The 63,529-nt window shown below is 38.9% G+C and overlaps 1 pseudogene; it reads right to left on the bottom strand.

The window, feature by feature from the left end:
* Positions 1–6,814: 6,814 nt before the first annotated feature.
* Positions 6,815–7,694, bottom strand: LOC112631073 (annotated as a pseudogene).
* Between the last annotated feature and the right edge of the window lie 55,835 nt (positions 7,695–63,529).

Below are 63,529 nucleotides of genomic sequence, written 5' to 3'. Positions count from 1 at the left end.
CAGGCACCCCAATCAGACGTAGATTTGGTCTTTTTACATAATCCCATACTTCTTGCAGGCTTTGTTCATTTCTTTTTCTTCTTTTTTCTTTTGGTTTCTCTTCTCGCTTCATTTCATTCATTTGATCCTCAATCACTGATACTCTTTCTTCCAGTTGATCGAGTCGGTTACTGAAGCTTGTGCATTTGTCACGTATTTCTCGTGTCATGGTTTTCATCTCTTTCATTTCGTTTATGACCTTCTCTGCATTAATTACTCTAGCCGTCAATTCTTCCACTTTTTTTTCAAGATTTTTAGTTTCTTTGCGCTGGGTACGTAATTCCTCCTTTAGCTCTGAGAAATTTGATGGACTGAAGCCTTCTTCTCTCATCTCGTCAAAGTCATTCTCCGTCCAGCTTTGATCCGTTGCTGGTGATGAGCTGCGCTTCTTTGCTAGGGGAGATGCGCTTTTATTTTTTGAATTTCCAGCTTTTCTGCCCTGCTTTTTCCCCATCTTTGTGGTTTTATCTGCCTCTGGTCTTTGATGATGGTGATGTACTGATGGGGTTTTGGTGTAGGTGTCCTTCCTGTTTGATAGTTTTCCTTCTAACAGTCAGGACCCTCAGCTGTAGGTCTGTTGGAGATTGCTTGAGGTCCACTCCAGACCCTGTTTGCCTGGGTATCAGCAGCAGAGGCTGCAGAAGATAGAATATTTCTGAACAGCGAGTGTACCTGTCTGATTCTTGCTTTGGAAGCTTCCTCTCAGGGGTGTACTCCACCCTGTGAGGTGTGGGGTGTCAGACTGCCCCTAGTGGGGGATGTCTCCCAGTTAGGCTACTCAGGGGTCAGGGACCCACTTGAGCAGGGAGTCTGTCCCTTCTCAGATCTCAACCTCCGTGTTGGGAGATCCACTGCTCTCTTCAAAGCTGTCAGACAGAGTCGTTTGCGTCTGCAGAGGTTTCTGCTGCGTTTGTTATTGTTTACTGTGCCCTGTCCCCAGAGGTGGAGTCTACAGAGTCAGGCAGGTTTCCTTGAGCTGCTGTGAGCTCCACCCAGTTCGAGCTTCCCAGCAGCTTTGTTTACCTACTTAAGCCTCAGCAATGGCGGGCGCCCCTCCCCCAGCCTCACTGCTGCCTTGCTGGTAGATCACAGACTGCTGTGCTAGCAATGAGGGAGGCTCCATGGGCATGGGACCCTCCCGGCCAGGTGTGGGATATGATCTCCTGGTGTGCCTGTTTGCTTAAAGCGCAGTATTGGGGTGGGAGTTACCCGATTTTCCAGGTGTTGTGTGTCTTAGTTCCCTGGCTAGGAAAAGGGATTCCCTTCCCCCTCGCGCTTCCCAGGTGAGGCGATGCCTCGCCCTGCTTCAGCTCTCGCTGGTCGGGCTGCAGCAGCTGACCAGCACCGATCGTCCGGCACTCCCCAGTGAGATGAACCCAGTACCTCAGTTGAAAATGCAGACATCACCGGTCTTCTGTGTTGCTCGCGCTGGGAGTTGGAGACTGGAGCTGTTCCTATTCGGCCATCTTGCTCCGCCCCATTCGTATCTGATAATCTCTTTCATCCTATTGGAATGAAAAGAGACTGAGAGGAGCTCTAGGGCCGGCACTCAGGAGTTTCGAGCCGAACAGCTGGGATTAGGTGCACATATGCAAGAATAAAAGATGGCAGCTAGAGGCCTCCTTGCTTTTCCTTCTGCAGTATGTAACCCCCGAGCTTGGCCATTGAATTCTAGTGACTCTGCTGGGCTTATTTCCATAGCTGTCAGCTCATATTTCTCCCCTGTTGCTGAGCTCTTTTTATACACTCAAGTGATCTGAAGATGGCAGGCTGAGCCCATGAGCCTACTTTCCTTCTCATCCTAAATTCCATGAAATAAAAACTGAAGGAAAATATTTTTCAAAAAATTTCAACAATGATGCTGTCTAAGAAAAGAACTTCCAGTAGTGGATTGAAAATGAAAGAATTTCTGAAGATTAGAAATCAGATGAAGTCAGATCTAGCTGCTCCCCACCCCTCCACTTTACATATTTAGCCTTACACATAGACACACACACACACACACACACACACACACACACACGAAGGACAAATGTGCAGAAGAGAACTGTTCTGGAAGAGATCAGACAACAATTAGGAATCACCGAACATCTAGGAAAGCTACAATCAGAAATGAGAAGCACCAATATTAAACAAAAGAATAATTATCTACGGAAACAAACTCAATAGACTCCATGGAAGAAGTAATAAATAATTATAGTTTTTAAAAATATTTAAGAGGTTATTAATTGCATCATCTGAAGCCAAGTCTACAAGTCTTGGTGTCTGCAGTTTTGATGGTCAAAAATAATAAGTGAGGAAATTGATGGAGGGGATATGTAAGATTGGAAATAAATGAACTAAAGCCTGTGGTAAGATTGACATTAGCTTAAAATATACATGAAAAATACTACACAGATACTTGGATTGACTGCATATTGGACTTATGGCTGCCTGGCAGTCAAAGTGAAGAGGGAAATTAAGCCAAAGTGAAGAGAGAAATAAAAGTTCTAGTTACAAAAATAAAATAAAAAATATGTTCAGAGGAAACCGAAGCATGGATCACAGTAAAACTGGAGAGAAGTTTTTTTTTTGTTTTATTTTGTTTTTTTGAGATTGAGTTTTGCTCTTGTTGCTCAGGCTGGAGTGCAATTGCATGATCTTGGCTCACTGCAACCTCTGCCTCCTGGATTCAAGCAGTGCTCCTGCCTCAGCCTCCCAAGTAGCTGGGATTACAGGCATGTGCTGCTATGCCTGGCTAATTTCGTATTTTTAGTACAGACCTGGTTTCTTCATATTGATCAGGCTGGTCTAGAACTCCCAACCTCAGGTGATCTGCCTGCCTCAGTCTCCCCAAGGGATTTTCATAAAGCAAATATGTTTATGAATATTCTTACTGTAAATAAACCAACTATTATCACAAGATTCATTGTTGTATGTTCCTTAATATCAAACATTACTGTGTTTTTTCCCTTTTCTATTTAGACATAAATGTATATAAAGTTCAAAAAGTGCCCTGATCATCAGAATGAACAGGCAACCTACAGAACGGGAGAAAAATTTTGCAATTTATCTATCTGACAAAGTGCTAATATCTAGAATCTACAAGGAACTAAAATTTACAAGAAAGAAACAAACAACTCCATCAAAAGGTGGGTGAAGGATATGAACAGACACTTCTCAAAAAAAAAAAAAAAGACATTTATGCGACCAACAAACATATGAGAAAAAGCTTATCATCACCGGTCATTAGAGAAATGCAAATCAAAACCATAATACCATCTCACACCAGTTAGAATGGTGATCATTAAAAAGTCAGGAAACAACAGATGCTGGAGAGGATGTGGAAAAATAGGAACACTTTTACACTTGGTGGGAGTGTAAATTAGGTCAACCATTGTGGAAGACAGTATGGTGATTCCTCAAGGATTTAGAACTAGAAATACCATTTGACCCAGCAATCCCATTATTGGGTGTATACTCAAAGGATTAGAAATTATTCTGCTATAAAGACACATGAACACGTATGTTTACTGCAGCACTATTCACAATAGCAAAGACTTGGAATCAACCCAAATGTCCATTAATGATAGACTGGATAAAGAAAATGTGGCATGTATACACCATGGAATACTATGCAGCCATAAAAAATGATGAATTCATGTCCATTGCAGGGACATGGATGAAGCTGGAAACCATCATTCTCAGCAAACTAACACAAGAACAGAAAACCAAACACTGCATGTTCTCACTCATAAGTGGGAGTTGAACAATGAGAACATATGGGCACGGGGAGGGGAACATCACCCACTGGGGTCTGTCAAGGGGTGGGGGACAAGGGGAGGGACAGCATTAGGAGAAATACCTAATGTTGATGATGGGTTGATGGGTGCAGCAAACCACCATGGCAGGTGTATACCTATGTAACAAAGCTGCATGTTCTACATGTGTATTCCAGAACTTAAAGTATAAAAAAGTAATAATAATAAAAAAATAAAGTTGAATATTGGCCTCCACTGTCTTCTGGCTTGCAGGGTTTCTGCAGAGAGATCCACTGTTAGTTTGATGGGCTTCCCTTTGTAGGTAACCTGATGTTTCTCTCTGACTGCCCCTAACATTTTTTTTCTTCATTTTGAGCTTGGAGATTCTGACAATTGTGTGTCTTGGGATCGCTCTTCTCGAGGAGTGTCTTAGTGGTGTTCTCTATATTTCCTGAATTTGAATGTTGGCCTGTCTTGCTAGGCTGGGGAAGTTCTCCTGGATATATCCTAAAGCGTGTTTTCCAACTTGGTTCCATTCTCCCCGTCACTTTCAGGGACCTCAATCAATCGTAGGTTTGGTATTTTCGCAAGAAAAGTCCTCTATTTCTTGGAGGCTTTGTTTGTTCCTTTTCCATCTTTTTTCTCTAATCTTATCTTCCTGCTTCATTTCAGTAAGTTGATCTTTAATCTCTGGTATCCTTCCTTCCACTTGGTTGATTCAGCTATTGATACTTGTGTTTGCTTCACAAAGTTATCGTGCTGTGTTTTTCAGCTCCATCAGGTCATTTATGTTCTTCTCTAAACGGGTTATTCCAGTTAGCAGTTCCTGTAATCTTTTGTCAAGGTTCTTAGCTTCCTTGCATTGGGTTAGAACATGCTCCTTTAGCTCAGAGGAGTTTGTTATACCCACCTCCACTTCTGTCAATTCATCAAACTCATTCTCTTTCCATTTCTGTGCCCTTGCCGGAGTGGAGTTGGTGATCATTTGGAGAAGAGGCCTCTGCTTTTTGGAATTTTCAGTCTTTTTGTACTGGTTTTTCCCTTGTATTAGTGGATTTATCTACCTCTGATCTTTGAGGTTGATGACCTTTGGATGGGGTTTCTGCGTGTGGGTCCTTTTGATTGATGTTATTGCTTTCCACGTTAGTTTTTCTTCTAACAGTCAGGCACCTCTTCTGCAGGTCTGCTGTAGTTTGCTGGAGGTCCACTCCAGACCCTATTTGTCTGGGTACTAGTGGAGGCTGCAGAACAGCAAAGATTGCTGCCTGCTTTTTCCTCTGGAAGCTTCGTCCCAGAGGGGCACCAGCCTGATGCCAGCCAGAGCTCTCCTGTATGAGGTTTCTGTCAACCCCTTTCAGGAGGTCTCTCCCAGCCAGGAGGCACAGGGGTCAGGGACCCACTTGAGGAGGCAGTCTGTCCTTCAGCAGAGCTGGAGTGCTGTCCTAGTAGTACCCTCCTTGTCAGGATCCACTGCTGTCTTCAGAGCTGGCAGGCAGGAGCGTTTAAGACTCCGAAGCTGCACTCACAGCTGCCCCCTTCCCCAGGTGCTCTGTCGCCGTGAGGTGGGAGTTTTATCTATAAGCCCCTGGCTGGGGCTGCTGCTTTTCTTTCAGAGATGTCCTGCCCAGTGAAGAGGAATCTAGAGAGGCAGTCTGGCCACAGCTGCTTTGCTGCACTGTGTTGAGTTCTGCCCATTCTGAACTTCGAGGCCTTTTTAGTACTGTCAGGAGAAAACCGCCTACTCAAGCCCCAGTAATTGTGGACACCCCTCCCCCGACCAAGCTCAAGCATCCTAGGTCGACTTCAGACTGCTGGGCTGGCAGCGAGAATTTCGAGCCAGTGGTTGCTAGCTTGCTGAGCTCTGTGAGAGCGGGACCTGCTGAGTGAGACCACTTGGCTTTCTGGCTTCAACCCCCTTTCCAGGAGAGTAAACGGTTCCGTCTCACTGGGGTTCCAGGTGCCACTGAGGTACAGAAAATCCTCCTGCCTCCTGCACCTAGCTTGGTGTCTGCCCGAACAGCCACCCAGTTTTGTGCTTGAAACCCAGAGCCCTGGTGATGTAGACACACGAGGGAATCTCCTGGTATGCGAATTGCAAAAACCATAGGAAAAGCATATTATCTGGGTTGGATAGCACAGTCCCTCATGACTTCCCTTGGCTGGGAAAGGGAGGGCCCCCCAGCCTGCTCCCTGTACTTCCCCACTGAGGCAATGCCCCACCCTGCTTCTGCTCACCCTCTGTGGGCTGCACCCACTGCCTAACCAGTCCCAATGAGATGAACAGGCTACCTTAGTTGGAAATGCAGAAATCACCTGCCTTCTGTGTTAGTCTTGCTGGGAGCTGCAGACTGGAGCTATTCCTATTCAGCCATTTTGCCAGCAGATCTCGATTAGGGAAGTTTTCTTAAATTAATTTCTCAAATACATTTTCTAGGTTGTTTACTTTTACTCTTTCTTTCTCAGGAATGCCAATTATTCATAGGTTTGGTCACTTTACATAGTACCATATTTCTCAAAGACTTTGCTCATTTTTAATATCAGTTTTTCTTTATTTATGTTAGATTGGGTTAAAAAGACCAGTCTTTGAGCTCTGAAATTCTTTCTTCTGCTTGGTCCAGTCCATTGATAAAGCTTTCAGTTGTATTTTGACATTCCTTAAGTGAGTTTTTCCAATTCCAGATTGATTCTCTTTTAAGATGTTTATCTATTTCCTGGATTGCTTTAGAAGTTTGTTTGTGTTGTTTTTATTTAAGTAATAAACATTTATTGAGAATTTTTAGGTGAGTGGTTATCTCCTCCCATTCTTGAGGGAGGAACCAACACTGTAGGAAATCATTGAGAAATCACACACTGTCACAACACCCCTGGCCAACAAAGGGAGGAGAAAAGTAATTCCATAGAAAAAGGGCTGGTGTTTAGCCTTTCTTTATTCAGGAGGAGTTGGGAGGATAGCTGCAGGTATAAGAAACTTTCACATGATACTGGGGCAGGGTGGGGCTGTGCTGTGTTCCTAACTGGCTTCTCAAAAAGCAGATTCACTTTCTCTTTGGGGGTAAAATTCTTGGTTGCCAGGCTAATTTCTTACCCTTAATGAGAATGCCATTACTTCCCCAGGTGAAAGTCTCATCCTGTAGGTTCGGCACAAGATTGTCATCAGTGAAACAGATATGATTCTGTGATATGATTGTCTTAGAGATGTTCTGGGCTGCCTAATCTTGTTAATTTTGATGTAGCCAGGGTTCTTGCTCAGTGCTTCTCCAAGCATCTTAGCAGCCTCGGCTTCATACTTGGCCTGGGCAATCTTTTGCTGGTGTTCTAGTTTTGCTTTTTCTGCCAAGAACTGGGCCTGCTGGGCCTCCTCCTGGACCACTTGTTTGGCCTCTACAGTAGCTGTGTACTCTCAGCTAAAGCTCATCTCTGTGATGGCTACATCATCCAAGACAAGACTGAATTCCTTGGCCCTCTCTGGCAGCTCCCAGGGATGAATCAACAGGGATACCTGGGTCCACTGGGTAATCAGCTATGAGGCATTGAACTTACCACACTCTTGAGCACTTTTTTGACAATGGATGGCAACACTCATTCTTTATTGTCTAGCCCTAGGTGATTGTGCATGCTAGGAAACTCCTGAATGTTGGGTTGAGACACCACTCACAGGGATATGTTCACCACCTGCAGGTCTTTTGAGCCTGTTAGGGAGGAAATTTTTCAAGGTCTGGCCAGAATGTCATCCTTAATGGGTTACTAAGACCAGGGGATCCTGAAATGAAGGCTTTGGCCAAGATAGTGTCCTGCTGCATGCCACCGATATGATTGAAGAAGATGGTTGTGTTTGCCTTCCATGGTGAACATGGATTTCTGCACACCACAGGCTACAGTGCTAGCCCCTAGCAACAGCGTCAGTGCCATAACCATGTCCTAGGAGTCAGTATGCAGCCATTCCTCTAAGTCCTTCAAGTTCTGGACCATGTCTGATTCTGAGGCTGTTGCACCAAAGGTCAGAAGGGAGTGCCAGCCCATCACTGCCCAACTCCAGTTTAGGGATTGTACCCTTCGCGTGAGGGTTCAGGTCAGTAATTCTGGCAGGAGAATGGTGTATTGATTTTCAGCCTTGCCTTGGATCTCAATGAGCTTCCTTGCAATCCATGCTTTACATTCTTTATCTGTCATTTCCGTGTTTCCATTTTGGCTATGGACCATTGCTGGAGAGCTATTGTAATCATTTGATAGTATCACTACTTTCAGATTTTTCATGGTGCTGAAATTCTTGCTCTGGTTTCTTCTCATCTGGAGATGCGAGCACTTCTAATTTTTGTAATTATTTTCATGCAGGTAGGATTTTTTTCTTTTTTTTTTCTGTCCTTTTATCAGCTGGACACTACCATGAGGGCTGTTTGTCAGTGTTTTCTTCTCTGGGATCTGGGTTATTCTTTAAGATTCTGGTAGATTACCATTTGCTTCTTGAATTAAAGCTCACAGACTTGATCTTTATGTACTATCTTGCTATTTGCAAGTGGCTGAGGCATGCTGAATGCCTCTAATCTACCAATATTGGGAAAAAACAAACAACTACTTCTTGTGTTCTATGGTTTGTTAGAGAAGGATCTCAGTGACCTGTGAGTCAGTATCAATGACTTCCAAGTTAGAAAATTAAACTATTCTTTCCTCCAGTCATCCTTTAAAAAGCATTTTGCCCCTTTAAACTGGCGTCCCGATTTTAGACAACACCCCACAGAAAATTTTTAAAAATTCAGCTCTCATTCATCTTGTAAAGGTAAGAAAGGTGGTGGATGGGGAGGGAAAGAGAAGACAGGGAGAGGGAGAGAGAGGGAGAGGAAGAGAGAGAGAGGGAGAGAAAGGGAGAGAGAGAGAGAGAGAGAGAGAGAGAGACTGACTGACTTGTAAATGATCTTGCTAAACTACATGCCCAGTGTTGCAGAAAAAAACTAGAGCACTTCTTTCCCCAAGAGTCAATGGACAACAGAGGGATTGCTTTAAAAGACTTTGTAATGTGTCTTTTTTTTTTTGAGACAGAGTCTCACTCTGTTGCCCAGGCTGGAGTGCAGTGGCGTAATCTTGGCTCACTGCAAGCTCCTCCTCCTGGGTTGATGCCATTCTCCTGTCTCAGCCTCCTGAGTAGCTAGGATTACAGGCACCTGCCACCATGCCCAGCTAATTTTTTTGTATTTTTAGTAGAGACGAGTTTTCACTATGTTAGCCAGGATGGTCTTGATCTCCTGACCTCACGATCTGCCCGCCTCGGCCTCCCAAACTGCTGGGATTACAGGCGTGATTTGAGTTTGTTTTGATGACTAATTTGTCTTCTAATTCTATTCAACTTCTATGAAAACAGGAGGAAAATAAAAAGAAAATATTTAAACCTGGGTATGTTTTAGTTGGAGTACTTGCAGCTTTCAAAATTCCAGAGTAAAATTGTGACATTTCAGATTTTCACTGCTTAGGGCACAGACAAAATGGAGGAAAGCAAACCAACAAAAAAACCCAGGGGTTGACTTTTATTCTGAGAAGCTGTTAACCCCACATGTTGAATTTTACAGTTGCCAATCTCCCCAGTCTTCCAACCATCAAAAGACCTATTTACAACCATCAAAAGACCTATTTACAACCAAAAGGAATATTTAACATCTTTTATTAATTCGCTTTCTATCTAGGGCTCAGCACACTGCATGCTGGAGGCTCATGTGCTGATTCATGGCGGAACGGAAGAGGCTTTATTTCATACAAAGAAATTGACCAGGCTGAAGGCTGTGTCCTTTACACAGCTAGTATTCTACTCTACTGTGTCCAACTCAATGAACTGCTGGCATTCTAATTATTTGGGCCTGAAGATTTGGCCACTTAGGTTAAATTTCAGACAGGATTTCTTTTAAATGGAGTAGATGGTCAGACATTTGAATATGGCAGCAGAAGACTAGGAAGCAGAGCACCCTAATTTCGGTGGGCAGAGGGGCATGGCTCCATGTAATTGGTCCACTTATAACAAGATGCCAGTGATTAGTTGGTAAGTACTAGAACAATATTCAGAGGAGAATTCTGAAGGCATATCCAAGAAGGTCACTTCAGGATCTGGCTGTAGTATCAATAGGTAACCTTGGTTCAGGGCAAGCAAGCAAAAAGGCTAATGTCCAGTGATAAAGACTAAGTAATCTAGCAGAAAGCTGGAGTTGAGAAGGACACTTGGGTGTCTAGAGTTCTAGATTCTAGATTTCAATGTGGGCACACCTGATGCCAAATCTATGGTTGTGAGATCCATTCCATACTCTATGACCTGCTGGGCTAAAACTGTTGAAACAAAGTACTGTGTAGTTCAGGACTGAGTGAGGAATAAGCTGGACAGATCCTGGTGGGTAGAAAGCCCAAGTAATTCCAGATAGAGTGATTGGGCAGCTACAGGCTGAAGCAGTGTTCTCCCTGACTAAATACTTTAAGATGGTAAAGGAATGTCAACTAAGCTACCCCTAACCCCATGCCATAATTATAAGGTGCTTATGCTGTGTCAGACACATGGATTTTCTGACTTGATCCACCCCTACTCCACAAAACATCCTCAGCCATATGTGCTATTGTTATTAAGATGAGGAAACTGAGACTTAGAGAAGGGAGATGATGGGTCTAGGATGCCACAGCTAGGAAATGACAGAAAATGCTTCAATGTTCAAAGTCGAGCAGTTTGACTCCAGAAAGTATACACCTAACTGCTATGCATACTCCCTCCTATTTACTGGGACAACCTTAGTGAGCACAGAGCAAAAAGTTGCCCATCCCTCTGGTGCTGATGAAGATCCACCCCTCTCACCACCTATTATTTCAAACTAGGCGTTTTCTTTTAAAAGAAAACAGCTTTATTGAAAGATCATTCATATAACATTCAATTCATCCATTTAAAGTGTATGATTCAATAGTTTCTAGGATAGATATGCACAGATATGTGAAAGCATCACCACAGTCAATTTTAGAGCATTTTGATTACTTCAAAAAGAAACTCTCATCTTTTAGCTATATCTCCCAATCCCCATCTAATTCCTCACCCTTAGCCTTAAGCAACAATGAATTCACATTTTATATCTATAAATTGGCTTGTTCTAGACCCTCATATGAATTGAATCATACAATATGTACACATTTGTGACTTTTTTTTAACTTAGTATGTTTTGAGGTCTCATTTAAGTGGTAGCATGTATCAGTACTTTATTGTTTTTGATAACTGAATACTATTTTATTGTAGAAATATATCACATTTTGTTTCTGTTTGGGTTGTTTCCACGTTTTGGCTATCATAAGTAATGCTACGATACATATTTTTGTACAAGTTTTTGTGTGAACATGAACAAAACATTTTGTTTCTCTTAGAAGAGAAATGAAAACACCTAAGAGTAGAAAATGCTTTGTCAGATGGTAACTCTAGGTTTAATTGTCTGATGAATGGCCAGACTGTTTCACAGTGGCTGCACCATTTTACATTCCCACCAGCAATGCATGAGGTTCCAATTTTTCCACATCCTCACCAACACTTATCTGTCGTCTTGATCCTAGCCATCCTAGTGGGTGTGAAGTGATACCTCATGGTGTTGATGTGCATTTCCCTGATGACTAATGGTGTTGAACATATTTTCATTCATGTGCTTAGTAGCCATCTGGAGAAATGGATATTCAGATCATTTAAAAAATTGATCTGAATAAACATTTCTGTCATTTTATTAAGCTTAATATAGTATTGATACAAGTCCCTTAGATATATAATTTGTAAATGTTTTCTTCCATTTGGTGGGTTGCCTTTTTATTTTACTGATGGTGTCCTTTGCAGCACAAAAGTTTTTAATTTTGATGAAATCTCACTTATTTTTTCTTTTGTTGCTTATGACTTCTATTTCGTATCTAAGAATACTTTGCCAAATCCAAGTCATGATTTGTTCCTATGTTTTCTTCTAATTTTGTAGTTTTAGCTCCTACATTTAGGTCATTGATCCATATTGTTTAAATCTCTATATACAGGGCATGTTACTTTTCCTGAGTTCTAAGAGAGTCCCTAAGTTTTTATAAATAGCAAATACTACCCACAGGCAGCAGTTCATGCCTGTAATTCCAGCACTTCGGAAGGCCAAGGCAGGAGGATTTCTTGAGCCTATGCATTTGAGACCAGCCTGGGCAACATAGTGTGACTTTGTCTCTACAAAGCATAAGCAAAATTAGCCAGTGTGGTGTCATGTGCCTGTGGTCCCAGCTACTTGTGGGGCTGAAGTGGGAGGATCGCCTGGGCCCAGGAAATTGAGGCTGCAGTGAGTCATGATCATGCCACCAAACTCCAAATATAGCAGACACTATATTTTCCTTTGAACACTAGACCAATTTATAAGATGATGATTTCTCATATACTGGAGTTTGGTTAGGATCTCAAGAAAAAGACAAGTAATAAAGCCAAGGTGGGCATGTCACCTGAGGTCAGGAGTTCGAGACCAGCCTGGCCAACATAGTGAAACTCCATCTCTATTAAATACAAAAATTAGCTGGGCATGGTGGCAGGCACCTGTAATCCCAACTACTCGGGATGCTCAGGCAGGAGAATTGCTTGAACCCAGGAGGCAGAGGTTGCAGTGAGCCGAGATCACGCCACTGCACTCCCGATTGGGTGACAGTGAGACTCCATCTCAAAAAACAAAAAAAAAAAAAAAAGAAAAGAAAGAAGAGCAGGGCTTTAGCTCTCTATCTTTCACACTATTATTTGTGTTTATTTTGAAATACACTTGCAACCACTTGACTACTGAATTCAGCATAATGGAGGTATATAACATGGTGAAGAGCTGTAATTGTGTTTTCTGTAATGTACAGTTTGAGATACAAGAACATTTTAAAATTTTATTATGAGATTTTATTTATTATTTTTCAAACAAATTAGAGTTTGATAAAATATTTAGAAAGAGCTGGATAACTAACCCAGCACACCAGGCACCTAAAGTGAATTCGACTCAAATAAATACAGTATTTTTTTTTCGACAAATGACCTCTGCCTGCAAGATTTATCAAATTAATGTGGAACAGCTCTACAGGAGCAAGGTAGTAGTCCTGTTTCACAATTTTTTGGACTTTTCACTGTAGGCTGAGGGAAGTATGGAGAGGAATATATTTCATTTCCAAGGGGAGGTTAAGGAAAAAAATGAGTTTGTTTTAGGTTGACAGTGTATGACTCAAAAACTGAAGCTAAAAAATGTAAAAGGCAATAAAAACAAAAATTTTAGTTGAAACTACGATTGTGGAAATTAACTCTGGCTAGTGAAGAACTAAAAGAATCCTTTAGAGTTAACTGAGTTTGTTCAACCATAAACCATAAAATGACTTCTCATATCATAAACTAATTACAAAAGGGCCAGAGTCATCTTGGAGTTTTAAGGGGATCTCCACAGATTAACTGATTTAGGTAGGATTTGGAAATATGAAATATTATTACTAAAATCTATACTGAGTAATGTACCTGAAAATCACAAACAAGTGATATTTAAGTGGTAAAATGTATATTCAGTGCTGGAGTAGATACAGGTGGAAAGGGAGAAATAATGGTCAATGGTGATATCTGGGTTTCTAGATTGCAGTGCCGTTCCTCAAGATATGGGAGAGGACCTGTGCCATGGGCTGAATGTTTTTGTCCCTCCAAAATTCATGTGTTGAAAACATAATCACCAATGTGATCATACTAGGACATAGGGCCTTTGGGAGGTGATTAGATTATGGTAGAGGAGACCTCATGAATGGAATTAGTGCCCTTTTAAATGAGACCCAAGAGTGCTGCCTTTTCCCCTTCACCATGTGAGGAAAAAGCAAGAAAGCATCTTCTGTGAACCAGCAAGGGGGCCCTCACCAGACACCAAACCTGCCAGCACCTTGGTGTTAGACTTCCCAGCATCCAGAACTATAAGAAATAAAATTCTGTTATTTATAAGGTATCCAGTTTGTTTATTTGTTATAGCAGCCTGGACAGACTGAGAAAACCCATTTGGGGAGAAATGACCATGAGTTTACTGGAATTTATTGGATTTGATATGAATTTTAAACATTGAAGAAGAAATATGTGGAGAACCTGTATATCTGGAACTCAGAAGAGGATTTTTTAGCTGGGAATATGTCTTGGAGTCCCATCACGAACATAAAATTACCTATGGAAAAATATAAACAAAAAACAGGGTCTGCATTTAAGCCTTCATATTTTTAAAATATTTAAAGCCAGATAGAAAAGTAAGAGCTAAAAAAGAAGATTTAGAAGGAGTGGCCAGCAGGGTAGAAGAAAAACCATGAGAGAGTGGGAAAAGAGAAGTCAAGGTTAAATGTTACTGAGAGGCCAAGTAAAATGAGGTCTTAGAAGTGCCCACAAAATGCAAGGGAAGGTCACTGTTGATCTTAGTGAGAGCCATGTTGATGAAACAGAGCATGTTGAAGACATGCTGGAGCAATTAAGAAGTGGAGATGGTAAAGTCTGCAATTTGCTCCAACTGAATGGCAATACCATTACCTAAGATGGTAAAGAGGTCCAGATTGGGTCCTCATTTGAGATGATTGGTTTGAAGAAAAGAAGACAGAGCAATAGCTGGAGGAGAATATTTGATTCAACTAAGTTATTTTGATTTTTTAATTTGAAATATGGAAGCAATTTTAGCATGTTTGAAAGCTCATGGGAAATGTGAGGTAGAGAAAGAAATTAAAGACATAGGCAAGGGGATTATTAATAGGTTAAGAGACAAGCAGTTATGGGATTCAGAGTACAGGTAGGAGAATATGTATTTCATAGTGGGAACAGCTCCTCCATGTAATGGGTGGGATGGGGGATAGAATGAAATAGGGGATGAAACGAGAGGAGAGATAGGATGAAATGTGTAGGTTTACAAATATGGTGGTGGGTGGGAGTTCTTAATAGAAAACTAGGTTTAAGCAGCTGGGCCTTTTGATGGCATGTTGAAGGCTCACTGATCATACATTTACAATACTTCTGAGCTGCCTGGTTGGATCATTTTCCTCAGCAGTGCTCAACAATTTGAGTGCAGACAGAGGGAAGACAGAGAAAGAAGTTCAACTAGGAGGGAGTATGGCATGACATTCAAGAGAATCCAAAAATTAATATTTTTGCCTCCAATACCACAAACTGTATCTTAATCTAGCATTATGTTAAGGGTGCTATAGGAATAAACTTTTCAGGGTTTATAATTTGTTGTCATTTTAAACCAGGTTTTGTCAAATCTGGTATTTCTAAGAGGCCCTGATAGTCCCTGTAGACTAGCATAGACATGTTGACTAATTCTGTTATATAGAAAGAGTATTGTGATATCATCATAATTATTAATAATCATAGGCACTATCTTCAATTGATAGCTTATTCTGTGCCAGACTTTGTTGGATCATTATAGATTTTTCCTTAACTCTCCCAATGACAACATTATGATTATCTCTAACTGAATTCAAGACATTTTAAAATAATTCAAATGATTTTTCATGATAATGTATCAAAATGGTAGCAATGGAATGCATCCAGGTGCATGTGACACCATGTTCAAAATGCAAAGAGGGCATTAGATCACCAAAACTCTACACGAAGGAAATAAACTGAGAAAGCTATTCAGCTGAAATGAAAGGAAAAATAACTCAAAGGATGAAATCAGGAGCACAGAGGGTAGAGCCAAAGTCATGGAGACAGCAACAGATGCAAGTGGAGCGATGGATAGGGCTATCTTCTGGCTTGATGGAGAAGTGTGTTGTTTCCACCAATAATATAAATGGAACTCCTGGCTGACAGATTAATTTCTCTCTACTTGCTAAAAGAAATAAAAGTACTTCTTACACTGTGTAACCATGTCTGGATGATACATAAGTCCAACAAAAAATGGGTCTTTCCCACCTGGTTATCCCCCAACCTGAAATACTCTTTCTTCTTCTTATAGAATCAATGCAAACACGACCTCCTCTCACACCCCTTTTCTGATTCTTTCAGGTAGAATCAGTTTCTCCCTCCTCTGTGCTTTCTTGAAACTTTGTACAGAGTTTTATTGTTGTACTAACCACATTATTGTAAAATTATACATACACTTGTTTCTCCCTTCTTCTCCTTAAGAAAGAATGCATTCTTCCTAAGGTTTCATTTTACTCACTCAAAACTGAGTCTCTTTTGTTCACTTCATGCCTGGCATCAAGCATGGTGCCTGGACATGGTCATAGTTTGATGTTTATGAAATGAATGTTCACAGTTAACTGCATTGACTCTGAAGACAGACAGGCCCCTAAGAAGAGAATATATTGAGGCCTTTCTCCACCAAGACACCAAATATTTTTCTAGGCATTGTTCAAGTTGTTTCAGAGTTCAAGTCATGTACAAAAAGAATACCCAATCACTTAGCAAGAATGATAAAGAACCCAAAGAAAAATTCTGAAGCTTTGTCTTTTCACCTTATGATAAATGTAACTGAAAAGACAGTTTAAAAATAGTCCAGAATTCAAAATACCATCTTTTCAGGCAAGCAAATGCTGAGGGAATTTTTTAACACCAGACCTGCCTTAAAAGAGCTCCTGAAAAAAGCACTAAATAAGGAAAGACTCTTAGCAGTCATTGTGATAACACACTCAAGGACACAGACCAATGACACTATAAAGCAACCACACAAATCTGCATAATAACCAGCTAACAATGTGATGACAGGACCAAATTCACACATATCAATACTAACCTTGAATGTAAACAGGCCAAATGCCCCCCATTTAAAAGGCACAGAGTGGCAAGCTGGATAAAAAAGCAAGATCCAATGGTATGCTGTCTTCAAAAGACCCATCTCACATGCAATAACATCCATGGGCTTAACATAAAAGGATGAAGAAAAATCTATGAAGCAAATGGAAAACAGAAAAAAAAAGCAGGGGTTGCAATCCTAATTTCAGACAAAACAGACTTTAAACCAACAAATACAAAAAAAAAAAAAAAAAGATGAAGGGCATTACATATTGGTAAAGAGTTCAATTCAATAAGAAGACCTAACTATACTAAATAAATATGCACCCAACACAGGAGTACCCAGATTCATAAATCAAGTTCTTAGAGATCTCTAAAGAAACTTAGATTCCCACAAAATAACAGCAGGAGACTTCAACACACAACTGTATTATATCATCAAGGCAGAAAATTAATGAAGATATTCAGGACCCGAACTCAACACTGGACCAAATGGACATAATAGACATCTGCAGAATTCTCCAGGCCAAAACAACAGAATATACATTCTTCTCATTGCCACATAGCACATATTCTAAAATCAATCACACAATTGGACACAAAACAATCCTCAGAAAATTAAAAAAAGAAAAGAAAAAAGAAAATTCTACCAACCACATGCTCAGACTACAATGAAATAAAAATAGAATTCAATATGAAGTAAATCACTCAGAATGATACAATTTCATGGAAATTAAATGACCTGCACTTGATTGACTTTGGGGTAAATAATAACATTAAGGCAGAAGTTGAGTTCTTTGAAACAAATGAGAATAAATATATAACATACCAGAATCTCTGAGAAACAGCTAAGACAGTGTTAAGAAGGAAATTTACAGCTGTAAACCCCCACGTCTAAAAGTTAGAAAGATCTCAAATTAACACTCTAACATCACAACTAGAAGAACTGGAGAAGCAAGAGCAAACCAACCCCAGAGCTCCCAGAAGATAAGAAATAATCAAAATCAGAGCTGAATTGAAGGAGACTGAGACATTAAAAACCATGGAAAAGATTAATGAATCCAGGAATTTGCTATTTGAAAAAATTAATAATATAGATAGACTGCTAGCTAGACTAATAAAGAAGAAAAGAGAGATCATCCAAATAAACACAATTAAAAATGACAAAGGGGACATCACTACAGACCCTACAGAAATACCTATAACCATCAAAGACTACTACAAACACCAGTAAGCACATAAATTAGAAAATGTAGAAGAAACAGATAAACCCCTGGACATATACATCCTCCCAAGACTGAATCAAGAAGAAACTGAATCCCTGAATAGACCAATAATGAGTTCCAAAATTGAATTGGTAATAAATAGCCTGCTAATAAAAAAACCCACAAAAAACAACATCCCAGGACCAGATGGATTCACAGCTGAATTCTAACAGATATACAAAGAATAGCTGGTTCCATTCCTGCTGAAACTATTCCAAAAAATTGAGGAGGAGGGACCCCTCAACTCATTCTATGAAGCCAGCATCATTCTGATACCAAAACCTAGCACAGTCAAAACTAAACAAACACAAAACTAAGCATCAAAATCCTTGATGAACATAGATGCAAAAATCCTCAACAAAGTACTAGCAAACTGAATAGAACAGCACATTAAGAATCAAATAAATAATGATCAAGTAGGCTTTATCCTTGGAATGCAAGTTTGGTTCAACATATACAAACTAATAAATGTGATTTGTCACATAAACGGAACTCAGGAGAAAAACCACATGATTGTCTCAATAGATGCAGAAAAGGCTTTTGATGAAATTCAACATTCCATCATAAAACCCTCAGAAACCTAGGCATCGAAGGAATATAGTTCAAAATAAGAAGAAACAGCTATGACAAACCCAGAGCTAACATCATACCAAATGGGCAAAAGCTGGAAGCCCTACCCTTGAAAACAAGCATAAGACAAGGTTGCCTTGTCTCATCACTCCTATTCAACAAAGTATTGGAAGTAGGGGCCAAATCAATCAGGCAATAGAAAGAAATAAAAGGCATCCAAATAGAAAAAGAGGAAGTGAAACTACCCCTGCTTACAGATGACATAATTCTATATTTAGAAAGCTCCATAGCCTCTGTCCAAAAGCTACTTGAGCTGATAAACAACTTCAGCAAGGTTTTAGGATACAAAGTACATGTAAAAAATCAGTTGCATTCCTGTACACCAACGACATCCAAGCTTAGAGCCAAATCAAGAGTACAATCCCATTTACAATTGCCACAGAAAGAAAATACCTAGGAATATATCTAACCAGGGATGTGAAAGATCTCTACAATGAGAATTACAAAACACTGCTCAAAGAAATCAGAGCTGACACAAACAAAAAAAATTACACGCTTATGAATAGGAAGAATCCAATATCATTAAAATGTCCATACTACCCAAAGTAATTTACAGATTCAATGTTATTCCTATCAAACTACCAATGACATTCTTCACAGAACTAAAAAAAACTATTTTAAAATTCATATGGAACCAAAAAAGAGCTCAAATAGCCAAGGCAATTCTAAGTAAAAAGAACAAACCTGGAGGCCCCACATTACCTGACTTCACACCATACTGCAAGGCTACAATAACCAAATCAGCATTGTACTGGTACAAAGACAGACACATAGATCAATGGAATAGCATAGAGATCCCAGAAGGAAAGCTGCATACCTACAACCATCTGTTTCTTTGACAGAGCTGACAAAACAAGCAATAGGGAAGAGACTATTCAGTAAACGGTGCTGGGATAACTGGCTAGTTATTTACAGACAATTGAAACTGGACCTCCTCCTTATAGCATATGCAAAAATCAACTCAAAATGGAGGAAAGACTTAAATGTAAAACCTAAAACTAAAAATTCTGGAAGATAATCTAGGAAATACCATTCTAGACATAGGAACTGGCAAAGATTTCATGGCAAAGATGTCAAAAGCAATTGCAACAAAAGCAATTGCAACGAAAGCAAAAATTGATAAACGGGATCTAATTAAACTAAAGAGCTTTTGCACAACAAAAGTAACCATCAATAGAGTAAACAGAGAGCCTACAGAATGAGAGAAAATATTAGCAAACCATACTTCTGAAGAAGGTCTAATATCCAGAATCTATAAGAATCTTAAACAGATTTACAAGAACAAAAACCAAACAACCCCATTACAAGGCAGGCAAAGGACATGAACAAATACTTTTCAAAAGAAGACATACATGCACCCAAAAAGAATATGAAAAAATGTTCAACATCACTAATCATTAGAAAAATTCAAATCAAAACCACAGTGAGATACCATCTCACACCAGTCAGAATGGCTATTACTAAAAAGTAAAAATACCACAGATGCTGGTGAGGTTGTGGAGAAAAGGAAACACTTATACACTGCTGGTGGGAGTGTAAATTACTTCAGCCATTGTGGAAAGCAGTGTGGTGATTCCACAAAGAAGTAAAAACAGAATTACCATTTTTATTAGTCTGTTTTCACACGGCTGATAAAGACATACCAAGACTGGGCAATCTACAATAGAAAGAGATTTAATGGACTGACAGTTCCACGTGGCTGGGGAGGCCTCACAATCATGGCAGAAGGTGAAGGGGACTTCTCATCTGGTGGCAGACAAGAGAAGAGGGGTTAAATTACATACCTAAGATCATACAACTGTAAATAGCATCTGGATTTAATCTTAGACATAAGATCTGCCTCTCACAGTTTCCATATGTTTCTAATGTTTATCAGAACCCTAAGAATTGACAAAACTGGAACCAGAATGTAATGGAAAGACTTCATGGTAGAGGTAATACTCAGACAAAATTTGACAGAAGAGTGAAAGTTTACCAAGCACAGCACAGTAGGTACCCATAATATTTTCCAATTAATAATCAGTTGAATTATTAATTAAGCTATCTTCAGCAAGCATGGGGTTTTTAAAGACTCTGAGTTAGTTATGACTGTTGGTTATAAGACTCATAAATGCAAGTCAAACTGAATTGAAGAACAAAAAGAGGTAGGAGTTATTTATTAGCTCACAGTCATGGTAAGATTAACAGACTATAACAATGTGAAGAACAAAAGCTCCCTGTCTCTGCTTTGTTTCCTTCTGTGATGGCTTCATTCCTAGTCAGACTCCTTCCACATTTGTGGAAAACTGACCACCAGGTACCCCAGGGTCTCACACTGTAAGAGTAGCCATCCAGGAAATAGAACTCTGTGGCTGGAGCAATGCTAGGCAATCCCTGTATTATTTCCTCTTTCAGGATGAGGAGTTGGGTTGTGGCCAAATGGTTGAGTTCTGGCCAAGAAAAGATGAGTAAGAGGGATTAAAGCCACTTCAAAACCACTTTCATAAACCACTCTTGATGCCTTCTAGCTCTCTCTCTTCCCTTTATCATGATGTCTTCACGGCCCCATGATTCAGATGGAGAAGCTACAACATAGTAAAGTGGAGGCCAACCAGAATTGGACATTTTGTGAACCCAAAAAATAAAGTTTATTGTTGGGAACCGGCCCCCAAATCTGGCCATAAACAGGCCCCAAACTGGCCACAAACAAAATCTCTGCAGCACTGTGACATGTTCCTGATGGCTATGACACCCACACTGAAGGTTGTTTGTTTACTAGAATGAGGGCAAGGAACCCCTGGCCTACCCAGGGTGGAAAATCTAAGGTGTTCCTGAACCACAAACAATATCATGAGCGATCTGTGTCTTAAGGACATTTTCCTGCTGCAGATAACTAGCCAGAGCCCATTCCTTTGTTTCCCATTTTAGTTAATCTATGATCTATAGAAACAATGCTTATCACTGGCTTGCTGTCAATAAATATGTGGGTAAAACTCTGTTTGTGGCTCTCAGCTCTGAAGGCTGTCAGCCCCCTGATTCCCACTCCATACTCAATATTTCTCTGTGTGTGTCTTTAATTCCTCTCGCGCTGCTGGGTTAGGGTCTCCATGACCGAGCTGGTCTCGGCAGTTTATTATCTTAAACCACTGAGATGTGAGGTTTTCTTTGTTTCTTCAGCATGGTCTAGCCTATCTAGATTAATATAAACACAATTTTCCCAATTTTCCAAGGACTAAATCTCTACTAATTTGGACTTTTGCCCAACTTTGCAATAGCTCCAGCAAAGCTAATCAAATATTAGGAGAGATCATTCCCCATATGGTCTGAAATGGGAAAAATAAAATTGCCCTACATTCTTCCATGGCCATTACTGATCTTTTGAGAGATGAATTACTATATATCGTGCCCAATTTCCTGGATCATTGATAGAACACATGCTCACAAGTCTACCAAGAGCTACAAGAATTGTCATTCTGAAAAAAGAAGTTTGGTCACTTTTGCCAACACAAATTTATTGGACATTTGTTAGTCCAGTTATCAAGTATTTTATTAACCTAAAAAATTTTCTTTTATTCACAACATTTTCATGTCTGGGAATTTATGCTACTCAATTTAGTGTGTTTGTTCAAATATAGACGGGCTTTATGTAAATTCCTTATTTTTCAGTAGCACTGCAATCTGGCTTTGTTTCTTTATTAAATATTAATACATTTATCTTGGGGAAAAATTAATTTTTTTCTTTGCAAATCCTACAGAATTGAAAAGTTAAACTCCAGAGATTATGATTCGTATTGTACTTGGGCAATCTCATCTATAATAATCCAACGCTGGGACCAATTTTTATTACAGAAAATCTTTCTTACACTGAAGAAATAGGGCTGGGAATGTTAGCATACTGAGATCATAGGAAAATCCATTCTATTTTTCATACTACAGTATGAAAAATAGTTTTTTCAGTACAAAGAGAGCAGACATAGGTTTTCTTTCTTTAGTGACATAGGTTTTCTCTATTTATGAATTTCAGATATCTCTGGAATGTTCTATTTCCGCAATTGACAAAATTTAAAGGCAACTTCTTTCAAGATTATTGATTTTTTGGGGGGGCAATTGCATAGTTTTGCACTTCCGGTGTTATGGTGTAGACATTTTACTAGGGCTGGACAGAATTTTACAAAATACATGAGACTCAAAAAAGCAGATTTTTGTGCAGAAATAAATGCCCAGATTAGTAATATAGGTGATAAATTAGTATTGAAAATTTCAAACCCACAGGAATTTGAAAAAAAGAAGGATGCTTGTACCCCCTTCATGTAGTTTTATTACTTTTAGCATCTTGCCACAATGGCTCTGTCTGTGTATGTGTATGTATGTGTGTGTATACAAGTACATACACAAATACACACATGTGGATATATATAAGCTTATGATACTTCCTTTTTTCTAAATCTTCTGACAACAGCATGAGGACATCAAATCATCTATCCACTAAATACTTCACTATGCATAACCCAAGAACAAGAATATTTTTCTCCCTAAACAGACTTAATACCATTACCACACTTAGGAAAATAAACATTAATGCAGGAATATCATCAAACATGTAGTCCAGACACAATTTTTAATATTGTCCCACAAAAGTCCCTTATAGTTTTACTCACTTAAAAAATAAGAATCATTTTAAGATATAGACATAACATTTACTGTTGTATGTTTTTAGTCTCCTATAATCTAGAACTTTCATTTCCCTTTTTTCTTCATGATACTGGATTTTTTGACAATTCTTGGCTAGATGTCCTACAAAACATTCCAACCTTGGATTTTTCTTACTGCTAGATCTTGGTTAAATTCAGATCACACATTTCTGGCAAGAATGCCAAAAAGATGATGTGTGTCTCATACTGCCCATATTAGAAGACACAGGATATCAGGCATTCTACTATTGGCCATGGAACCTTCACCATTTGGTGAAAATGGTAACTGTTGGATTGCTCCATTGTACAATTTTCCCTCTGTAATTTGTTGGTAATCTGTTGGGTGACATTTTGAGATAATGTGAATTCATTGTCCAATGCTTTTTCATCCAGTAGTTTTAATATTTATTGATGATTCTTGCTTGGATCAATCATTATTATAATGGATGTTACAAAATGTGATTTTCTAATTCCATTATTCCTTCTACATTTGCTATTAGACATTCCTTTTTAAAAAAGTTTTCATTTGTTTTATCTTTTCTTTCTATGCATTATATATATTTATATAGTGTTCATGTTTAATATCACCGTGGACTCATGGATTATTTAAGTCTAGTTGTTCTTATACATTATGATTTTATTTGTGTTGCTTAAATTATTTCAAATTTGGCCAGGGGCACAACTTCAAGCAAACTCTGCATTTACTTGACAGAAAAACAATATTTTAGCACTCACTTGATTTCTGGTCTAACAAAATGCTTAAATTACCCTCCCTGCTCCAGCCACAGAATGAGTCATATACCAAAGAACAAAACAAAACAATAGTTTTATTGAGATGTATCTTTCATATCATATGATTTGCTCATTTAATACATAATTAATTTATTTTGATGTATTTAACATAACAAGTTAATTTTTTAGTTTTGTCTTCCCAAAAAGAGGCTTCTAGCCATCAGCAACACCTGCTATTCTCCTTCAGTCTCCAAGTGGCCGTCCCCTCCAAGACAGCTCTAGGCGACTACTAATCTACTTTCTGGTTCTATAGATTTAGTCAGTTTTGGGCATTTCCTATTAATGGATTGATACAATATGTGATCTTTTGTGATTAGCTTCTTTCACTTAGTATAGTTTTCAAAATTTCATCATATTATAGCATTTATTGGTACATCATCACTCCTTTTAACCTAAGTGAGGTTTATATTGACTTAATTCCCAAAAAATATGAGACTATGTTCCTACATAGCTCCATTCTATCTTCTCTTTTTGTAGTATTATTGTTTGCATATTATGTCTATATATGTTATAATAAAAACCTGAGAACAGATTATTATGATTACTTTATATTATCTTATATTTTTAATGAAAATGAGAGAAGAAAGTAGAACAAGCAAATATTTATAGACATTATAACATCAACTTTCTTTACTCTTTCTGCTTGTCATTTCTTTCTGTGAATTTGTGTCACCATCTAATGAACATTTCCCTCTTCTACACTTGTTTCTATCCACAGTTTTGTGCTTTTATTGTCAAAGATATTACATATCTAAATGTTATTGGGCTCAGCAATGTAATTATATACATACCGTTTTATAGGTGGAATGCATTTTTCCAATCTGTCCTTGCTTTGGTCAGTTGGAAGTTAGCAGGAGTATCTCAAGCAGTAGCTTCAGTCATGCTTGCACAACTGCTGTTCCTCTTATATACTTCTTTCATCACCATGAAAAAAGCTTCCCTGATAGCTGTTGTCTCCAACCTAGCCCCACAAGTAAACATTGTGTCCAAGACTAGCCTTTTCCTTGTTCTGGAAAAGGTTTTTTGTTGGGACCATACTCTGAGGAGGCAGAAATAAGGGAGATAAGAAATTCTCAATGAATTATTGGGTTAAGAAACCCTTTATCCCTCCTCCTAGTAGAACATCAACAATACCACTTTTTGGATATTGCTAACTAGTATATTGGATCTTCTCCCTTGTTTACTGTTTCAACCTCTGCAATGGAGACAGTAACATCCAGTACCAGTACTCTTCCCATCTAGCCCCTTGACAGATGTGCTCCCTTGTAGAAAGCTTTCCCTGAGGGTCATTAGAAACCTTGGATGAGTGCCTGAGAAGTGCCAGTTTTTTCTCTGATTGCTTTTCACTGAGCTTCTTCCACCCACCCACACCCACACTATGTGTAGTGCTCAGAATTTAGCCCAACCAGCACGTGCCTTTCTCTACCACCTGGTCTTTTCCTCTATTCATCACATAAACATTCCAGCAAATATCCCCGTTACACAATTATCTCCATACCACCAAGCCTCAAGTCTGGTTTTTCTTTTGTTAGAGGGGGAGAAAATACTATATTCTGACAAAACACAAGTCTTTTTGCTCTTTAGCTAAATATCAAGTCCTCTTTTTTATTCCTGAAGTCTTTAGCTGTTTGACTTTTTAAAAAATCAGGCTCACAATGAATAAATCCATATTAAAAACAGTGTTTAGGGCCAGGCGCAGTGGCTCACGTCTGTAATCCCAACACTTTGGGAGGCCGAGGTGGGTGAATCATGAGGTCAGGAGTTGGAGACCAGCCTGGCCAACATGGTGAAATCCCTCTGCTAAAAATACAAAAAATTAACTGGGTGTGGTGGCGGGTGCCTATAACCCCAGCTACTTGGGAGACTGAGGCAGGAGAATTGCTTGAACCTGGGAGGCAGAGGTTGTAGTGAGTTGAGATCACACCACTGCACTCCAGCCTAGGCAAGGGTACGGACTCCGTCTCAAAAAAAAAAAAAAAAAAAAAAAAAGAAAGAGAAAAAGAAAAAAGAAAACAGTGTTTAGCTCTAATTAAAACATTTTCATTATCAGCTTTCTCTTTTAACTTCTCTTGCTGTTTACAACAAAAGAAACCACTGCCTTTCATCTGAGGCAGGTTTCTATAAAGGAACAATTTATTTCACTTCTTAACCCAACTCCATGAATTCCACATTTATACAACATGGTTCATCTCAACATATCAGATCATGATATTTTCATGGTTCATCTCAACATATCAAATGATGATATTTTAAGATTCCACTTATCTTAGAGATGACTAAGCCTTGCTAGAATGCACTGAGGATGGCACCAGGAAAACTTCATCTTTCATTTTGACAGTGTGATATAAATTTCTAAGAAAAAGTACAGCACAAATTTATAAATATCTTTAAGAACTAGAACTTAGGGTAAAGCTAATGGGTAATGGAGCTGGAAAGAACAATGAACTTATTACCTATAGGTTGTTTCATCACTAACTCTCCCTAGTTGTTTGTTTAAACTGAAGTCTTTATTTTGTCGTAATTCGAGAGAATAGCGAATTATAATGTGCCTGGGTTGTCATGTTATTTGAAACATTTCAATAGGTTACTAGCCTAGCATGGTAATTACAGTTACATTTCTAAGGATAACTATGAAGAGAAATTCTGAGTTACAAATGTACATATGGTGTTTACTGACTATTGGTGGTAGCCTCTGTCTAATGCCTTAAAATGTTGTATAGGTTTTTCATTATGGTCACTAGCTATGTGACTTTCGGCAAGTCACTTACACTTGTTAAACAAGAGTTTCCTCATCTGTAGGAATAGACTAATAAGACAATTCAATTGTTATAAGGATGAATTAAGCCTGGCATATATCAGAAATCAATAGCTGTTAGCTAAAATTATTATTATTATCAACATATAAATACTTATTGGGTATCCATTTCATCTCTAACACTAGGCTAGGTTCATTGGTGATTGTCAGAGAAGCAAGAGACGTGATTCCGACTTTCAAGGAATTAAACCCTCTGTGAAGAGAACAAGATGAGACCAGGTATATTAGAGCCCAGTGCTCTCTGCAGGGTTTCTAGGAGTTGAGAGCAGGAATAGATCAGTGAGTTGGAGTAGATAAAGTGGAGGATGGAGACCTCTATGGGCCTATCATGAAGCATAAGTTTCTCAAAATCTTAATCCTCCTCGTGAATTTATGAAAGCAAGTTATACTATATACAGCAGAGATGATAGATTTGGGGCTTACTACCAAGACAAGAGAGAAGAGAATATTTAACAGGAGATGGTGATACTTCCAGAGATGCCGTACTGACAGTACTGCATAGGGTCTTTGCAACACAAGTTCAGTCCTTTCCAACTTTGCTACGAGATTTACAGGTAACACTAAATTTTAGAATAACATTACTGGAAACTTTATGGTACATGCATTAAGAGAAGCTGCTATTGTAGTTTTTCCCATGATATGTATGGAAAAGGAAATCTATTGTCATTCTATTAGAGCTATTTTAATACTCTAAGCATATCATTTGTACATTTGATTGTAAGCCATCAATAGGAGCTTTCAAGAATGATTTTTTCTCAGCAGAAAGAAGATGCAGAAGTGTTATAGTAATTATGGAAACCTACACCCTATATTTTTCACATGTAAAAGATGCATGCTTTCATAGTGTGTGATAATGGAAATGTAGGCATAACCATCTATTTCTTATTATGAATCACCATTTTTATAAGGAAGATAAATGGAGAATCTTATATAGAGGTATATCTTTAAATAGCTGATTAAAAGCAGTTATGAAATTGCTTTGAAATCTGGATGCAATTGAAGCTAATTTGGATTTTCTTATCATCCTAAGATTTCAGAAGTGAATGAAAAAGAATAATAGGCCCTGTTACAAACAAATGACTTGATTCACACCTAAAAGCAATGTAGAATTGTTCCCCAGAATAATGTGTATAGGATTTTGTCTAGTGTTGTGGGAAGTGAGGGACCCTAAACAGAGGGATTGGCTGAAGCCATGGCAGAAGAACATAAATTGTGAAGATTTCATGGACATTTATTAGTTCCCCAAATTAATACTTTTATAATTTCTTATGCCTGTCTTTACTGTAATCTCTGAACATAAATTGTGAAGATTTCGTGGACACTGATCACTTCTCCAGTCAATACCCTTGTGTTTTCCTATGCCTGTCTTTAATCTCTTAATCCCATCATCTTCTTCCTAAGCTGAGGAGGATGAGGAGGTTGCCTCAGGACTCTGTAATTGTAGTATCAACTGCACAAGTTGTTTGTAGAGCATGTGTGTTTGAACAATATGAAATCTGAGCATCTTAAAAAAAAAAAAAAAAAAAGAAGAGAACAGGATAACGGCGATGTTCAGGGAACAAGAGAGGTAACTTTGAACTGACTGACGGTGAGCTGGACGGAACAGAACTATATTTCTCCTCTTTCATAAGCAAATAGGAGAAATACTGGTGAATTCTTTTTCTCAGCAAGGAACATCCCTGGGAAAGAGAATGCACCCTGAAGGTAGGCTTATAGACGGCCCCTTTTAAGGCGACCCGTCTTTTATGGTTGAAGCTGAAGGGATGAAATAAGCCCCGGTCTCCTGTAGCTCTCCCAGGCTTATTAGGAGGAGGAAAATTCCCACCTAATAAATTTTGGTCAGACAGGTTATCTGCTCTCAAACTGTGTTTCCTGATAAGATGTTATCAACGACAATGCGTGCCCGAAACTTCATTAGCAATTTTAATTTCGCCTCAACAGGTGGTCCTGTGATCTCGACCTGCCTCCATTTGCTTTGTGATATTTTATTACCTTGTGAAGAATGTGATCTCTGTGACCCACACCCTATTTGTGCACTCCCTCTCCTTTGGAAAATTGCTAATAAAAACCTGCTGGTTTTACGGCTCGGGGAACATCACGGATCCTGCTGACATGTGATGTCTACCCCGGACACCCAGCTTTAAATTTCTCTCTCTTGCGCTCTTTCCCTTTATTTCTCAACCCAGCCAAGACACTTAGGAAGTAGAAAAGAACCCACGTTAAACATCGGGAGTGGGTTCTCCCAATAGTCTAGACCAGTCAGAAATGAATGTTCAGGAAAATGCACAGATCTACCTGTTTTAGTGTTAGCTTGGAAACAAATTTCGTAACAGTAGTAAAGACTAGCCTTCCAGACGATTAATCTCCCCTAAAGACGGAAAAGAATATAGTATCTTGAGACTATCATAGATGGAGGATGGTTGGTTTTGAAGTATCTAGATATATGTATCTAAGAATCAAAAGTGGGCTCTTATCTCACTCAATACACAAAATTTAATTTGAGATGAATCATTGACTTAAACAGTAGTGCTAAAAATCATAAGACTTCTAAATACTAGCTGAATATTTTCTATGACTTTAGGATAGAAAAAGATTTATTAGAACACAAAAGGCATTCACAAAGGAAAAAACAATAAATTAGATTTCATCAAGATAAAAAAACTTTTGGTCATAAAAAGATGATGAGAGGGCGAACCACATTCTGGTTGAGAATATTCGCAAAATATTATATCAGACAAAGAACTTGTTTCATGAAACTATATGGAAAGGCTTTTAATTGTGGAGTGACTCAGTCATGTTTTTGTTTTAATATATCACTCTGGTAGCTGTGTTGGATGGGTTTTTAAAAAACAGGATTGGACACAGGTGGAGAGCAGGACATTGTGATTGTCATCCAGGTAAGAGATGACAAGGGCCTGGGATATTAGATACAGTTTCATGTAGAAAATTCTCTGAAGTTTTCAATGTAGTGAGGACCAAGAGAAAATCTAATATGTGTTTTTAATTCCTTCTTATAGACTGGTGTTTGGGAAGCTCGGTATGATTTCCGTTACGTGAGGGTTGCAGAAAGGTCTTAACTCTTTACAATTGTAAATTTTAGTTTTTGCCCATTATTTCGCCGATTTTTTTCCCGTAACAGTGTTTTTCTTCTTCCTTTGTGGGACACAAATGACAAGACCATTAGGTCCTTTTAATATTGTTCCACAGTTTACCAAGGCTCTGTTTTTTTAATCTCTTTTTCTTCTTTGTTTTTCAGATTGGGTAATTTCTATTGTTCCATCTTAACAGTTTAATAACCAATTTCTCTGTCATCTACATTATTCAATTGAGCCCACTCAGTGAATTTTTATGTCAGATATTATAGTTTTCAGGTTTGAAATTCATATTTGATTCTTTTTTATAGTTTCTAGTTCTCTGCAGAGAATGTATATATGCTTCCATCAATTTTAAGCATTTACCTTTATTCCTAGAGCTGATTATAATAGCTGCTTTAAAACCTTTGATAATTTCAACATCTGTAATATCTTGTGTTGGCATCTGTTAATTGTCTTCTCTCTTGAGACTTGGATACTTTTTGATGTTCTTTTCATTTTAGGTAACTTTGAATTATATCCTGGGTGTTTTGAATATTTCATTGTAAGACTCTTGGTCCTGTTAAAGTCCTCTGGAGAATGTTGCTTTAAAAATAATAAGGAAATCAAACCCAGCAATGTTCAATTCATGAGTTCTGTTTAGCTCTTCTTCATGTGAGGATTCCAACATCAGTTCAGTTTTCAAAGCCTTTGCCATCCTGCTTGTGGTCTGTCCCATCATGTGCAACTTGGTGATGAGCCTGGGACTTGTGTTGGTTCCTAACAGAATGAAGGGAGAGACACTTTCCCAGGTCTCTCCTCTGGAATCCCCCTCAGCCTCTCTTACTCTGTGTTCCATTTCCTACTCATCTGACAAGAAAGACTGGATTCCTTTTGGAGCTTTGTCCACACTTATTTCTGCACAGTTCCACATGGCTGGCACCACTTTGGGCACAAAGTAGTGAAAGAAAAAGAATGGAATTTCTCTACACTCTTTGGACCACAGGGGTCCCTCTCCCGAATTCCTCTGGACTCGAGAGACAGGTTTTATCTTGGTTTTAGATGACTGTTCTGTTGCCACCTCTACCACTATGGTTAGGGCTGCCTTTGAACTAGGGTTGGGAGTAAGAAAGAAAAAAACAAAACAAAATGAAAATAATTCCGTCTATACTCTCAGACCCACAAGGACTCCTTTTTCTTGTCTTCTGACCAGAAAGACAGGGTTTTACTCAGGTATTTTTTTGTGCCTGCTCCCTACACAGTTACACGCTGGGATTGCCTTTGAGTCAACTCAGGGGAGAGAAAAAAAGAAAAAAGTAAGAAACTCATCCCATGCAGATCATTCTCCAAGTTTTGTCTCCTTTCTGCATTCTGCTTGCTGTTTACTTTTCGGAGTTCTTAGGTAGTTGCTTTTTGTATTTTCCGACTCTTTAGTTGCAATTAATATAAGAGCCAGGCTATAGCAGGCTTGTTCCATCTTTGTTGGCACTGGAATTCTCCATTTGTGCATTCATGACCGGCACTTTTAAAAGTTTTAATTGACGTTCCCCTTCCTGTGTCCAAGTGTTCTCATTGTTCAATTCCCACCTATGGGGTGGGGGAAGGGGGAAGGGATAGCATTAGGAGATATACCTGATGTAAATGACGAGTTAATGGGTGCAGCACACCAACATGGCACATGTATACATATGTAACAAACCTGCACGTTGTGCACATGTACCCTAGAACTTAAAGTGTAATAAAAAATTTTAAAAAGTTTTAATTGACATGAAGTATAGGGTATAGGGTACAAGAGTGATGTTTTGATGCATATACACAATATGTAATGATCAAATAAGGATAATTAGCATATTCATCATCAAAGATATTTATCATTTCTTTGTGTTGGAAACATTAAAAAATCTTTTCGAGACGTTTGAAGATATACAACAAATTATTAATAACTATAGTCAACCTAGAGTGCTTAAGAGCACCAGAACTTATTCCTCCTATCTCGCTGTAAATTTTTGGATTTGTTAATCAGCCTTTCCCTGTCTTCCCCTCCCCATTACCCTTCCTACCTTCTATTAATAATGATTCTACTCTCTACTTCTGTGGGCTTAGCATATTTTAGCTTCCACATATACATGAGAATGTGTGGTATTTGTCTTTCTGTGCCTGGTTTATTATAGTTAACATAATATTCTCCAGTTCCATCCATGTTGTTGCAAATGATAAGATTTCATTATTTTTATAGCTGCATTATATTTAATTATGTATATGTACCACATTTTCTTTATCCATTCATTTATTGCTAGACATTAGGTTGATTCCATCTATTGGCTACTGTGAATACTGCTGCAATAAACCTGGGGTGCAGATATCTCTCTGATACATGGATTTTCTTTCTTTTGGATGTATACCTAGCAGAGGAATTGCTGGATCATATAGTAGTTCTGTTTATAGTTCTTTGAGGCATCTCCATACTGTTTCACAGTGGCTGTACTAATTTACACCCTCACTAACACTATATGAGGGTTCTGCTTTCTCCACATCCTCACCAGCATTTGTCTTTTGAATATAAGCCATTTTAACTGGGGTGAGATGATATCTCATTATAGTTTTAATTTGTATTTCTCTCATGATTAGTGATGCTTGTTCTTTTTTCCTAATTCAAATTTCCAACCTACATTGATGCTTTTATTGAGAATACACACAGAATTGATGTTAAGTATGAAGCAGATTTGTTTATTTAAGGTTGGGTCTAGTATGACATACAGTGGAGGATTCCATTTTTAGGAAAGGGATGGACTTAGGATTTAACCCAAGTTCTGCTGTTTTCTTCTGCTTTTTGCTATTCATCATCTAAGTTCTCTGAATCTTCACTTCCTTCATCTGTGCAATGGAGATAATAACCTGTGCTATGATATTAGGAAGGTTAAATAAGGAATTGCATGGAAAATGCTGGTATAATTTCTGGGAACAGAGTAGCCCATCAAAAATATTTATCCTATTAGCTAAACATACTAAGCAATTATCATATTTCAAAAAGATTTCTTCATAATCAATATCTCCTCTCCTCCTCAAATGAGCCCAGAACTGTAATGATCTCAGTTTTATAGCTGAAGACCCAGACTCACTGGGGTTAAGAAAAGACCACACAGAAAAAAAGGCAACAGAATCTGTGTTTGAATAAGTCTCTCAGACTCCAATGGTGGGGTCTATGACTGCAATTCTATGGTGTCTCAGCATGACTCTATTATTTAACTTCCTCCATCATCCTCTCCTGTGGATTGTAGACAGATCTCGCTGGCCAGAATTCTGCTCCAAAGCAGATGGGATTCTTGAAGAATCTATTATCTATCCACTGACCATCCATATTATCTATTCACTGACCATCCACTATCCACTGACCATGTATAATTTTTCACATGGTCTACTCATGTCTTGCAGAGTAATTCTTCTCTTCCCCTGATTTAGTCCCTTATTTTTATTTTCGTCAATCCTCAATCTCTCCCCTTTCCATCTATTGATATCTTCCAGCTCCAGCCATGCCTGCAGAGAAGGCTGTGTTCTAACGAGGGACTTGTGGCCACTTCCATTTACACCTGAGGAAAGGGAGCTTCTGATTTCTGAATTCAGCACACAGGTGCTCTGAAGTCAGGAAACAAAGCATTCATAAATCTGGTTTGGTGCTGCTGTGGTTATAGAGAGAATCACAGATATTTACTTGCATGAAATCCAAACAAAAGAGATGACCTGTAGCATTTTTTTAGAATAAGAAACCAAAGAACACGTAAAATAATAAACTGGCAAAACGTAGAAATGGTGTTCTGCTTGTCTGCAAAAAGAAAGTGTTTTAATACCAGTTGCTTGGGGACACACACACACACAAATACACACACACACACTGAAAATACTGCCCAACTAAGCCAACTCTAATGAGCTGTCAAGAAAGAAAAAGCATCAGAAGAACAAGAAAACCGTGAGGCTGTCTTGGAGGTCAATGTAAATGTCTACTGTTTTCAAGGTTCTATAAATGCTTTGAGGTTATAAACAATAGATAAATTTTAAACTTTTCTATGGAAAGTCAGTTTGGGGCAAAAACAAGATGAAGACAGAATGAGAGATGACAAAAAGCTGCAGCTTCAGGCTGAAGAGCAGCCCTAAATGTACTATTTATTAAGTACTTGTTAAGTTTCAGGTACATTTTGTTACCTTTTATTCATTCTCACTCAATCCTCATGACCACCTAGTAAGAAAGCATTACCCATTTTACAGATGAGAAAATTGAGGCTCAGACTACTAAGTAACAGGGCCATGAACATATACCTAATTATTCTTTCCATAGCCAGGAGTTCATCTAGCTCTGCAAAATCTTAAAGTGCATAATTTTTTTCTTTTTTTGAGACAGGGTCTCACTCTGTTGCCCAGGCTGGAGTGCAGAGGCGTAGTCATAGCTCACTGCAGCCTTGACCCTTGGGCTCAAGTATTCCTCCTGCCTCAGTCTCCCAAATATGTCTCTTCTAAGAAGCCATGTTTTGGCTGGGTACAGTGGCTCATGCCTGTAGTCCCAACACTTTAGGAGGCTGAGGCAGTTGTATCACCTGAGGTCAGGAGTTCGAGACCATCCTGACTAACATGGTGAAACCCTGTCTCTACTAAAAATACAAAAAATTAGCCGGGTGTGGTGACAGGTGCCTGTAATCTCAGCTACTCAGGAGGCTGAGACACGAGAATCGCTTGAACCCAGGAAGTGGAGGTTGCAGTGGGCCGAGATTGTGCCATTGCATTCCAGCCTGGGCAACAGAGTGAAACTCTGTCAAAAAAAAAAAAAAAAAAAAAAAAAAAAGCCATGTTTTGTTGTCACTGCTCTGTTGTGGAATTATTATCTAGCGGTGGTGGGTGAAAGTAAAGCTTCCCACTCTACAGAGGGCTGGCCACCATTGAAGAGCAGTGGTGCAGTCTGTTATTTTCAACCATTTTCCTGTTCGTGGCCACATGACTTTTATCCATGGCTTGTTAAATATATATGCTTTCTATTCCAAAAAATGGAAATCTATTTAAACATGCAATTGAATTTTGTTTTCATTTTATTTGTGCCAATCCTTCTAACCCTCATTTTAAAGCAAAAAAGGCAAAAACTAGATTAATAAACTTTAGAATATATAAAAATATTTATTCTGACTAGAGTGAGCAGAAATAAAAGTGTTGTTTCCTTTGGTGATCAAATCTCTTCCTGTTATGGTATCCTTATAAGAACTGGTGTATGCAATTCAATTCTGGTGCTAATCCCCTTGAGTTAGTGCAGACTCCACAGGTTAAAGACTCAGTCCTCCATAAGCCTGTCCTCACATTAAAAGCTATGCTTCAGAGAATCTCAGGCCAACCATACTTCTGACCTACTGGCTATAAATTCAGGAGTTCCCACAACCCTCTCAGGTTTTGATAATTTGCTAGAGTAATACACAGAACTCAAAAAAGTACTATACTTATAATTATGCTTTTACTGTGAAGGATAAAATTCAGGACTAGCCAAATAAGAGATACATAGGGTGAGACCTGGGAGAGTCTCAAATGTGACACTTCCATGCTCTTTCCCCATGGAATCAGGGCCTGTCATCCTCATAGCACTTCAATGTGCTCAGCAGTCAGAAAGCTCCACTTCTGTGTCCAGAGTTTTTATTAGGGTTTCCTTATATAGGCATGATTGATTGAACATTGACCATGTGATTGATCTTTATCTCCAGCCCCCAGGACTCCCTGGAGGCTGAATTGGCTCAAAGATCCAACCCTATAATCATATAATTAATTTTTTTGGTTACAATTCTCTATCCTGAGTTATTTAATCTCACTAGCATAAAGTCAGATATGATCCAAGGGGTTCATGAGCAACAATGACACTCTTATCACTCTGGATATTCCAAGGATTTTAGAAGCTCCATGCCAGAAATGGGGGACAAAGGCAAAATAAATTCTTTATCATACAACAGATGGGTTGGAGTACTTAATTTGTAACTAAATGGATGTAAAGAAGTTCTATTGATTAAATTCAGATGGTTGCATGATTTGTTATTCAAATGGAAATTCTTTTTGGAAAGAAAAGTGGGGTGCTAATTGGATGGGGATGCCAGACTGCAGGCATAAGCAGGACATATTCTGAGTGAACTGAGACTTTTAATCACCTTAGGTCTTATTTTATTCCCAAGGAAGTGTGAAGGGTTTGGGACCAATTTGTAAGTTCTTGGAGTCCTCCTTGGCAAGACAAGAACTTCTTTTGCCTCTGCTAGTTACATACATGAAACTGAGGGAGACTGTTCAAAAGGAATGACAGTATGTGTAAAATTAGAGAAAATTTGACATTGATAATAGACTGTATCTCTATTTGAATAGGAAAGTAATTCCATAGCAGATAACTCAAATTATTTTTATTACACATAGGTGACAACATATGTACCATTCTCTTTTTTACTTATATATTCTGAAATTTAAGGGTATGATAAGGTCTTCCAAATCAAAAGGCCCACCCTCCCCATTATCACCCCACCTATAAAAGTAAACTTTATCCCCTTTCCCTACAAAACCAGTCACCTTATATGCTTCAAAATTTGTTGGTTACCAAATACACATAATTCATGACCACATCTCCATTCTTTCCTACACATAAGTTCCTGAAAGCTCCTGATTTCCTGTCATTACTTTTTCATACCAAAAAAATATCAAAAATGTTCAATACCACTGTGTTAGTCAGTTCAGGCTGCCATAACAAAATACCACAGGCTTAGTGACTTAAACAACAGAAATTTATTTTCTGACAATTCTGGAGGCTGGAAGTCCAAGGTCTAGCCTGGTCTATTTAAGTTTTTCTGGTGAGGGCTCTTTTCCTGGCTTGCAGACAGCTGCCTTCTTGCTATGCTCTCAGATGGCCTTTTCTTAGTGTGCCCGTATGCAGAGAGAGAAAGCTCTGGTGTCCCTTCCTTCTCTTATAAGGACACAGTTCTGTTGGAATAGGGTCTTATCCTTATGATCTCATTTTATCCTAATTACCTCTATAAAGGCCCTATGTCCAAATACAGTCACACTGGGGATTGAGGCACCATCATATGAACTGGGAGGCATAATTCAATCAACAATAGTCACTCCAGTTCTAGAACTCTGCATGTTTAAAAACCATGCCAGTTCTTTAAAGGCATGGCCCTTTAATCACTTCTATATTCTTAGGGCCCAGCATGTAGTATGCAACCAGACACATTATTATTGGGATAAGTGTATTTATGATTGAAAGGAGCACTGGCAAATCAAATTCAAGAGAGACTTGGATTGCCTACTGACACCTATTTTCCAAAATGTTATAGAGAAAATACACTCCCAAGTTTCTTTCTTTCTTTCTTTTCTTTCTTTGGAGATGGAGTTTTGCTCTTTTGCCCAAGCTAGAGTGAAGTGGTGCGATCTAGGCTCACTGCAACCTTTGCTCCCTAGTTTAAGCGATTATCCTGCCGCAGCCACCAGAGTAGCTGGGATTATAGGCTCCCACCACCAGGCCCGGCTAAGTTTTGTATTTTTAGCAGAGACGGGGTTTCGCCATGTTGGCCAGGCTGGTCTCAAACTCCTGACCTCAGGTGTTCCACCTGCCTTGTCCTCCCAAAATGCTAGGATTATAGGCACGAGCCACCGCACTGGCCTCCACGTTTCTTTTATGCCAGTTCTAGTATTGTGATTTTTTCCATAAGGAGAAGGAAATCTTTAGGCATGAAACTCCTGAAGAAAAGGACATTAAAGAATTCATCAAAGCCTTTTGACCCAGATGGGTAAATTGCTTTATTTTATGGCAATTACTGAAAAGCTCTCAATAATTTCTGATGACAGCATTTGACTCTAATACATTGAGTCCTGGCTAATTGTCTCAACTGGTCGCATTGATCTCAACTGTGACAGCATAAGAGAGCAAGCAAGATGGCAGGCCACCAGCAGTCCAGCTCAGGTGGAAAGAGAAGGCTTGGGGGAAATGGTGTTGGCAGAAACACTGTTGCAGAAAGCCTCCAAGTATTCCATAGCAGCCTGACCTTGCATTTGTGGCCATTGGTAATGATAATCATGTAATGGCCTAATGGGCTTTTTCTGCTCACTGCATAGACAAAATCAATCTACTGAGATGATGGCACTGCAGTGGAGAATCAGTTCGATTGACATGAAGCTGGCCTATGCAGGAGAACTGGAGTTATCACTCAAATCAGTCTCCCTGGAGCCCTGGAGGTTAGAGTTTTTATGACAATTTGGTGGGAAGGGGGCTGAAGAATGGGTTGATTGGTTGGAGATGAAATCAGAAGTGTGTGGAAAACTGTCCCCCTTCCCTGAGTCTGCCTCTAGGTGGGGCCACAGGAGTCATGAGTTGAGTCATGAGTCATAAGTCTGGGTGGGTTCAGTCTTAAGGATATTTTATAAAACAACCTTAGGTTCTACAAGGGTGATGCTATCTATAGGAGCAATTGGAAAAGTCACTGATATGGTTTGTATTTGTGTCCCTGCCCCAATCTCATGTTGAAAAGTAATACTCAGTGCTGGAGGTGGGGGCCTGATGGGAAGTGATTGGATAATGGGGGTAGCTTCTCATGAAGGGTTTAGCACCATCCCCCTTGGTACCATTGTCATGGTAGTGAGTGAGTTCTTATAAGATCTAGTTATTCAAAAGTGTGCAGTACGTCTCCCCTTTCTCTTCCTCTTGCTCTGGCCACGTGAAGTGCCTGCCCCTCCTTTGCCTTCTGCAGTGAGTATAAGCTTCCTGAGGTCTCCCCAGAAGCAGAAGCTGCTATGCTTCCTGTACAGTCTGAGGAACCATAAGCCAATTAAACCTCTTTTCTTTATAAATTACCCAGTCTCAGGTATTTCTTTATAGCAGTGTGAGAACATACTAATACAGTCACAGATCTTGTGACCTCCACCACATGATCTCTGAGTAGTAAGAGATTATAGAAAGTAGGCCTATCTTATGACCTCTGACCTATGACTCCCTAGTAGTAAGGGATTATAGAAATTATGTTTGTTTTGTCATAATTCAGCTCCCTCTCATAATACTAACCTTGTGGCCTTTCATTAGTTTTATGAAGGTGATTTAGTTTTGGGAAGGGCTATTAACATCTTTGCTTTGAAGTAAAAGTATAAACTAAATTCCTCCCAAAGTTAGCTTGGTCTATGCCCAGGAATGACCAAGGACAGCATGGAGGTCAGAGCAAGATGGAATCAACTATGTTAGATTTCTCTTACTGTCACAATTTCACAAATGCAGTTTTGATAATGATATAAATAACAATAATTAGTGGAAAAGGAATTCCAATTAAAGACATGAAATCAAGAGGCCTTGGTGAAGTGGCTTATTGGTAGTTTGAATTGGAAGCAGGAATTGCAAAGATACGTAAAGTGGTTTAAATTTTCATGGACATATAGGTTTGGGAGACTAAACTGAACTTAGAGTACAAAATCTTCATTCCATAGTTCAAGAGATTGAGGCCCAAAGAGGGAAATGCCTTCTCTATTTCTCATTCAGTACTCCACAACTAAGCGAGTAAGGTCCAATATAAGCGCAGCATCTCTTTATCATCACTAGAAGGTAAACTCTATGAAGACAAGGTTTCTGTCTTGTTCATTCATTAAATTTTCCCCAATTACCTAGAACAAAGTCTGTTGCACATTAGGCAGGAACTCTGTTGGATGACTCTCAAAGTACAGCATCGTGGTTATGATCTTGAGTTTTGAGTTAATGGATGTAAATCAAAATACTACTACCTACTAGATGTGTTACTTTGGACAAGTTATTGAACTTGTATAAGCCTTAAATAAGACATCAAACAAGATAAGTCATATAAATCAACTTGACCAGACCAGTACATAGTAAGCACTTAATAAATGCTGAATATTTACGATAGTAGTAGCCATAGTTTATTCTTGCTGATTACATTATAAATTCTAAGGTATTTTATTTCACGCAACTTTTTTCCCAAGTTCATTGTTTTAACATTTTGCTTTTATAAAAGAAATGCTAGGGTATTTCCATACCCAGTCATTCTTAAAATGTTTGATTTTGATTTTCTTCCTGAAAATACATTAAAGAGATGTGTCAAAAATTAACATTCATATTACAATCTCATTTCTCCTGCTGAGCAGCCTATCAATTACTGTTGTTGTTTTTTTTAAAATCATAATTGCTCCCTGATTGCTCATACATTTAAACAATCAATGCTGCTATTACATCCTCAGTCATGATTATCAAGATAAAAACTATCTGGTGGGAGAGGCAATTTCTGAGTAATATTTCCAGTTGTATACAGGATGCTTGGAAATTTAAAATAGTGTCCCCCAGTGTTTATGTTTATTAACTGCAAGAAAAAGAAGAAAACTCTAGGGCCCTATTCACCTAGAAATCACTATAGCACTAATAAGCAAGGGAAAACAATTTCAGCCCAAGATTGCCAGAAACTACATTTGGAGTGAGTGAGAAAAAGGCCTGGTGGAGTAATTAACAAAGCCAGACCCTTTCAATGCACTATTCGCCATTCGGCAGCATTGGCATCACCTGGGATTTTGTTGCAGATTGTAGGTTCTCTGGCTCCACCCAAGACCTACTCAATCAAAGCATATATTTTAACAAGATTCTTTAGCTGATTGAAGTTTGAGACACACTGGTTTAGTTTAAAAGGCACAGAGAGGCCAGGTGCAGTGGCTCATGCCTCCCAGCACTTTGGGAGGCCAAGGCAGGCAGATCACCTGAGGTTAGGAGTTCGAGACCAGCTTGGCCAATGTGGTGAAACCCTGTTGCTACTAAAAATACAAAAAGTAGCCAGGTGTGGTGGGGTGCCCTTGTCATTCCAGTTACTTAGAAGGTTGAGGCAGGACAACCACTTGAATCCGGGAGGCAGAGGTTGCAGTGAGCCGAGATCATGCCATTGCACTCCAGCCGGGGCGACAAGAGCGAAACTCTGTCAAAAAAAAAAAAAAAAAAAAAGGCAAAAGGCACAGAGAATCGAACTGCTTTCTTGTTTCGAAGCATTTGTTACAACATATTCTTATTAAACCAATTTAATATTAAGTCAAGGGAATAGACAAAAGTAAAAAAAATTCTTAATCTCATCATCTAGTCAAAACTGCATCATCTATGAATGCAATGTGACATTTAATATACAGCAAGCGATGTTATACATGCTGTTTTGTAACATGCTTTCATCCTTCTAAACAATAATACATCATGTTCATCTATCTAGGACAATACACAGAGCTCTATATCATCATTTTGAATAGCCGAGTAGGATTCATGTTTTTTATGCACTCTTGTTTATCAAATGTCCTATTGATTGAAATTTAGGTTGTTTTCAATTTTATGCTATTATAATCTCTAAGTGAAATGTCTTTATGATACATCTCCTTGCTCTTTTGTATATATCTCCTAAATCCAAGAATATTCATCATTTGTCACAAGTTGCAAAACGTTTTAGTAGGAAAATACTGGACTGGGAATCAAGACACTTAGATTCAAATCCTAGGTTTGGTCTCTATTAACTTCTTCATTGTCATCTCAGTTTGCATATTCATAAGTGAGAAGTTTGAAAATTATCTTTAAGGCACTCCACAGTTTCAAACTTTCAATACAAGTGGTGTCAAATCTATCATATTTGACATTATAGTGCATTTCACAGGGAATTTCTGCCTTTGTTTTTCAGAAATTAGTAAACTCTGTTAACTGTATTTAGTTCAGTCTAATATCTAATTTTATTTGCATGTCATGATTTCACATTAACTTTACAGTAGGAAAAGACGGCCTAGGGAGATCCTGGGTGCCAGAAAGAACTTAATTACATACATACTGCATTTGAAAAGTTATGGTGCATTGCTTTTAAATCAGGCTTTGCTACCAAAATACTCAGAACAAGTATTAGTTGGTGTCAGACAACCAGGGTTTGTGACCCAACTCTGTTATTTTCTAACTACATGAATTCGGGTAGATTATGAAAAATTCTTTTAGCCTCACTTTCTTCATCTAAAAAATGATCTACGGGTGCTGACGAGTTGATGGGTGCAGCACACCAACATGGCACAAGTATACATATGTAACAAACCTGCACGTTATGCACATGTACCCTAGAACTTAAAGTATAATAATAAATAAATAAGTAAATTAAATAAAATAAATAAAAAATGATCTACGGAGATCATAGTTCCTTTGTGTGTGTTATGTGAAGATAATGCATATAAAATCCTTAGTGCAGGCCGAGCGTGGTGGCTCATGCCTGTAATCCTTTGGAAGGCCAAGGAGGGCAGATCATCTGAGGTCAGGAGTTCAAGACCAGCCTGACCAACATGGTGAAACCCCGTCTCTACTAAAAATACAAAAATTAGCTGAACATGGTGGAGGGTGCCTGTAATCTCAGCTACTCAGGAGGCTGAAGCAGGAGAATAGCTTGAACCCAGGAGGTGGAGGTTGCAGTGAGCCGAGATCGTGCCATTGTACTTCAGTCTGGGCAACATGAGTGAAACTCTGTCTCAAAAAAAAAAAAAAAAATTCCTTAGTGCAATGCTTGGCACACAGAAAGTACTCAGTAATGTTTTGTCATTTATGAATACTAGAATTCTAAACTTCTTCCTACTTTGAAAGCTTTCAGGACTATGAAAAGACAAAGAAATATGCCCAACACAGTAAGGATATGAAGACAGCTGAGGCCTAAGAGGATCTGAATCATAAACTCATTTGGTATATTCACAAACAATATATCCAACAAAAGTCTAACATCCAGAATCTATAAGGAACTTAAATAATTGAACAAGCAAAAAACAAATAGCCCTATTAAAAAATGGGCAAAAGACATGACCAGACACTTCTCAAAAGAAGCCATATATGCAGCCAACAAATGTGATAAAAGTAGTCTCCATATTATTAATCACCAGAGAAAAGCAAATTAAAACCACAATGAGGTATCATCTCACATGAGTCAGAATGGCTATTATTAACAAGTTAACAAAACACATATGCTGGTAAGGCTGGGGAGAAAAAGGAACACTTATATACTGTTGGTGGGAACATAAATTCAGGCACTGTGGAAAGCAGTTTGGAGATTTCTCAAAGAACGTAAAACAGAGCTACCATTTTACCCAGCAATCCCATGACTGGGTATATATTCAAAAGAAAGTAAATCAGTATAACAAAAAGATCATGCACTTGCATGTTTATCACAGTCTTATTCACAATAGTAAAGATACAAAATCAATCTAGGTGCCCGCCACCAGTGGACTGGATAAAGAAAAATATGGTACATACATACCATGGAATACTACGCAGCCATAAACATAAGTAAAATCATGTCCTCTGCAGCAATATGGAAACATCTGGAGATCATTATCCTAAGATGAAATCAGGAGCAGAAAACCAAATACCACATGTTCTTACTAATAAGTGGAAGCTGCACATCAGGTTCTCATGGACATGAATATGCCAACAGTAGAAACTGAAGACTACTAGGGGAAGAGGGTAAGCGTGGAGAAACTAACCATTGGCTACTATGCTCAGTATCTGGGTGACGGAATCATTTGTACCCTAAACCTTAGCGTTACACAATATACCCAGGTAACAAACCTGCACATGTACCCCCTAAATCTAAAATGAATGTAGAAAAATTTTTTTAAAAAAACAATTTTATAAATGTGGAGCATAGTATTTAGATTAGAATAGTGTTACCCTTTCCAAAAATGTAAGATTATATGGACTGTAGAATTTAAATTATTCTTATTCAGATGAAAAATATAGGGTACAGGGAAGAATTAATTTGTGCAGATTATGTAGCAAGCTGCTCTCAGAGCTGTGGTTGCTTTAGCCACCAGCATCTCCACTGGCTACAGAGGAGTGTGGAAGTCAGTGACAGCTGGGTGCTGCAGTCCAGTGACAAATTACAATTGTTCTGTGGAGTATGAAGGAGCAGCTTAGAAAGTGTCCAAATGGACAAATTATATAGTCATCCTCACTAGTAATTACTAGGCAAAAACTGTATCAAATGCTGTTTTTGACCCATTAGATTTCTGTTTTCAAAAATGCTAATACCAAGTTTGGCAATAGATCATAGAAATATCCATTTGACAATAAGTATTGAAAACTAGAGACGTTCATCCTCTTTTATCCAGTATTTCTTCATATAGGGATCGATCCTAAAAGATAGTCATAGATACACACAATATTTATGAAAAAGGATAACATGAATAACAGAAAACCACATAAAATCCAGGACATTGACTAAACACATTGCAGAAATAATGCAGCCATGGAAAATCAAATTTTAAAAGAATATTGAATGACATGAAAAATGTTCATGATGTATTAAGTGAGAAAGCAGGTCACAAAACAATAGATCCAATATACCCCTAATTTTATAAAATATGGATGAATAAGCAACACAGATATTAAAGAACTGGAAGGGCTTACAGCAAAATGTTATCAGTTTTTGTCTTTGGAGAGAGGAGTTAATAAGTAAATATTATTTTTTGCTTGATTTTCGATTTTCCGTACTGTTCCACTATCCCTATTGGATTACCCTAACATAGTCATGCTGCAGTAAATATTCAGGTGCTTCTTTTCAGTAAGCAATTCCAAACCCAAGTGTTCTTTATTATTATTTATTTATTTTTTCTTAATTTTTATGGGTACTTGGTAGGTGTATACATTTATGGGGCATGTGAGATATGTTGATACAGGCATGCAATGCACAATAATCACATCATGGTAAATGGGGTATCTATCACCTCCAACGTTTATCATTTCTTTCAGTTATAAATATTCCAATTACATTTGTTATTTTTAAAATGTACAGCAAATTATTGCTGACTGTAATCACCGTGGTGTGCTACCAAATACTAGATCTTACAAACCCAAGTGTTCTTAAACTTGAGTTGTAATGAAAGAAATGCCTTTCTTAGTCATCCCCTCCATAGGCTTCCATATTTAAACAGTTGCTCCATCTGGGATCTTCTCCATGCCACAATGTTACCAGACAACATAAAAGGCAATGTCGATCACAAGACATTTGTTTTTTTAATCTATACTGACCATAAGCAAAATTTGCAAGATATCCAATAGGTCTGCAATACCCAAGAAGTTCCCTAACACATGGCTCAGTGCAGCTCATCCCAAATCAAAATCTACCCCCTTGTTATTTCTTTTTCTACTTAAGAAACCTTTCCTAAACTCTCCCCATGTATTTCTCCAAGTGAGCAAGCTGGGATTTTGCTCTGTCAGACTTGATGCTCTATTAGCCCCTATTTACTATACATACATGTGTCTTTTATCATTATCCTATTGTTTTCAGAGGCAGGAGCCCTAAGAATCACTGGGAAAAAGCAGTTTAGCTGATTAGGAATAAGAACCCAAATATATTTGGTTTGAACCACTCTTTTGGTGTCCCAAATTCGAGAATTTTGCAGTATGTTTCTCCTACGTTGTCTGTTTTACTAGAGTATCTTGATGACCTGTGCAGATTTTTTCCCCACATTTGCTAAATTCATTAATTTTGTTTCTTCTAACATGGAAACCTTTCCCTGTTTAAAGTACAGTTCCTTTCTGGATATTAGCCCTTTGTCTGATGAGTAGATTGCAAAAATTTTCTCCCATTCTGTAGGTTGCCTGTTCACTCTGATGGTAGTTTCTTTTGCTGTGCAGAAGCTCTTCAGTTTAATTAGATCCCATTTGTCAATTTTGGCTTTTGTTGCCGTTGCTTTTGGTGTTTTAGACATGAAGTCCTTGCCCATGCCTATGTCCTGAATGGTATTACCTAGGTTTTCTTCTAGGGCTTTTATGGTATTAGGTCTAACATTTAAATCTCTAATCCATCTTGAATTAATTTTCATATAAGGAGTAAGGAAAGAATCCAGTTTCAGCTTTCTACTTATGGCTAGCCAATTTTCCCAGCACCATTTATTGACTGATTCTGCCTAATTTTGTTTGCTGCAGAGCATAGTTCTTATTAGCTTTCATCACACTTATTCCACTCATTTGACCAATATTCTATTCTCTCTTCATGAAATAAATCACCATGACCATTAAACAAGGTGAATCATATTGTTCTCAGCAACCAAGCAGCCATTTCCCAAAGGTTTCCCTAAAATCAGTCTCTAAGCGCCTTTCACTATGACTTTCCCACTAAGAGCAGACATGCTGAATAAAGTTGTGACTTAGCATATCTTGAAGAATTTTAATGTTCTTTACATTATTGACCAATGAAGTGACAAACCAAAAATTTCCAGCTTAATGAGGAACCTGGACCCATCTCATACAGTCAAGCTTTAGACTATTTAGGAAAAAGGTATTTGGGTATATTTTTTAAAAGTCTGTAGCAGGGATTAAATGATGGAATTTCAATATCTGAAGATTTTTCAGGTAAAATTTTTGAATTGGAGTGAATATTGAAATCACCTAATCTATCATTCTTTCTGATATCCCATAAGTAGGCTTTTGTGTACAGTACATGGAAGTTCTAAATCAAGGTAGAAAAGAATCAACTTTTGACTCACATTAAGAAAAAAAATTCTTAGACTCACAATTTTCCAAATATATAACAAAGCAATCCATCTCCAGCAATATTTAGTAAGAGGCTGTTGATAATTTTTCAGATATAATGTAAGAGATATTAGGTAAAAATTGCATTAATGATCTCCAAGTTCCATGCTAAATTATGCATCTGGGATATTTCTCTTGAAAAGCTGTTCTCTGCTTTCTGAAGTCAATGTTGAATGGAGAGTTAATAAGAAAAGCATCAATGACAAGCATGTCTGCGCTCCTAAAGATCATTGTTTTGGAGTTTGAATGTCTATTTTACGTACCTTAAATAGTACGCCTGTTGTCCAGAGACACAATGTGGTACTGGTAGATTAGAAAATAAAATATACTTCAGGTCAGAAGGTCTCAGCTTTTCTACCACAGAAGAGCTGTATGACTTTGATATTAATAGCTACATCACCTCTCTGAGAATTGTATCCCCAGGATTGTATATATTCATAACCTTTTGAAAGCTATAAAATAATTTTGATTATATAAGTTTTCTGGAAATTATTTCAAAGGGAATTCTCATTTAATAATGTAATTATTAAACTCACTTACAAAGTTCTAGTCTTTCAAACAGCAACAAGACCACCTCCTCATCTCATATAATTGACAGACAGTTCCTAATCCCCCAGAAATACTGGGTACTTTTTTCATGATGCCTGTAGTTAATACACCAAATATACTTGTTTTGCACTGTGAGTAATCAACTGAAATAGCTCCCTTTTGTTAGTTGCTATATACAATGTTGGCTTACATTCTGATCTTTCTCTACATTTGGCAAAGTAGAGAGCAGAGCTTAAAAGTAGTAAAAGTAAATTATGTAAGTCATCTAGAGTACGAGCAGACTAAAATAGTTATGCGCAGAAAATCCCTTGAATAACTGGTACTGGCATAAATGGCACAAAAGAAGGAACCTTTTAACAAGTTCACTATTTTTAAGGGAGGAAGAAAAAAAAAATAATTATGGCTGTTCAATACCAGATGTTAACAGTGGAGTTACATGACATTTCATTGCTGAAGTGGGCTGAGCATTCTTCTCCATGGTTTGCTTGAGGCACAAGCTTGAGGCTTTTAACACATTTATCATGGGAAACAGCTGGGCTTACTGGACTGAGTGGGCTATATGGAGTGTTGACTGATTTAGTAACATTGGGTGGGATACTCATGCCCTTGGAACACATGATTCATTCATAAAAAGCGGAAATATTATTTTACCACGAACAATCACAGTCGGATTGGTGCATGGCAGCAAGGTGCTTTCAAAGGTGAGCTTACCATCTTTTTGAAGTTGGGGGTGTATTAGTCCATTTTCATGCTGCTGATAAAGACATACCTGAGACTGGGCAATTTACGAAAGAAAGAGGTTTAATTGGACTTATAGTTCCATGTGGCTGCGGAGGCCTCACAATCATGGTGGAAGGCAAGGAGAAGCAAGTCACGTCTTACATCCATGGCAGCAGGCAAAAAAAAAAAAAAAAAAAGCTTGTGTAGGGAAACTCCCATTTTTAAAACCATCAGATCTCGTGAGACTCATTCCCTATCCTGAGAACAGCGCAGGAAAGACCCACCCCCATAATCCAATCACCTCCCACTGGGTTCCTGCCATGACATGTGGGAATTGTGGGAATTACAATTCAAGATGAGATTTGGGTGTGGACACAGCCAAACCGTATTAGAGGGGAATAAAAAGTAAAATGAAAATCTACAACCCAGAATCTGTCCTCAGTAATACCTGAGTATTCTCTAGCCAACCTCATTGTTTTGGATCAATAAGAAATAATAGTGTTTGGTGGTTAAATGTTAATTTTTGGCATTGGACTACCTAGTTTTGATTCCAAATCTGCTACTTTATATTGGATATTATTTAACCTTCTTGAGCCTCGGTCTTTTTACCTGTGGATTAGGATTATTATGCTAAAAGATCTGTAGGCTTGTTTATACTCATTAAATGAAATATGCATTTTGTGGTGTGTGCCAGTAAATGTTTAACAATCAGCTCTTGAGGTGAAGGGGAGGTCAGTATCTGTTGATTTCCATGGTGTAAATGCTCTCACCTGGGCCATTTCGAGCTGGGAAGATGTGCACAAGTTCAGCTGTGTGGCCACAGCACATATCGCTGATGGAAATCAGTTAGTGCTTGGAATATCCAAGGACTCAGTTATTGTAATTGGCTATTATCATATATTTTATCATTATTTTGTTACGGATTTTATTGTTATTGAAATTCACTAAACAAAATTTGTACTCTCTCCTCTCTTGCCTTCCTACAAAATATAACAAATGTGCAAAAATTATAAATTTGGGAATTATAACGACAAAAAATAAAACATAGACAACAAAAATCCCCCTTAACTTCTCTTGTTTAGAGAGAAAAGCCAATTACCAGAAGACTCTTATTTGGGGTCTTGTTATAGTTTATTTGATTTGGGCTAGCCAACCTCTCTTAGGCTGCTTTTCTCCTTGTAAAATATATGAAATAATCTGTGTTTTGCTCACTTTACTGGGAGGTTTAGTATTAAAATTTAAAACTTATGGGGGAAATTCCTTGCTAACTTAAGTCTTATTTTGTATTCAGAATCACTGTTTCAGTAATCCAATTTATGGGATTTATTCTAAGGAAAGAATTACAAAGAAATAGGAAGCCTCTTAAAAATATCAAACAATTGGAAAGAACTAAAATTTGCATGAACATACTTAATCTATTTTAGTAATTTATCTTCGGTAAATACAATTGAATGTTATATTGGTATAAATGACTATTATGTTAATATACAGGATTATTATGCCAATGTTCTATTAATGTTAATATAATATTAACTTTGTCACAGAAAATGTCTTCATGAATATAAAAAATTGCACTTTTCTAGGAGAAAAGCCTTATGACATACAGCAAAAAGTCACAGAAATATATTATATTACAAATGTAATAATGTAATATACAGTACATTTACAAAACACGAGAAAGGAATACAAGAAGAATTAAAACTGGTGTTAGTAATGAATTTTGTAGCATAAAAGTCATGAGTAAAAATCAAATTATAAAAGTGCATTATGAAAGTAGTTATAGGGTAATAAGGCATTAATGGAAATCCAATAAATAGAAAAACACCAGCTCAGAGAATCATTTCTTTCAAACTGGCTCTTTATATTTTTCCCGAGAAATGACCTAGTTATTTGACTAATTACACCACAAAAGTGATTTTTCTGAGACCTGAGAATGGAAAGAGCGGCAGTTTCCTTAAACCAGAGATATATTTAAAATTGGAGCTGGTGACAGCTCTTCTTTTTGAGATAAAACTCATTAAACTTACCACTGCTGCAATGTCGTGCCTGGGATCACCCCTGCATCCGTTGAGAGAATAGTACATAAGAGATTTCTGATTGAGGCAGGACTTGTTTCCAATCCTGGCCCACATCCTCGTGCTCAGATGACCAAGTTTTGACTTATCATAAGCCACGACTTCATGGTCTTAGTCTTCCTTGACCTCCAATTTGGGCTGCCCTAAACGCTCGTCTTGCTTGTCTGAGTTTGAGACCACTTTTGCTTGACTTCTTACAAGAGTACACTTCTGTACAACTCCCTGGATCTCCACTCCCATTCACATCTTATGGCATATGTCCCAATGCTACTGGGCACTCTGCAACTTATGATAACTTAGAGTAAGAATCGAATCTTTGCTTCCTCATTGGTCTGAATGACTGTTATCTTTGTGTGTGCATGTGTGAGGGAGGCTCTTAAAGAACACTGGAGTGAAACTTGGAATACGCAGTACAATGAAGTGCAGCTCAAATGCCTGACAGAGACAACAGCTGGCCTCCGTGACTATCAACAGGTTTTAACTCACAGTTTACAAACACAAAATTATATAGGGGCAGGGTCAGAGGGCATAAAAGAGGGGAAGGTTGGTAAATTTTGTTAAGATCTAGAGCAACACTCTTTAGTGGCACTGTACACTGTGCAAATTCTGTGTGGAGTAGATAAGTGAGCTGCATAGAATGGGTCTGCAGGCTGCTAGTCTGCTCTAGTTCATACCTGCTGTCAAACATAGCGTGGAGAGTAGCAAGGATACTCATGCAATGATGTGGCACGTCCAGCAGAGAGTGAATGCAGCCCCTCTGCCTGACCTCCTTTGCTTTGTTTCTCCTTCCTTGCCTCAACTGGCCCCATAGGTTGCTCTGTTTTACTTCTAAGAACAATCTGGGCTTGAGTCAGAAAGGTAGTTCCTTGCAGGTCTGACAAAGTAAAGAAAACCTTCTGATTCCTCACATTGTTTCCAGTGTCCCTGTCCATTCCTTCTTCATAAGCCCATTCAGTTCCCAGTTTCATTCACCAAGGAGAAAGAGCTAATACTTTCTCCTCCTCTTTCCATTAGCTCCAGTTTCTGGAGCATGACACCTGCATTCATTCTTTCAGAAATGAAAACCAGCTCTGCCTTCATGATTTATGCACAGCTTCCTTCCTTCACTCTTGTATCAAATGAAATGCTTGGGGCAAAGATGACTGTCCTCTAAGTGCAATATCTAGGCTGATGGGCTCACGGTTTGATTAGGAAAAAGATTTTCTGTGGCTTGGACTCAGATGTTCAAGTACCCTTAGGATCTTATCAAAAGCTGTAGTGAATCTACGAGGGTGTAGTTTTGATATTTTTAAATATACTTAGTAGAGCTTAAAATAATTTTGCATTTCCTTTCTGTCAATATATTGATCAAAAATAATTGCTATAGATGTTACATACCCATTTACTATATCATTAGCACTTTGTTGGGAGCTGTAGGGGATTTAGAGAAAAGGTAATCTAGTCTGTTCCCAAAAAGTATAATACAGATATGAACACACACTTATTTACATCTCCCCCACACACATACAATCACACTCAGGAAAAGAGTACACACTAAAAGTCTGTATATAAACAATAACAGTTATCATCTTCTGAGCTTCTACTAGGATGGACAATTTAAGTGATCTTATGACCTCACAACAATTCTGAAAGTTGTCATTTCCCCCTTCTCCCATTTTCACATTATGAACTGAGGTTCAGAGACTTCAGTCCTAGGTCGCTCAGGCAGTGCAATGGTAGAGCCAATGGTGTCTGATTCCAAAGCTGGTGCTCTTTCCTCTATATGCATAGTTTTCATTCTTCACTGAGTATATGAATCAACTGAGGCACTTAAAAAAAATATGGATGTCTGGGCCATGCTGTCAGAAATCCTGCACATTTGTCACCTGGGCATTGGTAGATTTAAAGAGCTCCAGGTGATTGTAATGTGTGGTCAAGGAAGAAGACCTATTATGCCGTTGTGCAGTCAAATACTGGGGGAAAAAAGTATAGTCTGAAGAGAAAGTTCAGTGGGTAAGAATGTACAGCAGGTGAGCTGGGATGAGACCTTGTCCCCTAAAACAAATGCTCCAAAACACATACTTACAGGTTAAACATTTTGCTCCAGATTTGCAACAATAAGTCTTCCTGACTTCATCAGATTCTGGTCTTTAAAGGAAAGGTAAGTGGATGAAATTCGTAATATGTGCATGTTGCTCATTCCTGATTACACTGTGTCTTGACCTCTTTATCTCATTTGAGCATTAAAACAATCTGGGGTGTGATGGGTCAGGGAATTTATTTTGCCAATGAGAAAACTGTGGTTCAGAGTGAGGAAGTGACTTACTGAGCATCCGTTGGCCAGACAGTGACCCCATCCAGTGCTCATTTCATTGCACTACACAGATTCTGCTGCTCCCACAGCACTGGAACTTCGTGGCACTTCTGCAAATTGAACGGTGAGATCAATAATGGAAGAAGCTACTAATTGAATGGTGTGAAGGATATGGCTATATTAAAAGACATCACCACTCTCTCAAACACTCCTTAAGTTCCTAAGACAGATGCAGCTCAGGCTGTATTATCATAATCATCCCTCTAAGTAAGTTATTCAGATTAGGCCATGAATGCTCATGAGTTTGTGAAATGTAGATAAGCACATTTCCCCCCAAGCTACTTGCTCAGGCGTTAATATGCCTTCCTTCGCCCCTTTCCTCTCCCAAATATAATGGACTGAAACACTTCAGACCATGACCAGGTGAAGGAACAGGGATGCCCATTGAAGCACTGGTAAAGCATCAAATTAGTAGTTTTCAGCAAAGCTACTTTATTTGGCCAGTGCTTCCAGAAAAACAAGTTGTTACAGAATAATTAATTTGAAGCAGGCAGCTACATGAAGCTGCCACAACAGAACAAGAAGCTAAAATACCAGATGGTGCTATCAATGAACAGCAGATGTTTGCCAGTGAGCTGGGATCTGCGGTTTTAATTCCCAGAGTGAAATGATTTTCTAAAACAGAGAAGAGCAGTGTTATGGGTCTCATTTGTGGAACTGCTGCACACTGTGAAACTCACTGGTTGGGAGACCCAGGTCGTTCTGTGCAAGGTGGCGGAGAAAAGTCAGCATAGCTGTCTTCTTGGCCTATTGTAAATCACTTTAAATTTCTAGGAAACTTTAGGGAAAATGGGGACTTCTGGTCCTAGGACATTCAAGAAATCTGTTAATTGGTCGTGGAGAATAAAGAAGGAAAGATGAGAAAGTTTCTACATGATTAAGATGTATCTTCTATGGAATAAAATAATAATATTGAAGACAACTAAAAAATATATAAACCAAAAATGAAGAGGTAAAAATTACCCACATGTACATTTAATTCTTCAAAAAAGTATCTATTGCAAATATTTTCTTAAAAATTATTAATATCATTTACATATTATTTGCACATGAGAACTTAGAATTCCCATCTTGGAGCCACCAGATCTGAGCTTAAATTCTAGCAGCAACTCAGGGTTGCATATTAGGCTATTTTATTTTCACATAATAAATAGTTAATTGAATAGGAAATGATTGAATCCAGGAAAGAGTTGGGAAACTGGGCCTTGGAACAGACAATTCCTCTTCTTCCAAAGAATTAAAGGTGATCAAGGGGCAGCTTGGAAAACCTTATCAGGATAGAAGCCATGTGAAGCTCAGATAGGAAGGGGCCGGCAAGCCTGCTGCCATTCCCATACAGCATACATCCAGAGAGCCTTCTGTGTCAACATTTCTCAAGAGAGAGCAAGGAAGCACCTGGGTTTATGTGCCTCTTAAGCCTTTGTGGTTTGTGACCTCTATTCTCTCTGGTTCATTTATCTGGAAGCATGCTGCCATCTCCTAAGGAATGTGAAGGACTTCTGACAGGCAGCTCTTTTTCAACGTGTAGACAAGAGAGACGACAAGCAGATAAAATGCTGGGAAGCTCATACATACTTTCCCTCTGGTTTATAAAACTGCTTTATTTATATCAACAAAGGAAAAAATGTGACTGAGAATGGGACTTTTTTCACTTCTCATGCATCTTTTTTTTTTTAAAGACGGAGTCTCGCTCTGTTGCCCACTGCAAGCTCCGCCTCCCGGGTTCACGCCATTCTCCTGCCTCAGCCTCCCGACTAGCTGGGACTACAGGCGCCTGCCGCCACGCCCGGCTAATTTTTTTTGTATTTTCAGTAGAGACGGGGTTTCACGTTGTTAGCCAGGACCGTCTCGATCTCTTGACCTCGTGATCCGCCCGTCTCGGCCTCCCAAAGTGCTGGGATTACAGGCGTGAGCCACCGTGCCCGGCCTCTCATGAATCTTTTCTAAGTGGCAAGAACTGATTGCTCATGGAAAATGTTGGGGAAATAAAAACAAAAGCGTTTCCCAAACCGGATATCTTCTCCATAAAGGTAGTAGAGAGAGAAAAAAAGCAGTTATGTGATGCGCATCACAGGCAATCGCTAAGAGATTTGAGAGAACTCTCACCCTTTAGATAGTCAAGTAATAGAGACAACCCACTGCACACACGTTTTCAATATAAACAATAACTGGTCGTCAAGTACGAGGATTCGCCAGCACCAACTGTCGCTCATTTCATCTTAGAGTCACCTGGCAATTGGAGTGACCACCTGTGTTGGCTAATCGGCTTTATCCAGAGGAGAAACAAACTTCTCATATCCGAATGACAGGAGGTAGTTTTGCAACTGGGGACAAAGTGCCTAGTTAGGCTCCTAACCTCTCGCAGAACCATAAGAGACGTTACACAGATCCCGGAGAAAGACGTTCCTGAGTCATAAAGCTGGCAAAAGGCCTATCTAGTTTTCAACAGGATATACATGCATTTCAAAGAGAGGAGAAAGGACTTACGATTTTCTAAGGTAAATACTCCGAGAATCTCTTTGCTTATTTTCACAGGGAGGATTAAACCTCTTAATTTAAATTTTTAGTTGCCTTTACAAAAACTAATTTTCACTATTGTCTAGCATCTGTCTTGACAAAAAATGTTCAGGCTTTTGCTTTCAGAAACTTTCTATTGTGCTAACATGAGACAAGGGGATTCAAGATGAAGCAAATAAGAAAGCCACAGGTAACTCAATGAATAAGAAACCAATTGTGTATGATATTTTAGCAAGATTTTCTTCATTTCCTTCCTACCTGTAACCTTCCTACCTGTAACCTTGGCATCTAAATGCTGCTGTGTCTCCCCAATCGCAACTCAACCACTGAAGAACAACAACAAAAAAGGTGGGGAGGGTGCGGGGGAAGGGGGAAGCCAGACTTTTTTTAAAGGGCTATTAGCATAGCTCTGACTTCGACAGTTTTGAAAGTCAACTGGAGGTGGGGTGCGGTGGCTTACTCCTGTGATCCCAGCACTTTGGGAGGCTGAGGCAGGCAGATCACCTGAGGTCAGGAGTTCGAGACCAGCCTGGCCAACATAGCAAAACCCCATCTCTACTAAAAATACAACGATTAGCTGGGTGTGGTGGCACGTGCCTGTAATCCCAGCTACTCAGGAGGCTGAGGCAGGAGAATCAGTTGAACCTGGGAGGCGGAGGTTGCAGTGACCCAAGATGGCACCACTGCACTCTAGCCTGGGTGACAGAGGGAGACTCTGTCTCAAAAAAAAAAAAAAAAGATGGTCAGTTGAAGTTCATATCTGGTTAACATTATCTTCGGCTGTCATTTTGACCTAGTAATTTGAACCAAGTTGCTGCAAACTCAACAGGTAATAATAAAGGAAGTGTAAGGCAAGCTGAGTATACTAGAAAGGCAAAACATACAGTGAAGAGCGCGCGCCCATTTACAGGAACAGCAACTACTCAGCTTCAGCTCATTGCTGTAGGAAGTAGAGTCTGATGTTGTGGAATATTAACATTTTCATATAGAAGCTGGAAATCTGATTTTTTAATCTGAAATTTTTTGGTGTTTAAATGTTGGAAAATAATTTAAAACATTATATGGGCCAAAAAAAAAAAAAATGTATGTTCTGAATTTAACCCAAGCCAAGTCCTGACTTTAATGGGCCATAAGCTTCTGAGGACAGAAGCTGTCTTCGGCTTTCTTTTTGTTACCTACAATCTGCACTACAGCGTGGGTACACCTAGACCTTCAGAAAAGACTGACAGGCACAGGAGGCTGGCATCTCCCATCCTGGACCAGGTCAAAATAATCACATTCACCAAATAGAAATAAATAGATACTATCGTCTGTGCCTGTATTTAATGAGGGTTTGTTTGACATTTGTCCTTCTTGCCCCCTGAGGATCTGAGCTCTGTGGAGAAGATAATCCTCCCAATTCTTTTATTCAGGTGTTTCCCTCCCCTCTCTCAATCTTTACCTGCTTACCCAGATTCAGAGTGGAAGGACTAGAAAATTCTTGCCTTTCCAGAGGTAGTAGCCCTTAACTCACTGGCAGATGTCACGTTGGTAAATATTGAATAGTTTGACAGTAACCAGTATATGGAAATGGATTTCTTCCTGCATGCCTAAGCTTAATCTAAACTTGATAATCAGTTTCTCTTTTATTCATGCTTTGAATCTTTAATAGAAGGGTACAAGAAAATATGTATATTTAATTCCTGACTTAGAATACTATAATTTTCTGGTGTCTAGGCTGGGATGAGATATAGGTGTTGTGGATAGCCAGTGGTCTTCAATAAATGCCTGTGATGATGCTAGTGTTCCAATATCGGTCATGTATAGATTGCTAATTATCAAATGCTGGGACTACATTCATTAGACACAGTACTATGAGCCTATGGATGGTAACCCATTAGCTCAGAAATGCAAGAATGTCACATTCATTTAAATTAACATAATTTTAGCTCCAAGCATCATTCATCTAGACTGTATATCAATTCTGTTTCACTTTTATGGGGACCTTTCTATCTGCAGGATTATGCCAGATCTTGAGTTACAGGTAGCATCCAGAAAGGAGAGACAGAGCCTCTCCTTTCCTTACATACTTGCTGCTGACATCCTCATTGTCCAAGTCTCCTGGGGTGCTCTTCTTATCGATTCCTTCTGTGGAATGGGAGACTCAATGAAACACATGGTACAGGTGGTCTCGTTCCCAAGTGACCCTCATATCTAGATGTCTAGTCTTCTCTGGAGGCTGTTTAGGAGCTGGCTTAGGACCCTGTCCTCTCACCTGCTCAGGGTGTGGCACTCTCTCTCCTCCCCCAGTGCAGGGGCACTACTTCCTTACCTTCAGAAAAGCACAGCCTTGTACCCCGTCCACTCTGCTGCAGAGACAGCAAAAACTTATGTGCATTTATCTTTACCACATCCTTACATTGCTTCAAATCACAATCGTGAACCCAGAGCAACATGGATTGTGAGATAAATCCAGGTAGTTAGAAATTTACAATGCTCAATATTTATCAGACTATCTAAGGATAGTTTTTTCTTCCATGTAGTTTCTGCGAAGTTACGAACTTATTTATTTTATGCAGACATCTGATTTATTGACCTTTACAAACCTGTATGTAGACATATTTATACTTGTATTTTGGCAATGCTGAAGATTAGCGATTCAGAGCAGTTCAGCCGTTTGAGTGAGGTCACAGTAGGGCTTTCTAATTAAAAAGGTTAAATGCCATTTAGAACACACACAAATACACGCACACCTTCAGCTGGCTATCTTTTCACCTGAGTATGAGCCATCACAGATTAAATGTCACTAGGAGTGATAATTGGGTTCATACTTTATAAGAACAAAGCATTGAAATGTAAAACACCAAGGAAGACTAATACAATACATCTATTAGCCACAAGACTTGTGTTTGCAAGTATCAGAAACCTAACTAAAATTTTGTTTTATAGGAACTAAAAAATTTATTGGCTTGAATCCCAAATTTCAGAACAGATGGATGTAGGGGCTCAATTTATATTCACCAGTATATTGCCCCCACCCACCTCTCTCTCTCTCTCTCTGTGTGTGTGTGTGTCTCCCCTCTGGATGTTTTCATTCTCTGACAGCCTTCCTCTTCTTTATGTAAAAGAGTGAGATCCGGGCTTATGCAGTCATTACAGCTTGTGATCTCTTAAAGAAAGACACCTTTCTTCACCCAACATCCAAAGTTAGTCTTTTAAAATGGTCTCTGGTTGGTCCTTGTTGTCACCTTCCCAGACTTCCGGTAGACAGAGTGTCCCTTGACTGACAGTCCCCAACCCTGTCCCAGGTCATAGAGATTCTGGGAGTGGATATTCCTAAAAGAAAGGACACTGGAAAGCAAACAAAGTAACAACAGGTGGTGACAATGTCTGACATTCAAACTTTGCTACAAATGAATGATTTTGACAGTTTCCTGGGAACAGGTTTGGACAGGGTTTCTTTCTTGCTTAGAGTCTTTGCCTAAAACCTTGTTGACTATGCTTAGGTCCTGAAAATGTAATGTAAATCAACATGCCTGCTTCAAACATGCTCCCACACTTGAGAGCTCAAGAGTTAGCACCGTATTATGATGGATGACATGGATGCAGATGATTGAAATCATAATTAGTAATTGTGATCAAGAATTACTTATCCTATGATTTTATTCACCTCTTTTAGATTTTTTTCTAGCTCTTCCAATGATTTTTCTCCTCTGTTGCATCATTCCTAACCAGGGAAACAGGAATGAGGTCTGCTATTGCTTTTAGATTTATTTCGTAGCTTCCACCCCATACACACAGAGCCCTGAACTGTGTCAGGATCCTGACTCTCATGTAAGTCCATGTAGAAAGCTCTTGAGGGAACAACATGCCTTGGGGCTTTAAATTTCCATGAGCATCAGCTGCCCTGGGCACCATCCAGCCACTGCACCCTCTTGATTAAAAATCAAATTACCTATTCCTCTAAAGATAGAGTGACCAAACAGACACTGAATTATTTCTTCTCACCATTTGAAGCCTAATTTGAGGTTCTCATGAGTTTACAATGACAGGAGAGAATGAAAATAGTAGTGATGAGTTTTGAGGTACTGAGAAGTGACAACAGAAAGATATATGTAAACTGAAGCATTCAAATCACTCTTCTAGTCTTAACTCATTAACCTTCTTGCCATCTTACAGAGAGAGGCAGCAAGTTATCAAGCAGCATTTAGTCAGTATCTACCTAAATGTAAAATGCTGTACTGGAGGCTCTGCAGAATGAAAAATAATAGAAGGCATCACTGGTTTCCTTTGCACCATGGTCATTACCATCACCATAACAGTTAACATTCACTGAGGGTGTAGTATGTGCCAGGCACAGTCTTAAGCACCTTATATATATTGCCTCATTTAATTCTTATCACAACTCTACAAGGTAGTACATCAGTCATGACTCTTTCAATTACAAATAAGAAAAGCCCAATTCAAGCTATCTTAAGCAATAACAATAACAGCAGCAGCAGTAACAACAACAGCCCCTTGAAATACTGGGAAGGGTTGGTGAGGCTATGTGAATCAGGTATAAAAAGCTCCAGCCCTTATTCACTTGTCCTTTTCCATCCCTCTTTAACTTCGGCTTCGGGCCCTCCATAAACATGCTTCCCTATTATGGCAGAACTGCTTGATGCCTGCAGCCATAAGCAGCAATCCAGCCTGCTTGCTTCCCCTGTGAAATCCCAAGGGAAAACACTGATCAACTTGACTTAGGTCACATGTCTGTCCTTAATCAATTGTAAGAGTGTTCTCATTGGCCAGTTCTGGGTCATATTGAGGTCTAAGGAAAGAAATCTCATGACTAGTAGCCCCACTAGAATTTGCACTGTGTGGTAGAAGGGGCAAACACAATAATCAGACATCTACTCCTGGTAAATTTCATCATAAACATACCAAACTTAGGGAAATCATCCGTATATAAGTGGCTGAAGGGCATTTGATTGTAGGTTTGACAGTTTGAAAGCCCATGCTCTTAGTTACTGACCATAGAGACCCACATTGCTTCCTAGTTCCTATCTTAAAGGGATTTACTTATCTGGGTGTGATGGTGCACACCTGCAGTCCCGGCTACTTAGGGGGCTGAGGCGGGAGGATCAGATCAGTTGCATCTGAGAGGTCGAGGGTACAGTGAGTTGTGCTTGTGCCACTGCACTCTAGCCTGGGTGACAAAATGAAACCCTGACTCAAAAAAAAAAAAAAGACTATTCAGTATATTTTGCAATGACTGTTACTATTATACACAACTCTAGGTAATGGATACACAATAATGTAAAAGCAGATAAAGGAGAACCAGATTCTTCACCTAAATTCTCTAAGCCTATAAAGTAGGGAACCCTAGAGTGGGGTAAAAATGAATTATAAAAGAGTTTGTAGAGGAAAAATAATTTAATTATGTAGATTGGAAGAAAGGTATGTGATTGGTTAACTAGAAAAGAGGGAGAAATGCTGCTTTGCTTAATTATGTTTGACAGTAAAATATTATTTTATAGTTCCTGCTAGATCTTTATTTCTAGCACAATATTATGAAACTTAGAGTTAAGGAGAAGTGGGTCAAGGCCTGGCGTGGTAGATCACGCCTGTAATTCCAGCACTTTGGGAGGCCGAGGTGGGCAGATCACCTGAGCTCAGGAGTTCCATACCAGCCTAGCCAACATAGTGAAATGTCATCTCTACTAAAAATACAAAAATTATCTGGGCCTGGTGTTGCATGCCTGTAATCCCAGCTACTTGGAAGGCTGAGACGTGAGAATCACTTGAACCCAGAAGGCGAAGGTTGCAGTGAGCCGAGGTGGCACTACTGCACTCCAGCCTGGGCGACAGAGTGAGACCCTGTCTCAAAAAAAAAAAAGAACCAGGTGTGGTGGGGTGGCTCATGCCTGTAATTTTTGTACTTTGGGAGGCTGAGGCAGGTGGATCAAACTCCTGCTGAGGCAGGAGTTTGAGATCAGCCTGGCCAACATGGCCAATCCTGTCGATATTAAAAATACAAAAATTAGCTGGGCTGGGCGTGGTGGCATGCACCTGTAGTCTCAGTTACTCAGGAGCCTGAGGCACGAGAATCGCTTCAACCCGGGAGGCAGAGGTTGCAGTGAGCCGAGATTGCGCCACTGCACTGCAACCTGGGTGACAGAGTGAGACTCTATATTTAAAAAATAAATAAAAATAAATAATAAATAAATAAATAAAGGGGATCAAGCCCCAGTTTAGCTGCTCACATTTAACTTTGGACACATCATTTAAACTCTGGTCTCAGTTCCTTGTCTACAAAACAGCTGCTAACACCTGCTTCCCCATTCCACAGAGTTCTCAGGGGATTCAAATACTAGAGCAAATACAAAAGTGTTTTGTAAAGCTAAAAATACCATCCAAGTGGATGACTGCATCATTATTTCTTATTACTTGCTTCCTCCTAGACATAAAATGGTCAACTTTTCCTCTGACAGACTTTCTAAAATTAGAGGGAAAGCGATACCATATTACAATAGTAGTTTTATAAACAACTCTTTCTGAATTTTTCTTTGCTAGCCAATCCTCCACAGCAGGACTATTATAGAATAAATTCTGTGTCCAACAAAATGTTTCATTTGCAACTAAATTAAAAGAGTTCCCTTACGTTTACACATTTGGTAAGCAGGACAGCCTTCTTGACAGCCTTCTTCCTGGTTATTCATTCATACTTTTATGTATCTCACCTGAATATTCACATGCTTAACAAAAATTCCTCTTTGTTAACACTCAAAGTCATCCCTAAGCCTTTTCTTAGTAACTCCAAAAGAGTTTGAGGCTTTTGATGCAGGATTTTTGTTCGTTTAGCTCAGCTAGGTCCAGGTTCTTGTCTCATGACTAGGAAAAATTAGGCATGCAGAAGCCATCAAGTGAGTGGAGTAGAATTTATTAAGCAAAAGGAAAACTCTCAGCAAAGAGAGCGGTCCTGAAAAGCAGGTTTCTGGTTATCCCCTCACAGTTGAATACCAGGACTGGGATTTTAGGTGAGGAGTCGTGGGATGGAAAGCTGTTGCTTTTTATTACAAACCTGTCTTGAATTTTTGTTTAATCATGAACGTATATTACTTTGACATAAATACTTTGATATAAATAATGAGAAATAATATAAATATGGCATCAATTAAAATAATTTGAGATGAGACAAAATGTGAATTAAATCCTACAACGCTGGTATGGGCTTCATGGATTGGCAGTTTATAAAATTCCCCAGAAAGCAACGATAGTCTAAAGTTCTTACTGTGTATCAGGAATTATTTTTAGAGCTTTATAAATAGCAACTTACCGAACCTTCACAGACTCCTTAGAGGTAGGTACTACTATCCCCATTTTACAGAGGAGGATGCAGAGTAACAGAGAGTTAAGTAAGTTTAAACCAGTAGCTTCAGAGTTACTACACCCATGCGATTCTGATACACATAAGATCTGAGAACATTGATTTACAGGATACAGAAATGTGCTATAGTGGCGAGTTTAATATTGAAGAGTTATGGCACTAAGCATCAGAAAAATAGAAAAATGACTAAAACTGATTATTTCCAGGGGTGGAATTTTAGGTGAGGAGTCATGGGATGGAAAGCTGTTGATATTTATTATAAACCTATCTTGAATTGTTTAATCATGACCATGTATTACTTTGATGTAAATGCTTTGATATAAATAATTAATGAGAAATAATATAAATATGGTATAAATAGAACTTGAGTTGAGACAAATTGTCTCTACTACACCCACATGATTTTGATACACATAAGATCTGAGAACACTGATTTACAGGATAGATTTGTGGAGGCTTCTGATATAAACTTTCTAAGATACAGCTTGGGAAATACTGCAGTAGCAATTTACTGGCCCTTACTTTTGCTTCTAAACCAAGATCTTAGGCCAAGGTATTTCCATCAAACTCTGGATCTGTATATCTTATTTTTTTTTTTGAGATGGAGTCTCACTTTATCACCCAGGCTAGAATGCACTGGTGTGTGGTGTGATCTTGGCTCACTGTAACCTCTGCCTCCTGGGTTCAAGCAATTCTCCTGCCTCAGCCTCCTGAATAGCTGGGATTACAGGTGACCACCACCACGCCCAGCTAATTTTTGTATTTTTAGTAGAGATGAGATTTTGCCATGTTGGCCAGGCTGGTCTCGAACTGTTGACCTCATGTCATCCACCCACCTCGGCCTCCCAAAGTGCTGGGATTATAGGCATGAGCCACTGTGTCTGGCCTTGGATCTGTATATCTTACTATTAATATCTGTTCTGCATGTTTCAAATGCACCTTGCTATGTCCTAAAACAGACTGACACAGTTCTCCTGCTAATGGTTCCTCTTTAAGTGTTCCCTATTTCAATAAGGTTATCACCTTCCATACACTTGAGTAAGTCTGAAAACCTGGAAATCACCTCAAATCTCCCTTTTCCTGGCCACCTAGCATCACTCTGCAGGATTAAGTGATGCCTATCACTCTTACCTACTACATGTCTCACAAAAGCACATGCTTTTCCCTCCCCTGAGCACCCACAATCTTCCAGGGACCATAATCTCCCAAGAACTATTGCAAGTGTCCCTGCAATCCATTCCTCACACTGCAGTGAGTGTGAGAAATACATGATGAAGTCCCAGATCTTTAGCATTTGCTGCAAATCTCTGCCTGCCTCTGCCAGTGCTGTCCTGACTGCCTTCTGGGCCTCAGCTCTGACCACTCTCCCCAGCTCCCCACCTCTAGCCATAATGCTTCTCTTTAGCTCTTTGAACTCTCCATGTTCCTTTGGCCTTAGCCTCCACACACCACATGCTGTGCCCTCTGCCTGGAATTTGTCTCCAGGCTTAATCACTCAAAGCCTCAGTTATCTCATCCATAAATGGGAATTAAAATGCCACAGATCAGAGTTGCTAACAATGTGGGCTGGGTGCGGTGACTCATGCCTGAAATCCCAGCACTTTAGGAAGCCCACGCTGGAGGGTCACTGGAGCCCAGGGGCTCAAGATAAGCTTGGGCAACA

Source organism: Theropithecus gelada, chromosome 9 (genome assembly GCF_003255815.1).
Source record: "Theropithecus gelada isolate Dixy chromosome 9, Tgel_1.0, whole genome shotgun sequence".
In the NCBI taxonomy this organism is placed as follows: domain Eukaryota; kingdom Metazoa; phylum Chordata; class Mammalia; order Primates; family Cercopithecidae; genus Theropithecus; species Theropithecus gelada.
This window is presented reverse-complemented; position numbering and strand designations above follow the sequence as displayed.